This window comes from Schistocerca gregaria, chromosome 9 (genome assembly GCF_023897955.1).
Source record: "Schistocerca gregaria isolate iqSchGreg1 chromosome 9, iqSchGreg1.2, whole genome shotgun sequence".
NCBI classification, from domain to species: Eukaryota; Metazoa; Arthropoda; class Insecta; order Orthoptera; family Acrididae; genus Schistocerca; species Schistocerca gregaria.
In genome coordinates this window covers 80,385,845-80,457,933 of record NC_064928.1, presented here as the reverse complement: position 1 = coordinate 80,457,933, position 72,089 = coordinate 80,385,845, and the positions used below count along the sequence as shown (strand labels likewise).

Sequence of the window (72,089 nt, the reverse complement as noted above, 5' to 3'; positions counted from 1 at the left end):
CCTTGTGGTCAGAAATCTGCAGCATTCCAGTTCTAAAAGCTACCTCGGTAATTATACTGTGTGTAATTATCATTCTATGACGGCACAAGGAAAGGAAACGTCATTGGTTGTCAATAATACTACAGAAGACGACAAATATACTACTGGCCATTAAAATTGCTACACCACGAAGATGACGTGCTACAGACGCGAAATTTAACCGACAGGAACAAGATGGTGTGATGTGCAAATGATTAGCTTTTCAGAGCATTCACACAAGGTTGGCGTCGGTGGCGACACCTACAACGTGCTGACGACGTTTGCAGCAGCATGGACTATCAGCTTGGAGAACCAAGACACTGCCACTGAGAAAACAGCTAGTCTGACGACGACACAATATTAATGTGTGGTATCATATTATACAGGGTGGTCCACTGATAGTGAACGGGCCAAATATCTCACGAAATAAGCATCAAACGAAAAAACTACAAAGAACGAAACTTGTCCAGCTTGAAGGGGGAAACCAGATGGCGCTATGGTTGGCCCGCTAGATAGCGCTGCCATGGGTCAGACGGATATCTACTGCGTTTTTTAAAAACAGGAACCCCATTTTTCGCAGGTCGTGGTTGTCGTTTCATAAATAACGTAATTAGCCGGCGAACCGTCCGGACACTTGTATGATGTCGTCCAGGATACCGAGCAGCATACATAGAACACGCCCGTTGGGCATTTTGATCACAATAGCCGTACATCTACACGATATCGACCTTTTCCACAATTGGTAAACGGTCTATTTTTTTCTTTATTGTAATTTTAATCACCTCAACACAAGGTGGGCTGGCAGCAGCATATTACCCTGCTCTTCAGCCTTGAGTGGTACAATAACATGACATATAGGTGGCACAGACAATACAATAAAAATGGCGGGCAAAAAATGTAGATACAAAATACAGTAAACATGAAGCTGTTCACGCTGGATGAGAAAAACACTAACACTTGGTGACACAGCGCACATAACACGGATGACTGCGACGGCACACGTGAACGGTGGTGGCGTGACGGCGAAAGGACACTGAACTCAAAACGAAGGCACACACACGAGACACTGACGGCGATGATCTCCGGCGCGCGAATGTTCACTGAGCGTGTGCGAGTCCGGGGACCTGCCAAGGGAGGGGGAGGAGGAAGGGGAGTGGGACAGGGAGAGGGGAGGGCAGATGCCATGGGCAAGGGAGACAGGGGGAGGGTAGAAGGGGGGGAAGCCCGGGGGAAGAGGGGTGGAGGAAGGGGATGGGGGAAAAGGAAAGAGAAGAGGGAGGGTGCCAAGTGGAGAGGCCACAGGAAGTGGGGGCGGGTAGGATCAAAGTTGATAGGAGGGGTAGATGGAGGGGAGGAAGCCTTCATCAAGGAGGGGGAGCTGCCGGAAGCCACCTTGGGAGAGGGTAAGGAGGGTGGAGAGATGGAGACCGGGTGGGACGTGGGAATACAGGCGCGGCAGCGGGCGGGTGTGGGAGAGGATGGGCGAGACAAGCGGGTGAGGAGGGTCGAGTCTGCGGGAGGTGTACAGTATCCGTATCCTTTCAAGGAAAAGGAGGAGGTGGGGGAATGGAATGAGATTGTACAGGAGGGGGAGGGGAGACGGATGCGATAAGCGAGGCGGAGAGCATGGTGTTCAAGGATTTGAAGGGATTTATAAAAGGTAGGGGGGGCGGAGATCCAGGCTGGATGGGCGTAGCAGAGGATAGGGCGGATGAGGGATTCATAGGTGTGGAGGATGGTGGAGGGGTCCAGACCCCACGTACGGCGCGAAAGGAGCTTGAGGAGGCGGAGTCGGGAGTGTGCCTTGGCTTGGATTGTCCGGAGATGGGGGGTCCAGGAGAGGCGACGGTCGAGGGTGACGCCAAGGTACTTGAGGGTGGGGGTGAGGGCGATAGGACGGCCATAGACGGTGAGATAGAAATCAAGGAGGCAGAAGGAAGGGGTGGTTTTGCCTACAATGATCGCCTGGGTTTTGGAGGGATTGACCTTGAGCAACCACTGGTTGCACCAAGCATTGAACCGGTCAAGATGGAGAAGGTGTTGGGAGCGCTGCAGGGTGGGGGCAAGGGCAAGGAAGGCGGTGTCATCGGCAAACTGGAGAAGGTGGACGGGGGGTGACGGCGGCGGCATGTCCGCCGTATACAAAAGGTACAGAAGGGAGGAGAGGACGGAGCCTTGGGGCACACTGGCGGAGGGAAAAAAGGTGTAGGAACCTGTGTTATGGATGGTGACGTAGGAAGGACGGCGGGAGAGAAAGGAGCCGATCAGACGGATGTAATTAATGGGAAGGGCGAAGGTTTGGAGCTTGAAGAGGAGACCGGAATGCCATACGCGGTCATAAGCACGTTCGAGGTCCAGGGAGAGGAAGATTGCAGAGCAACGGGAATTAAGCTATTCAGAAAGGAGATGAGTGAGGTGAAGGAGAAGGTCGTCGGAAGAGAAGGACGGCCGAAAGCCACACTGGGTGATGGGAAGGAGGCGGTGCTGGCGGAGATGCTGGTGGATGTGGCGGGTGAGGATAGATTCCAGGACCTTGCTGAAGACCGAGGTAAGGCTGATGGGACGGTAGGAGGAGACGGCGGATGGCGGTTTACCAGGTTTAAGGAACATCAGGATATGGGAGGTTTTCCACAGGTCGGGGTAGTAACCGGTGGACAGGACTACATTGTAGAGCCTGGCCAAGGTGGAGAAGAAAGAGGCAGGAGCTTCGGGAAGGTGACGATAGGTGACACGATCGTGACCAGGAGCGGTGTTGCGTTTCGTGCGGAGTGTAGCGATGATATCCTGTGTAGTGATTGGGTCATTGAGTTCCGTGTGTGTAATGTTGTCCACGGTCTATTTTAACACGGGTAATGTATTACGAAGCAAATACCGTCCGCACTGGCGGAATGTTACGTGATACCACGTACTTATACGTTTGTGACTGCTACAGCGCTATGTATCACAAAGCGAAAAAAGTGGTCCAACTAAAACATTCATACTTCTTTACGTTCTACACGAATATGTAATAAAAAACGGTGGTTCCTATTTTAAAAAACGCAGTTGATATCCGTTTGACCTATTGCAGCGCCATCTAGCGGTGCAACCATAGCGTCATCTGGTTTCCCCCTTCAAGCTAGACGAGTTTCGTTCTTTGTAAATTTTTCGTTTCATGCTTATTTCGTGAGATGTTTGGCCCGTTCACTATCAATGGACCACCCTGTATAATATACCAGATAATAAAATTGTGTCGTCGTCAGACTAGCAGTTTTCTCAGTGACGGTGTCTTGGGTACACTGCATATCTTGAGCAATGATCGACTTACTTTTGAATATTCAAGGAGAACATTAATAACACCGACAAACACCCGGGACAGGTTCCTGACCTGCAACGCAGGAAAGGAGGTCCTACGAAGATGCGTCCGGAAATGCGTCATTGCCAAGGCAGATGGCCACGCGCCGTGTGTTTCTTGTATGTTGCTGCGTCCTATCAGACACGAACGAGCAGAAAGGAAGCGGACCATGCGTACACTACATTTGGATGACCGGGTTCACCGTGATGCTGAGACGAACCCCAGTACAAGCTCCGGGCAAGTGGCCCGCCAACATGGGGTAAGCCAGTGTACGATCATGTGCATCCTGCGTGACTACCGCAAATATCCAGTCTGTTACGTAGAACTAAGATACTATAGGCAAGGCTGCATTTCGCTACCACGCTTCCTGGCACATCCTTCAACCCTTCTCTGAAGTGAATCACGCAATGTTTGATATACAGCTGGCTCCGCTATGAAATTCGCTGGCTGATTAAAACTTTATTGTTTACCAAGACTCGAACCCAGGACCTTTGCCTTTCGCTGTCAAGTACTCTACCAAGTGAGGTACCCGAGCACGACTGACGACCGCTCAGTTTTACATCATGTGAATTCGTAATTGCGAATAATGACCACCATCAGCTGTAGAATGGAATGACGACAGTGAAAATTAGTGCCGGACCAGTACTCGAACCCGGATTTCCCACTTCCCACTTATTGCGAACTCATCTGATGTGCTTAGTGAGGGATGTGATGGCCGCAGTGCATCGTCATGAAACTAAAACCGGCACTGCACTATTGTAAGGTGTCAGGCAAATCCAACACCTTCCATGAAAACCCTGACGTGATAAGCAAAACCAGTAGTATGTCACATAGCTCCGAATAAATCGTGACATTAAATTAACCAAAGTAATACAAGTAACGAGTGAGCAAATGGAATACCACAGACTAACACAAGAATGCCTAAATGCATGTCGTACCTTCCCACCGTGAGACCGACGCAGTTCCGAGGGGAGAAACGAGAACAGAAGCCGAGAGCAGAGCCGTGTTAAGCTAGAAGGCCATACGATAAGGGACGGACTGGACACCCACGTCGCCAGCTAACCACTAGGACAACGCCAGCTGCAAGTTTTAGTGTGCGACTTTTTCGCGTCTCTGTTACGTTAGGACCACCCACCAGCCCATGTTAAAAGATAGAGCCCTCCAGAAGAACATTATAGATCTTACGATAACGCTAAAAGGACCACACCAGCTGCAGGTTTTAGCGTGTGACTGTTTAGCGTCTCTGTTACGTTTCAAACTTTAAAAACATTGCCCCACCACGAAAAGTATAACGTTTCTCATTGGATAGACAGAATTTTTGTAGGCGGAGCTTAAGGTTAACATTGAGACCCTAATTGGTCAGATGAAAACACAGCCAGATAGTTTTTTTTAAATCAACTGCGTTAATGGTAGTAAGGACAAGTGAGGAGAAGAGTTGCTTCCGAGATGGCGAGGTGAGCGGAGCTGTGCTGCCCGCTGTCGCCCTGACGCTGCCTAAACACTGACAAGATAATGAACGCACGCGATGCCGCATTTTTTAGCGCATAAGGCTTCACTCAGAACTGCAGAAGTCTCATCTGTTACACCCCCTTTTTACGTAATACTAGTGTCGATCGTAAATTAAAGCTCATGGTGTTCACATTTGCCACTTGAAGTAAAGATCTGAAACGCGATGATTTCTCTGTTATATAGTTATTGAGAAGCCACATCAGCCACTGTAATTTACGACAAGTTAGATAAGTAATTAAAGATAATTGATGGTCACTGTAGATTATTTTGATAGTTTGCTCTTTTGTGAAACATAATTTAAACCTAGGTTATAGATGTGATATGGCATAGGTCATCCTTCGATCCATTGTAGAACTTGGAAACCCACTCAGGGAATATTCGTTCACATTTTTGTTGAACTCAGTTGGTTTTTACCATCCTGTATTAAAACACTTCCTTTTATCAATAGTGCAATTTATAAACAATGTTTTGTGAGTAGAATAAAACTTCCAATGGTAAACTTAACTGCTTTATCGACGTTATTTAAGCAGCTAACTAAAAATAGGAAATCCTTGACCCCTTCCACTAAATTTAGTTAGTATTAAGTTTCTTTTACAGGGAGAGCAGTGGAGATGACGCTGAAATTATTAAGTATTTGGTTATATCATCGCTAATCTCACTGAACTCTTCTGAATTCTACATGCCATGTGTGGTCTGGCGTCTCCTTACCAGCAACAGGTCCCAGGTTCAAAGTAGTGAATTCCCTAAAAACACGCTCAGAGCGTCGTTGCGCGAAAGTGGCAGGGAGACACGACTTAGAACAAACAGACACCACCATGAATGTTACACTACTGTCACAGTTTCATTTCCACCTGTGTCTCATCTCCTACCTTCCAAACTGAAAGAAATTCCGCAAACTGTTCCCCAGGCTGTGGCTTATCTAAGTCGCAACAATACCTTTCTTCCTAGAGTGCTAGTTGAAATGGCTTTAAGCATTATGGGACTTAACAACTGAGGTCATCAGTCCCCTAATTAGAACTACTTAAACCTAACTAACCTAAGGAAATCACGCACATCCATGCCCGAGGCAGGATTCGAACCAGCGACCGTATCAGCAGCGCGGTTCCGGACTGAAGCGCCTAAACCGCTCGGCCACAGCGGCCGGATAGAGTGCTAGTCTTGCAGGTTTCTCAGGAGAACTTCTGTGAAGCTTGGAAAGTCGGAATTGAGGTAGCGGTGAGAGTAAAGCTGTGGAGATGAGTCGTGAGTCACGATGGGAAGCTCAATCGATAGACCACTTGACAGCGAAAGGACAAGGTCCAGGGTTCGCGTCCTCGTCAAGTTAATAGAGTTAATGTACCAGGGAGTTTCATATCAGTGCCATACTGCTGCCGAGAGTGAATTCATTCTGGACACATGGCTCCATTCAGACTTTGTCTCAAGAATTGGTCACACGATCTTGTAACGTCCACACATTGTCGATAGGTTGGTCATATACCAATGTTTCTAAATTGACACATAAACACAAATCTAACGGATTCGTGTTGGAGGCCATGCTACTGGACCCCCTCCATCAATTCCGCGCCCATGAAAATTTACGGTGTATCACTGTTCCACGATCCGTAGAAAATAGACTGGTGCTCCGTGCTTTCTTCAATGGGGACGTTCTGCAATAGCGCTGGTAATTCAAGGTGCAGAAAACTGTGATATATAACACAAGGTACCCTCGGCCACACACCGTCAGGTGGCTTGCGGAGTATGGATGTAGATGTAGCTAACACCTGCTAGTGTGTTTGGCAAACTGTGAGTGGCTCTACGAGTCCATCATGGACAATTCCTCATCATACGTTGATACTGAACAATACTGATGACTTACATCCATCAATACTAGACGATATGCATCTATCCACATAGGCGTATTATGGTAAATCTTTGCACCATCTCTTGAGAATTCTATATCATCTGCAAATAAAATGAAGGTTCTGGCCGAGGTTGTATCTCAACTACAAGGCTCCTTAAAAATATTCCCAATTGCGGCATCCTCTGGCCCACTGGATCCAGCAGACAAAAACGGATTAACGCTACTGTCCATTAAAATTGCTACACCAAGACGAAACGCAGATTATAAACGGGTATGCAATGGAAAAAATATATTATACTAGAACTGACATGTGATTACATTTTCACGCAGTTTGGGTGCGTACATCCTGAGACATAAGTATCCAGAACAACCACCTCTGTCCGTAATAACGGCCTTGATACGCCTGGGCATTGAGTCAGAGCTTGGATGGCGTGTACAGGTACAGCTGCCCATGCAGCTTCAACACGATACCACAGTTCATCAATAGTAGTGACTGGCGTATTGTGACGAGCCAGTTTCTCGGCCACCATTGACCAGAAGTTTTCCATTGGTGAGAGATATGGAGAATATGCTGGCCAGGGCAGCAGTCGAAAATTTTCTGTGACCACAAATGACCGTACAGGACCTGCAACATGCGGTCGTGCATCATCCTGCAGAAATGTAGTTTTTCGCAGGAATAGAATGAAGGGTAGACCCACGGGTCGTAACACATCTAAAATGTAACGTCCACTGTTGAAAGTGCCTTCATTGCAAACGAGAGGTGACCGAGACGTGTAACCAATGGCACCCCATACCATCACGCCGGGTGATACGCCAGTATGGCGATGGGGAATACAGGCTTCCAATGTCCGTTCACCGCGATGTCGCCAAACACGGATGCGAGCATCATAATGATGTAAACATAACCTGGATTCATCAGAAAAAATGAAGTTTTGCCATTCGTGCACCCAGGTTCGTCGTTAGGTACACCATCGCAGGCGCTCCTGTCTCTGATGCAGGGTCAAGGTTCCCCAGGGAAGCGTCCTGGGACCTCTACTGTTCCTGATCTATATAAATGACCTGGGTGACAATCTGAGCAGTTCTCTTAGGCTGTTCGCAGATGATGCTGTAATTTACCGTCTAGTAAGGTCATCCGAAGACCAGTATCAGCTGCAAAGCGATTTAGAAAAGATTGCTGTATGGTGTTTCAGGTGGCAGTTGACGCTAAATAACGAAAAGTGTGAGATGATCCACATGAGTTCCAAAAGAAATCCGTTGGAATTGGATTACTCGAGAAATAGTACAATTCTCAAGGCTGTCAATTCAACTAAGTACCTGGGTGTTAAAATTACGAACAACTTCAGTTGGAAGGACCACATAGATAATATTGTCGGGAAGGCGAGCCAAAGGTTGCGTTTCATTGGCAGGACACTTAGAAGATGCAACAAGTCCACTAAAGAGACAGCTTACACTACACTCGTTCGTCCTCTGTTAGAATATTGCTGCGCGCTGTGGGATTCTTACCAGGTGGGATTGACGGAGGACATCGAGAGGGTGCAAAGAAGGGCAGCTCGTTTTGTATTATCGCGTTATAGGGGAGAGAGTGTGGCAGATATGATACACGAGTTGGGATGGAAGTCATTACAGCATAGACGTTTTTCGTCGCGGCGAGAGCTTTTTACGAAATTTCAGTCACCAACTTTCTCTTCCGAATGCGAAAATATTTTGTTGAGCCCAACCTACATAGGTAGGAATGATCATCAAAATAAAATAAGAGAAATCAGAGCTCGAACAGATAGGTTTATGTGTTCGTTTTTCCCGCTCGCTGTTCGGGAGTGGAATAGTAGAGAGATAGTATGATTGTGGTTCGATGAACCCTCTGCCAAGCACTTAAATGTGAATTGCAGAGTAGTCATGTAGATGTCATGTAGATGTAGATGTAAACGCAGCCATGATCTCCTATCTGATAGCCCATGCTGCTGCAAACGTCGTCTAACTGTTCGTGCAGATGGTTGTTGTCTTACAAACGTCTCCATCTGTTGACTCTGGGATCGAGATGTGGTTACACGATCCGTTACAGCCTTGCGGATAAGATGGCTGTCATAATGATACGAGGCCGTTGGGATCCAGCACAGTGTTCCGTATTACCCTCCTGAACCCACCGATTCCACATTCTGTTAACAGTCATTGGATCTCAACGAACTCGAGCAGCAATGTCGCGATACGATAATCCGCAATCGCGATGCGTTACAATCCGACATTTATCTACGTCGGAAACGTGATGGTACGCTTTTCTCCTCCTTACACGAGGCATCACAACAGCGTTTCACCAGGCAACGCCGGGCAACTGCTGTTTGTGTATGAGAAAACGGATGGAAACTTTCCTCAGGTCAGCACGTTATAGGTGTCGACACCGGCGCCAATCTAGTGTGAGTGTTCTGAAAAGCTAATCATTTGCATATCACAGCATCTTCTTCCTGTCGGTTAAATTTCGCGTCTGTAGCACGTCGTCTTCGTGGTGTTGCAATTTTAATGGCCAGTAGTGTAGTACACGCGCATACAGGTCTGTCAGGCCGTCTTGTCTCGCATTTCGTTAGAAACTCGGTGACTATTGTGCGTCATTGTTCGTAAAGCCCACTCAACCTTGACAACGAAAAATAAAGAGAAACTACCACAAGTTAACTCAGATATTACTATTTTACAAATTTTATGTATACGAAATGCCTGCCTAGAATAAAAAAAAAATTTTCTACACGTAATCTTCGAGCATTAATATGAAACGCGTATTGCACTAACACCATCTAACTCCTACCGTTATGTCTACAGTAGGCTGGCTCACTAAACTGCTAGCATTTGTTCAGCGTAATCTGATGAGATACTTTGTGCTGGCGACCTTGTAATGTGATAAACTTCATTATATGGGTCGGTTTGGCTGAGCACTTCTTAGATATTTCGGGAACCGTTTAAGATATCGTAAGTCTGTTTTGACACAGATGAATAGAAAATTTTGGTGCAACAACCAGACGTTTCCACTTTCGGTCGAAACCAAGATATTACTGCCATGGCACGGTTTTAACACTGCTCTATCGTGTGGTGCAAGAATTAGATCCTTACGTTGGACCAGTTGAGATTATCTTCGGGAATGGACTTGTACACATCGGGTGTTTAGGGCAAGAACCGAACACCTCCAGGAGATGCTTTAACGTCACACCAAACAATATATTCTGGTGTGCGAAATACATCCTGGAAGTTCACTGTGCTTAATGTTGCACAAAATCTACTTTTAGTCATATCCAAAAATATCTGTTTCTGTTTAACATGAAGAGTGCTGAGAATTAGAGTACTCTTTTAAAGTACAGGTATGAGCACTGTACTCTACACAAGTACGTTGTTGACCGCAGTGCATAATTATCGAAACTTATCTATCATGATTTCTTCATTCAGAAAGCCTAAACCACACTGACTTTTCCCCTAGAAAAAACTCCACGAAGTGCCTCTACCAGTAAAAACTGAGGAATATAAAGATATCATGAAACTTGCCAAGATCAATGTACCAGGCTCAGACACAAATTTTATAATATGGTGGTCGGTGACGCAGCTGTGGCGGATGCTACATGAAAATCAACAGAAGGTGATGCGCAGTGAAGTTCATGTTAACCTCACACCACATTGCTTTTATTAGGACTAGGTTTAAACCTTAGGCCTCTCAGCGCATTTCAAACTGGTAAAGAACTAAGAGTTATTTCTTTAGTTACTTGTTTATTTCTTGTAATCCCATCCAAAACACAAAATGGCTCTGAGCACCATGGGACTCAACTTCTGAGGTCATCAGTCCTCTAGAACTTAGAACTACTTAAACCTAACTAACCTAAGGACATCACACCCATCGATTCCCGAGGCAGGATTCGAACCTGCGACCGTAGCGGTCTCGCGGTTCCAGACTGTAGCGCCTTAGAACCGCACGGCCACTCCGGCCGGCCATCCAAAACACAAAAGTGCTGTGTGCAAGAGTGAGGCAAGTCCAATTTCTTAAAATACAGTAAATATCACAATAAAACTTTGTTTGATAATAGGCAATTACTGTGTGTTGGTGGGCTATGTAAAGACTGACCGATTAAAAAGGTCTTGAAGAATCTGGACTTTTTTCTGCGCCTTACTCGAAAGTATGTAAACCGGACCGATCTCGTTACTACACATATGCGTTCAGTTGTGAGAATATCCTTACTAAGCCACTTGTAGTCTCTCTTCGTAGCTATGTCAATAACACAGGTAGCAATACAAAATTCTCTTTTTTTCAACAGAACCGTAATAATTTCTCCAGCTAGTATCGAAACTTAAAAGAGACAAATGCAAAGCCCTTTTACTCTTCAAATCGAGATTACTAGTTTCAACATTTAGAATTTATGATTTATGTAGTGTGTTTCCGTGACAGCGTGCAAAAATTTAATAGCAAATAGAGGACACTCCACTGAACAATTGTGAGGCAGGGAACATGTGGTCGGAGAAGCCAGCTTCAGGAGGTAATAGGAATAAAATCACATTACTGTGTACCTATTTATTTACGTTACTTAACTGAAAATAGGATCATCCACACACAATGAACGTACCATTTGTACTGTATCTTACGAAATGTGCTGAATCTGACGGTCATCCAACCTCTATGCAAGCATCACATCGGCGAACTAGATTCTGACTCACCCTGAAAAATATCACTGGTGTGTTTCCGGTCACAGCACAGGAAGCTTCAAGTCTGGGAACGCACTCGATCTCCGTATCCACTGGCGTCTCATACACAAATACATTTAGGTTTCCCCCATACGAAATAATCAAGAAGATTCAGGTCAGGTGACCTCGCAGGACGTCGCCTTCCAAGCCAGCGACCATGGAATACTGTACCGCTACTGCTCCGTCGTATTGTATTGTACGTCTCACAATGGCACTGGGTAATGAATGGGTCTGTCGTTGATTCATAGCATGTCATTGTCATGGGACAACGTAAATACGATACAACTTAACCATCTTATGGACAAGTAAAGCAAACAAAACCTGTATCATGATTTTCTGGTCATCAGGGTTGTCCTTCTCGGTTTCTTGCAGGAAAGTGTAAGTAAACAGTACAGTATCTGTAAACTTGTACGCATGTCAGTTGTAAATAACTGGAAAACAGTAATGATAGACAAAACGATAGATAACAGAGGCCAACGAAAAACTTTTTATTTCATTTTGATAGCTGATCTTTATAGATTCGTATGAGCTGCATCCAAATCTAGCCTTAGTATTTTTTGTATGCTTTTTATTATATAGAACAAATATCCCATGCTATACGCTAAAGGGGGAAATTAATGAAACGCTTTGTCACAACGCAAGCATGATTTGTATTTACAGTAAGCTACTTAAAACAATGATATGTGTCAATAGAGGTTTCACTTGTCAGCTGGAATTGGTTTGTATTTTCTTTCTTTTTTTTTTCATCGAAGCTGAATGTCTGAACAGCACACAGAATCACCTACTTGTTGAAAAAACTTCTAAAATTGCAGCTCTCTCTTTCTATACATGTTTATGCTGGTTCCAACTGCAAATAAGTTATTTTCTTTTAATGAAGAGCCAAGCAATTCAGCTTTTTCTTTCATTAAGCTCAGATCCCTAACCAGATCGTTAAGTTCGGTCTGAGTAAACAATTTGGGCTCTAGACTTTCTGTATTAAAATGGAATTCATGATCATCTGGTTCATCTAAATCAGATTTCACATCATAAATTACTTCTGCTGGAACGGAATTTAAATCATCTGGTGGTTCAGGAACCGCCAAATCTACACCATGCCCTACTGGTCGTACGGCAGACGGAAGGTTTCCTGTTTTTCGAATTATGTCCAGTAATACCAACACTGCAAAAGTACAAATCATCGCAATGATTTCTTGGTTCCCTCCATATCAAAGGAACAGCAAATCTAAAGGTTTTTGCCCCTTTTTGGACCATTTTCTCAGATCTTCAACACACACATAACATACCTTATGCAGCGCCCAAGATTTATCTTGATCACCAAGTTTAGATCCGAAGTACGATAGAAAAAAACCTTTTCCACAAAATCTGTAATGTTTCTTTGGTGTTTTTTAACCACAAATTTGGCACAAATATAACAAAAACTGTCAGCAAATGTATTTCAGCAGTGCTACCAACGTCAGCTACATTCATTGCGTCTCCTTTTTAAATTATTTTAACTATATAAAAGCTGTTAAGTTATTTAAAAATTCGCTTAATTTAATAAATTTAACTGTAAAATGTGAAGAAATGGTGGGTGATACAGTTTTTTAAGTATCATTTTTGGATTTCCCGCCATAAACCATTAGGTATTTTCAGCAAAAACGTTTTTCCATGATTGGTCAGTGTAAGTTTACTTCTATATTTCCTGAAGCTGGGTTATCCAACCCTACGGTTCTTGCCTCAAATTGTTCAATGGAGCATCTTCTATGTCTTATTACATTTTTGTACGTTGTTACGGAAACACACTGTATGTTTATAAGACGAAACCAATTACAACCTTGTGCGGAAGTTTGTTATTTTATAACCAAACAAGGGAATGCGGAAGGTCGGACAGGGAGGAAACAGGGTGCTGCATCTCAGCGACACCGGTGTGGAAGGGGCACAGAAGAAATGAAGTGTTCATTTTGTCAGTGTCGACCACATGCGCCGAGTGCTGGTTAGTTTGAAAAAACAAATGCCTTTCACAAACTAAGAGTAACTAGGTGTGCCACTTTTTGTGGAGAATTCAGATGGAACGCGAAGAGAGCCATATGAGTTGTACGCACAAAGAATGACACTCAAAAAAATTTACTAGAAAGTTGCTGGAATACTATGCAGGGGGTAAGGGGACAGCTTTCAAATGGCAGGCAGAAAGAAACCGATATTCTCGCACCTGTTACTCTTAATCCAGAAGTTAGCTCCAACGTAATTGCAAAAATCCTCGGGAAAAAAGTCATCCCACCGTTTTCCGCGTTCTACGCGCAAACAGCTTCCACCCGTACGATGTGCCACTTCAGCACCAGATTAAACAGTAGCACTGCACAAGACATGCTACGGTGTTCATATTTAGTACAACACATTTTTCTTTTCCAATACACCATATTATTTCCCCACTCTATCGACTACAAAATATTATTTTTCAAGTTTGTTTGTGTTGCCATCCTCCGCAGAAAGCATATAAATATTTGTTTTGCAAATCAAACTGCCTTTTCCTGCTGCTAATTATTTTATTTAATCCATACGCGTTTCGCCTTCTCCTGTCAGAAGGTTCTTTTTATTGTTGATTCTAATTATTCACATGTCATCTTAACTAGTGGTTGGTTTGTGGTGATTTTCTCTTAGGTGTTCTGCACATGAGGGCATGGAAATACGGGCCAAACCACTCCGCATTTGCAGAACATCTAAGAGAAAACGACCACAAACCAACCACTAGAGAAGATGACATGAGAACAATTAGTATCAACAATAAAAAGCACATTCTGACCATGCAAGAAAATTACCACATACATAAAACCAAAGCATTGGGGAAAATCCTGTTGAATGACCAAGTACACATGCCAAGCAATTCATTATTTACGCTAATAGATAAAATAATAGAATAATGTTCGCAAAAAGGATAAGTATAAAAATAGTGTTCAATGTAATAACCGCCCCCCCCTAAAAAAATGTCGCCTTTATCCCCCTCCCCCCTCTCTGTCTCATTCATACGCACACACACGGTATAAACAGCATAAACAGAAGTTAGAAACGAACATATACTTCGTTAAGTTGGCGACACATAGGTAAACATACCAAAGACGATGAAACACGTAAAGGAGTCGCAATATTGAAGCAGTGAAAAGAAGTGTACGAGGAAATAGTTGTATCGAGTGACAGAAGAACGATAGTCCACCACAAAAAAAGTGTGAGAAACATGGTGTACAGTGTGTGGAGGGCGAGAACACCAAGAGGTGGATATAGAACAGTGATAAAAAGTGGTAGTGCGACCTCCAGGCCGGATGTGATGAAACGCAGATCAGAAAATCGTAAGTAATTACGTTTTTACAAAAAATCGCGAAGTGAACTGTTTGATAATCTATAACTAACAAAACTGTATCATTATAGATCCCACTGATGGTGCCTTAAAACAGTAGAAGGCGAAACGCGTATGGATCAAATAAAATAATTAGCAGCAGGAAAAGGCAGTTTGATTTGCAAAACAAATATTACTTTTGAACATGACCTCCATTCAATGCCGCGGTCTTATGCAACTTACTGCGAGGGTCGGTACGCCGCGCGTTACCACACTACTCGTCGACGACGCAGCCTACGTCTTATTGCAACACTGACCTCCCGACCATCCACGTACTCCTTACCGCGGAGTACACCTTTCATTGGGCGAAACAGATGGAAGTCGGAAGGTGGGAGATCTAGTGCGTAGGGTGGATGAGGAAGAAGAGACCAATCCTTTGAGATCCTCCCGTGTGCGCAGATTTGTTTGAGGCCTTGCGTTACCACGGAGAATGAGAGGTTCGTTTGCATTTTTGTGCCAACGATAACCCCTTCACAGATCCAAAAGACTATCACCATGACTACTGGCTTTGAACTTTTTCTTTGGAGTAGACGTAGTGTGATGCCACACGATGAACTGCCGTTTTGTTTCAGGTTGTAAGTGACGAACTATGTTTCGTCATCTATGACGATATCTGACAGAAAATTGTCACGATCGTCGCCGTAACTAGCAAGCAAATCCGCACAAGTGGTCCTTCGTTGTCCTTTATGCTCTTCTGTTAGGCGGCGAGAGACCCAGTGGGATACACCTTTGAGTGCCCCAACCGGTGCACAAGCGAGATGTGTTTGAGTTTGATCCGTCAATCACCGCGAATGAGAGTGTCAGGACGCTCCAATACTGTAGGAATCGCAGCTGTTCAAAATGGCTCTGAGCACTATGGGGCTTAACATCTGAGGTCATCAGTCCCCTAGACTCAGAACTACTTAAACCTAACTAACCTAAGGACATCGCACACATCCATGCCCGAGGCAGGATTCGAACCTGCGACCGTAGCGGTCGCGCGGTTCCAGACTGTGGCGCCTAGAACCGCTCGGTCACTCCGGCCGGCAATCACAGCTGTGTGCGGACGGTCGGCACGCAGGAGAACGCACGAGTTTGCGTGACCTGGTTGTGATGATCACAGACACCTCGCCCAACGACGCACCGTGCTTTTGTTGACTGCCGTGTCAGCGCAAAAATTCTCCAAGTGCCTAGGAAGATCAACGATGCTCTCGTTTACCGCCAAAAGACATTCAAAGACAGTTTTCTGCTTCGAATGCACCTCCGTTATAGACGCCATTTTGTAGCCCATGTTTATCGCAGCCACCTAACGGAAGTTCGTGGAACTATAGCGGCTGGGGCGGGAATATTCTGCGATGTCCCACAACAAATTCCTCACTTTTTCAACTCAAACTGGGCGAGGGAACAACTGCTTACTGAACGCTCCACGTATATACGAGGGTTGGCACATTAATAGTGGCAACGATTTATTTACAGCTCGTGCAAAATAGATACGTGTTTCAAAGTTTTACTGACTTTCACAAGCATTGTGTATAGCCCGTTGCCAGCGATGTGGAATCTGTAGGATACTCTTAGCAGTGGCAGTTGTGTTGACAGATCGAGCGGCGCGGTCTATTGCCCGACGAATTTGTAGCAGTTCGGAGGCCAATGCGGTGAAGTGTTTCCTTCAGTTTATAAATCGACTTGAACTTGGGAGGGCTTAAGTCAGGGGAGTGCAGTATGTGGTATAGCACTTAGCACACGTCTGTATCTGAGTTGGTCGTAGGTTGTGTTCCAAAAATGAAGAGAAGTGCTGACACTTTCTGTAGGACCTGACCATCATTTTGCAGGACAATACTCAAGCACGTACAGTGCAAGCTGTTACTGATTTGTTTGACTGATGGGCCTGCTAAGTTCTATACCACCTACTGCACTTCCCTGACTCGTGAGTTAAACTCGATTTCTAAACAGAAGGAAACAGTTCACGGCATTCGCTTCAGAACTGCTACAAATTCGTCGGCAATAGACCGCGCCGCTCCAACTTTCAACACAACTGGTGCTGCTAAGAGTATCCTACGACCTCCAAATCGCTGGCAACGGCTATACACAGTGCATGTGAAGGTCTGTAAAACTTTGAAACACGTGTCTATTTTTGTGGCAACGATAGTTGCCACTATTAATGTTCCAACCCTCGCAATTTTACTGCTAGGTTCTGATGCGACGTCGGATCACTAGTTTTTCTACTCAAATAATTCTCTTTACAGAGAATGCTTCCTCCACAAATCCTGGAAAACTGAATCTAGAAGTGTGCATTATTCGACTGCTGAGGATCTGCATTGGCTGACGCCGGTCGAACATCACAGGGATGGCGCGCGAACGTTTCGTGGGGGATTACGGTAAATTAAGTGTTGGTCCTTAATTTATTGAAGAAAACCTTATCGGCTAAAGAAAGTGAAATAATTTCCTCAAAAAGTACTAAAGCCTCTGCTAAAAGAAATATCACTTGAAACTCGTAAACCAATGTAGTATCTACACGATGCTTGCTCGGACCATTACTCGCTTCTTACTCGGAATGCACTTAATAAAAGGCAACGCCTCCCGTCCAGATTGTATACCACTCAGGTTCCACTCAGAGTATGCTGATTAAATAGCTCGATATTTAGTAATTATATACAACCACTGGCTCACTGAAAGATCCGTACCTAAAGACTGGAAAATAGCTCAAGTGACACCAACACCCAAAAATGAAATTAGGAGTAATCTGCTGAATTACAGGCCTATATCACTAACGTCGATTTGCAATAGGGTTTTAGAACATATACTGTATTCGAACATTATGAAGTACCTCGAAGAAAACGATTTATTGACATATAGTCAGCATGGATTCAGAAAATATCGTTCTTGTGAAACACAACTAGCTATTTATACTCATGAAGTAATAAGTGCTATCGACAGGGGACGTCAAATTGATTCCATATTTTTAAATTTCCAGAAGGCTTTCGACACCGTTCCTCACAAGCGGCTTCTAACCAAACTGCATGCATATGGAGCATCGCCTTAGTCATGGGACTGGATTAGTGATTTCCTGTCAGAAATGCCACAGTTCGTAGTGATAAACGGAAAGTCATCGAGTAAAACAGAAGTAAAATCCGGCCTTCCCCAAGGAAGTGTTATAGGCCCCCTATTGTTCCTGATCTATATTATCGACGTAGAAGACAATCTGAGTGGCCGTCTTAGACTTTTTGCAGATGATGCTGTCATTTACCGTCTCGTAAAGTCATTAATTGATCAAAAGGACGTGCAAAATGATTTAGATATCTGTATGGTGCGAAATGTGGCGATTTACCCTGAATAAAGAAAAATGTGAAGTTATTCACATGAGTACTAAAAGAAATCAGCTAAATTCCGATTACGTGATAAATCTGACTGCTGTAAATTCAACTAAATTCTTAGGGATTACAATTAGAAATAAACTAAATTGGAACGATCACATAGATAATACTGTGGGTAGAGCAAACCAAAGACTGCGATTCATTGCCAGAACCCTTAGAAGGTGCAACAGGTCTACTAAAAAGGCTGCTTACACCACGCTTGTCCGCCCCATTCTGGAGTATTGCCGTGCGGTGTGGGACCCGCATCAGGTGGGACTGACGGATGACATCGAAAAACTACAAAGAAGGGCAGCTTATTCTGTATTATCGCAAAATCGGGGAGATAGTGTGACAGACATGATACGTGAATCCGACTGGCAATCATAAAAGCAAAGGCGTTTTTCGTTGCTACGGGAATTTCTCATGAAATTTCACTCACCAGTTTTCTGCTCAGATTGCGAAAACATTCTGTTGGCACCATCTACATAGGGAGAAATGATCATCACGATAAAATAAGAGAAATCAGGCCTCGCACAGAAAAATTTAAGTGCTCGTTTTTCCCCCCACACCGTTCGAGAGTGGAACGGTAGAGACACAACATGAAGGTGGTTCATTGAACCCTCTGCCAGGCACTTTATTGTGAATAGCAGAGTAATCACGTAGATGTAAATGTAGGAACGTTCTCTCCAAGCTCTGAGTTCTAAATGTTGTAATTTCTCCGCAAATACTAATCAGATTTATACACGGCGACCCAGAAGTGTTGTGACAAGCTTCGAGTGGTCGTGGAGAATGTCTTGAGAAAGAGATCGACTACAGGTACCCATGTCCTGCAACATCATCCAACGGCCCTACATAGTGTCGAAATTATAGGCTCTGGCTCCTGCCATTAGACCACCCTATCTGCAGCACATGTGACTTTGTACGCTGACGGACCACAGGTGGAACGTCTCGCAATGCTGCAGATTGAAGGAAGACATCAAAGGAATTCAGAGGCGGGCTGCTAGTTTTGTTACCGGTAGGTTGGAGCAACATCTAAGAGTTACGGAGATGTTTCGGGAATTCAACGGGAATTCGTGGCTTGCGGAGTATCCATGTAGATGTAGATGTACAATTATTACAGTTGTGAGATCAGCAATAGGAGACGCGTGGTTTGTACTAACTCTCTAACACGTGTTTAGAGTCGTTGTCGTGGCTCCACAGACAGATGGACTTACAAGCGATGCCCACTCCGGGGTGCATCACAGTTGCCATAGCCATGCAAAGTGTACTAGACGCGTCCCAATGAAACCTCGTAAGGCGAACAAGTGTGAAAATTTCTTGAACCAACAGGATTACAACGGGCTGTGTCAGACTCACTGAAAGACCTAAGTCGAAACAAGGCAACGGGAGTATACAACATTCCATTAAAATTACTGACAGCCTTGGCAGAGCCAGGCCTAACAAAACTCTACCATCTGGTGAGGAAGATGTATGAGACAGGCGAAATTCCCTCAGACTTCAAGAAGAATATAATAATTCCAATCCCAAAGAAAGCAGGTGTTGACAGATGTGAAAATTACCGAACTATCAATTTAATAAGTTACGGCTGCAACATACTAACGCGAACTATTTACAGAAGAATGGAGAAACTGGTAGAAGCCGACCTCGGAGAAGATCAGTTTGGAAATATTGGAACACGTGAGGCAATACTGATCCTACGACTTACCTTAGAAGCTAGATTAAGGAAGGGCAAACCTACGTTTCTAGCATTTGTAGACCTAGAAAAAGCTTTTGACAATGTTGACTGGAGTACTCTCTTTCAAATTCCAAAGGTGGTAGGGGTAAAGTACAGGGAGCGAAGGGCTGTTTACAATTTGTACTGAAAGCAGATGGCAGTTATAAGAGTCGAGGGGCATGAAAGGGAAGCAGTGGTTGGGAACGGAGTGAGACAGGGTTGTAGCCTCTCCCCGATGTTATTCAATCTTTATATTGAGCAAGCAGTGAAGGATACAAAATTCGGAGTAGGAATTAAAATCCATGGAGAAGTAATAAAAACTTTGAGGCTTGCCGATGACATGTTAATTCTGTCAGAGACAGCAAAGGACTTGGAAGCGCAGTTGAACGGAATGGATAGGGTCTTGAAAGGAGGACATAAGATGAACATCAACAGAAGCAAAACGAGGATAATGGAATGTAGTCGAATTAAGTCGGGTGATGCTGATGGAATTAGATTACGCAAGGAGTTTTGCTATTCGGGGAGCAAAATAACTGATGATGGTCGAAGTAGAGAGGATATAAAATGTAGACTGGCAATGGCAAGGAAAGCGTTTCTGAAGAAGAGAAATTTGTTAACATCGAGTATAGATTTAAATGTTAGGAAGTCGTTTCTGAAAGTATGTGTATGGAGTGTAGCCATGTATGGAAGTGAAACATGGACGATAAATAGTTTGGACAAGAAGAGAATAGAAGCTTTTGAAATGTGGTGCTACAGAAGAATGTTGAAGATTATGTGGGCAGATCACATAACTAATAAGGAGGCAGTGAATAGAATTGGGGAGAAGAGGAGTTTGTGGCACAACTTGACAAGAGGAAGGCATCGGTTGGTAGGACATGTTCTGAGGCATCAAGGGATCACAAATTTTGCATTGGTGGGCAGCGTGGAGGGTAAAAATCATGGAGGGAGACCAAGAGATGATGTAAATTGCAGTAAGTACTGGGAGATGAAGACGCTTGGACAGGATAGAGTAGCATGGAGAGCTGTATCAAACCAGTCCCTGGACTGAAAACCACAACAACAACAAGAGGTTGGAGCAACACCTAAGTCTTACGGAGCTGCTTCGGGAACTCAAACGGGAATCTGTGGCTTGCGGAGTGTTTATGTACACGTAGATGTGAAATTATTAGTTGTGAGATCATCAGTAGCAGACGCAATGTTAGTGCTAACTCTCTGACAAGTGTTGAGAGTCGTTGTCGTGGCTCCACAGAGAGCTGGACGTACAAGCGATGCCCACTGCGGGGCGCATCGCAGTTGCCGTCGGCGTGCACCGTTGCGGATACCCGCTGTGTACTAGACGTGTCGCAATGAAACCTCGTAAGGCGAACACGTTTGAAAATTTCTTGCGCCTACAGGGTTCGAACGGGCTACGTCAGACACTGGCGCTGCAGCTCGAGCCTGCGGAAGCCGGTGCGGATTCAGAGGCAGGTACAGTGTTCCTGAGAGACAACGACGCACTGTGTATTCAGCGCGCTCGTTAGTAGCGACCGCCCTCCAACCTTGTGCGACTTAACGAAATAAGTGGAATAACCTTTTGTGCCGAGTAGGAGGTTCTGGGGCGTGAACTCAAAACCCGTATTACGCAGGCCGGCTTTCACACTCTCAGCGCGCTGAGACCATCTTCCCTGTTCGGTGAAGACTGCGTGGCCTTGCAGAGTGCAGTACTTGGTCGCTTCGGGTACGGCTGTGCATTTTAACGTGGGATTACAGTGTGTGTCTGTGGGACATATACGAGACGATAGCTGAAAGTAACATATGGACTCATAAATAGGATGTTGCAGGGCGTGTGTAATTCTGAATTACGATGCAAAGTTCCTTAACCATCAGATGTGGAAGAAAATAAAGACAGTGGAAATTTGTGTCGGAGCAGGACTGGAACCCAGATTTACCGCTTATCGCTAATGGTCGTTTACCACACTTTTTTTTCTCTCTCATTTCGTACGCAATTCTGCGTAAGGTATGTTCGGACGTTCATCGTTGATCCCTTCACTCAGTGTTTTTATTACAGAGGGCAGCTAATCCTGTAAGATGTGTATATTTCTATTGTCTATTGTCAAACCACAATATATGAAAGGTGTTTATATTTTATTAATAGGATTATACAGAAATAATTAATATCTGACGTGCCGGCACCATTTGGCTATCTGCGCATGTATCATGCCAGAACCAAACTTCCGTATGCTGTCAACCATGTGTCCACAACCAGCATTCGTTCACCCATTATGTGTATTAACGTACAGTCGAGACGTTGTACTTGAATGTCGCTTGCCCGGTGTCGGCAGATACATACGATGTTGCTGAGCCTGTGTTATGCACGGCTATACCAAGGAACTTTGGATTGTAATTCGGAAAAACGCAGGCGCTGCAATATTGTACACTACTGGCCATTAAAACTACTACGCCAAGAAGGAATGCAGATGATAAACGCGTATTCATTGGACAAATATATTATATTAGAACTGACATGTCATTACATTTTCACGCAGTTTGGGTGCATACATCCTGCGAAATCAGTACCGAGAACAACCACCTCTCGCCGTAATAACGGCCTTGATATGCCTGGGAATTGAGTCAAACAGAGCTTGGATGGCTTGTACAGGTACAGCTGCCCATGCAGCTTCAACACGATATCATAGTTCAAGAGTAGTGACTGGCGTATTGTCCCGAGCCAGTTGCTCGGCCACCATTGACCAGACGTTTCCAATTGGTGCGAGATCTGGAGAATGTGCTGGCCAGGGCAGCAGTCGAACAATTTTTGTAATCAGAAAGGCCCGTACAGGACCTGCAACATGCGGTCGTGCATTATCCTGCTGAAATCTAGGGTTTCGCAGGGATCGAATGAATGGCAGAGCCACGGGTCATAACACATCTGAAACGTAACATCCACTGTTAAAAGTGCCGTCAATGTGAACAAGAGGTGACCGAGACGTGTAACCATTGGTACAACATACCATTACGCTGGGTGATACGCCAGCATGGCTATGACGAATACACGCTTACAATGTGCGTTCACCGCGATGTCGCCAAACACGGATGCAACCATCATGATGCTGTAAACAAAACCTGGATTCATCCGAAAATATGACGTATTGCCATTCGAGCATCCAGGTTTGTTGTTGAGTACACCATCGCAGGCGCTCCTGTCTGTGATGCAGCGTCAAGGGTAACCGCAGCCAAGGTCTTCGAGCATATAGTCCATGCTGCTCCAAACGTCGTCGAACTGTTCGTGCAGATGGCTGCTGTCTTGCAAACGTCCCCATCTGTTGACTCTGGGATAGAGACGTGGCTGCACGATCCGCCATGCGGATAAGATGCCTGTCATCTCTACTGCTAGTGATACGAGGCCGTTGGGATCCAGCATGGGGTTCCGTACTACCCTCCTGAACCCACCGATTCCATATCCTGCTAACAGTCATTGGATCTCGACCAACGTGAGCAGCAATGTCGCGATACGATAAACCTCAATCGCCATAGGCTGTAATCCGACATTTATCAATGTCGGAAACGTGATGGTACGCTTTTCTCCTCCTTACACGATGCATCACAACAACGTTTCACCAGGCAACGCCCGTCAACTGCTGTTTTGTATATGAGAAATCGGTTGGAGACTTTCCTCATGTGAGCGCGTTGTAGGTGTCAGTGCTCTGAAAAGCTAATCATTTGCATATCACAGCATCTTCTTCCTGTCGGTTAAATTTCGCGCCTGTAGCACGTCATGTTCATGGTGTAGCAATTTTAATATCCAGTACTGTATTTATCCGCCGACAACGGACAAGCGACTTGAAATGTTATTTTATAAACTAATAAAAAGTAGCCCCAGTTCTCGGAATGGGATTGTCACTCTGCAGCGGCGTGTGAGCTGATATGAAACTTCCTGGCACATTAAAACTGTGTTCTGGACCTAGACTCGAATTCGGGGCCGACACACAGATTTAATCTGGCAGGAAGTTTTAGCCCTCGTTTTAATTAACGCCTGAAAATATTATAAATAATTTTACGTATGTAAATAAAATTGTATATTAATTGAAAGATAGAAGGTGAGTTACAGAGATGATGTATTTTTAAATATTCATATATTATTTTCCAAAAAAAAGTATCTGTGATTTAAAATGTGTAAAGAAAACTCTGTGAAACAAAACATAGGAAGTACCTTCATTTGCCTAGAGGCATTAAGAAACGGCAACGCGAATAGCTCTCTCTCTCTCTCTCTCTCTCTCTCTCTCTCTCTCTCTCTCTCTATATATATATATATATATATATATATATATATATATATATATTGTCCTCCGCTATCGAGGTAAACTGTGTGCCATTTTTTAACGAACAACTTTGTTAATTTGGTGTCAAGTAGTGGTGTTTAATTTGAAGATACCTCTCCTTGCTATTCATGTTAAATCTGATTTTTTTGTGCACTTCCTTTTTTAGTGCAGTTTCAAAAAATGGTTCAAATGGCTCTGAGCACTATGGGACTTAACTCCTTAGGTCATCAGTCCCCTAGAACTTAGAACTGCTTAAACCTAACTAAAGGACATCACACACACCCATGCCCGAGGCTGGATTCGAACCTGCAACCGTAGCGGTCACGATGTTCCAGACTGTAGCGCCTAGAACCGCTCGGCCACCTCGGTCGGCAGTCCAGTTTCACAGTGCATCGAAGAGTATTTGCTGTGGCGTTATTGGTGGTCACGGCCGAACTCTGTTAGTGTTCATCAGACTATAATTCTTATGTCTCTGAGATCATTTTACTGCTCTTTTTCTCTAAAAATCTGGGCAATGTTATTCTGCGAACCCCGTAATATTCACATCGGCCAATGGCCTCCTAACTATGTAGTCTATCAACGCACACGCCGGTATGATGTAATTACGATGCTCGAAGGCAGAGTTCAGCTTCATTAGGAAGGAGAGTAAAATTTTTCTGTGCCTCGTTTTATCATTTTCAATAGCATTGCCTCCAGCAAAGCAAGTTGCATCCATGTAGTGTTATCAAACAGTACTTACCAGTTATTCAGTGCTTTCTTAAAAGTCATGTTTACTAGGAGAGATAAAATCCATTAGCACTCCATTTTAATTAATTAATATGTATGTAATCATACCTACCAGAGTAGCCGAGAGCACCAACGCGTTGCTTCCTGGACTCGGGTAGGCGCACCTGCCCCGAATGGAATCCGCGTGGCGGATTAACGACGAGGGACAGAGTGCCAGCCAGCCTGGATGTGGTTTTTAGGTGGTTTTCAACATCCCACTACGTGAATATCGGGCTGGTCCCCACTTTCCGCTCAGGTTACACAACTCGCCGACATTTGAAAACGTTCGCACTCTTCCATGGCTTATACTAGATGCAGACTGATAGCACTCTGTCTTCAGGTCACAAGTAGCCTATCGGGACCATCCGACCGGTGTGTCATCCACAGTTAAGGTTGCGGATAGCATGGTAGTTTGATCAGCACACCGCTCCCCCGGTGGTTACGATGGTTTTCTTTGACCGGAGCCACTACTAGTCAGTCGAGTAGATGCTCAGTTGGCATCACGAGGCTGAGTGCACACCGAAAAATGGTAACAGCACATGGCGGCAGGGTGGTCACCCATCCAAGTGCCAGCCATGCCCGACAGCGCTTAACGTCGGTGATCACACGGAAACCGGTGGATCCACTGCGGCAAGGCCATTGCCAGATGCAGACACATGGCTTACACTAATTCCCTTCTGGGGGAGGGGGGGGGGGGGGGGGTAGAGACGGCAGAAAGGGCACCCAGCCACCCTCTCAATCACTCTGCGAAATCAATAGTATCACGGCTGGTCCCGCGTTGAAGCGGGATAAAGGCCTCAAGAAAGAAAAAAACATGTATGTACTCAATAACAATAATACAAAACATCTCATCTTATTTTTGTATTATTACTTTTTTATTGAGAAACGCTACAGACCTGTACGGGATTATACATAATGGATATACAAATACACGTGGGGGACGCCTAACTGATGACATATGTAACTTTGGATGTGGCCGAGAATCATGCTGGTAAGGCGACCATTCGTTGTAAGAGGGAAATCCGGGTTCAATCCCGGTGTGGCACAAATTTTCTTTGTCTGATTCCCTTCTACAGCCGATGGTTGTCCATTTTCGCAGTTGCGGATACATTTACAATATTTTTGAATAATGTCATTTTCATACATTACTGTTTACAATTTGCACCGAATATTGTATGTTTCGGCAATAACTGGCTTGTTTTCTTGTTTTTCGCAAGCGTGTCAGCTTTGAATAGCTCGAGTGCGCCAATATTTCTCCCGCTTGCATGGTCTGCAAAATTAAATAACAAGCAGGTCCTGAATGATTATTACAATTCGCAGACACGTAATCGAGGATGAACAGACATCGCCCAAGCCGGTTATTCGCCTTCATACAAGCCTGCTCACCATCATTTCCACTTGAGACTTGCCAATAACCTATCCAAGAAAATATTAGTAATAAATAATAAGGTATGCGTCAACATCTGAACGAAAATAAACAATTACTCTCACTCATATGAGCTTACATATGTCTTACCAAGCCAAGGCCAGGAGGAGAAAAGGTGAAGAGGATAGAAACAAAAGGAAAACGACAGCGATTAATTCACAAAGATTCAATTTACTCTTCTCAACTTTAAAAGACTGTGTATTTATGTTCTATACACAAGACCCTTTTCCGTATCATCGACGCAACAATGCACAATTACCTCATTATATTTAGAGAAAAAATAGTAACTTTGCTAGCACGTCAAAAATATTAATCTTGTTACAGTATCTTCTGATGTACACTACTGGCTATTAAAATTGCTACGCCCGCATCTCGTGGTCGTGCGGTAGCGTTCTCGCTTCCCACGCCCGGGTTCCCGGCTTCGATTCCCGGCGGAGTCAGGGATTTTCTCTGCCTCGTGATGGCTGGGTGTTGTGTGATGTTCTTAGGTTAGTTAGGTTTAAGTAGTTCTAAGTTCTAGGGGACTGATGATCATAGATGTTAAGTCCCATAATGCTCAGAGCCATTTGAACCAAAATTGCTACACAACGGAGATGACGTGCTACAGACGCGAAATTTAGCCGACAGGAAGAAGATGCTGTGATATGCAAATGATTAGCTTTTCAGAGCATTCACACAAGGCTGGCGCCGGTGGCGACACCTACAACGTGCTCACACGAGCAAAGTTTCCAACCGATTACACATACACAAACAGCAGTTTCCCGGCGTTGCCTGGTGAAACGTTGTCGTGATGCCTCGTGTAAGGAGGAGACATGCGTATCATCTCTTTTCCGACTTTGATAAAGTTCGGATTGTAGCCTATCACGATTCAGGTCTATCGTATCGCGACATTGCTGCTCCCATTGGTCGAGATCCAATGACTTTTAAGAGAATAATGAATCGGCGGGTTCAAGAGGGTAATACGGAAAGCGGTTCTGGATCCCAACGGCCTCTTACCACTAGCAGTTGAGATGACAGGCATCTTATCTGCATGGTTGTAACGGGTCGTGCAGCCACGTCTCGATCCCTGAGTCAACAGATGGGGACGTTCGCAAGACGACAACCATCTGCACGAACAGGTCGACGACGTTTGCAGCAGCATGGCTATCAGCTCGGAGACCACGGCTGCTGTTACCCTTAACGCTGCATCACAGACATGAGCGACTGCGATGGTGTACTCAACGACGAACCTGGGTGCACGAACGGCAAAACATCATTTTCTCGGACGACTCCTAGTTCTGTTTACAGCATCATGATTGTCGCTTCCGTGTTTGGCGACATCGCGGTGAACGGACATTGTAAGCGTGTATTCGTTGTCGCCATACTGGCGTATCACCTGTCGTGATGGTATGGAGTACCATTGGTTACACGTCTCGGATACCACATTGACGGCACTTTGAAAAACAGTGGACGTTACATTTCAGGTGTGTTACGACACGTGGCTCTACCCTTAATTCGATCCCTGCGAAACCCTAGATTTCAGCAGGATAATGCACGACCGTATGTTGCAGGTCGTGTACGGGCCTTTCTGGATACAGTAATTGTTCGACTGCCGCCCTGGCCAGCACATTCTCCATATCTCTCACCAACTGAAAGGTCTTGTGAACGGTGGCCAAGCAACTGGCTCGTCACAATACGCCAGTCACTACTCTTGAACTATGGTATGTGTTGCAGCTGCGTGGGCAGCTGTACCTGTACACGCCATCCAAACTCTGTTTGATTCAATGCCGAGGCGTATCAAGGCCGTTATTGCGGCTAGAGGTGGTTCTTCTGGGTATTGATTTCTCAGGATCTATGTACCCAAATTGCGGAAAATATAATCACATGTCAGTTATATTATAATACACTCCTGGAAATTGAAATAAGAACACCGTGAATTCATTGTCCCAGGAAGGGGAAACTTTATTGACACATTCCTGGGGTCAGATACATCACATGATCACACTGACAGAACCACAGGCACATAGACACAGGCAACAGAGCATGCACAATGTCAGCACTAGTACAGTGTATATCCACCTTTCGCAGCAATGCAGGCTGCTACTCTCCCATGGAGACGACCGTAGAGATGCTGGATGTAGTCCTGTGGAACGGCTTACCATGCCATTTCCACCTGGCGTCTCAGTTGGACCAGCGTTCGTGCTGGACGTGCAGACCGCGTGAGACGACGCTTCATCCAGTCCCAAACATGCTCAATGGGGGACAGATCCGGAGATCTTGCTGGCCAGGGTAGTTGACTTACACCTTCTAGAGCACGTTGGGTGGCACGGGATACATGCGGACGAGGATTGTCCTGTTGGAACAGCAAGTTCCCTTGCCGGTCTAGGAATGGTAGAACGACGGGTTCGATGACGGTTTGGATGTACCGTGCACTATTCAGTGTCCCCTCGACAATCACCAGAGGTGTACGGCCAGTGTAGGAGATCGCTCCCCACACCATGATGCCGCGTGTTGGCCCTGTGTGCCTCGGTCGTATGCAGTCCTGATTGTGGCGCTCACCTGCACGGCGCCAAACACGCATACGACCATCATTGGCACCAAGGCAGAAGCGACTCTCATCGCTGAAGACGACACGTCTCCATTCGTCCCTCCATTCACGCCTGTCGCGACACCACTGGAGGCGGGCTGCACGATGTTGGGGCGTGAGCGGAAGACGGCCTAACGGTGTGCGGGACCGTAGCCCAGGTTCATGAAGACTGTTGCGAATGGTCCTCGCCGATACCCCAGGAGCAACAGTGTCCCTAATTTGCTGGGAAGTGGCGGTGCGGTCCCCTACGGCACTGCGTAGGATCCTACGGTCTTGGCGTGCATCCGTGCGTCGCTGCGGTCCGGTCCCAGGTCGACGGGCACGTGCACCTTCCGCCGACCACTGGCGACAACATCGGTGTACTGTGGAGACCTCACGCCCCACGTGTTGAGCAATTCGGCGGTACGTCCACCCGGCCTCCCGCATGCCCACTATACGCCCTCGCTCAAAGTCCGTCAACTGCACATACGGTTCACGTCCACGCTGTCGCGGCATGCTACCAGTGTTGAAGACTGCGACGGAGCTCCGTATGCCACGGCAAACTTGCTGACTCTGACGGCGGCGGTGCGCAAATGCTGCGCAGCTAGCGCCATTCGACGGCCAACACCGCGGTTCCTGGTGTGTCCGCTGTGCCGGGCGTGTGATCATTGCTTGTACAGCCCTCTCGCAGTGTCCGGAGCAAGTATGGTGGGTCTGACACACCGGTGTCAATGTGTTCTTTTTTCCATTTCCAGGAGTGTATATTTGTCCAATGAATACCCGTTTATCACCTCCATTTGTTCTTGGTATAGCAGTTTTAATGGCCAGTAGTGTAATTAACAGGTCATTAAGCTATTGTCAAACTCCTTTCAGATTGACGTATACGAAAATGTTTATGACTTACGAAATGATGCGAGAGTACTGGAAAGAAATAACGACACTAGGAACGAACTTCGAAAACGTACAAGCAAAGCTTGAAGATTGGATGATAGTATTGCAATGGTTAGACATAGGAAGACTGGCAATAAAGATAAAAAAGAACGTGTCGATGACGTCTGCAGTAGGTTATACATGATGGAGTTTATTTTTTTCCTGATAGCTTGGGAAGGGGGTGGGGGGGGTGGGGCTAGTCTTCAGTCTTATGAGTGGTTCGATTAGGTCCGCCACGAATTCCGCACTTGTGCTAACCTCTTCATCTCAGAGTAGTACACGGCAGACTACGCCAAACTGGTTATTATTTTCATTACACAATCTGAGCAGCCTTTAGAAAAACTGGATATAACATCTGAGTTTTAAGCAACTGGCAGAGTTTGGCGACTGTACTATCAGTTTCATCATTTTCTTTGCTTTGAGCTCCAAAACCGTTAATAATTGATCGGAAAGAAATAGCATGTTGCCACTGTGACTGTTAACTTGAATACAAATTCTACAGAAACACTGGGAATCGTTTGTTCTGCCACTCCCAGTATAACGAAGCTGAGCCATGGCCAAATCTTGTTGACGAATTGCTCACGTTAATAAATGTTGTTGAAAAAGAACATTTGTTCAAATAGATTTCGGGTTTGCAGCCGGTCGTCGTAAACTTCATCGCACGATGTTTCGGCTGGACAACTGCCAGCTATCTTCAGGCGAGCCGAACGAGGACTGACGAAGACGTTCTCCGTTCCGTCTTATATAGTGCGCTGACAGTACTGCCGCGCAAGCGTTGCAGTCGCGGAGACATATCGATGACACATGGCTGTATACTGTTCACTGCATAGCGATACATCGATGAGAATTACAGAGAACATGAAAGAAAGTTATATATTTTTTCTCCTTTTATAGGTGTGTTGTGTGGATCATGGTCATATAAACATCTAAGTCACAATCCATTTCAAGACATGTATCTATGTGCATAATAGATGAAAGCGTAGCTTGAGTTAAGCACTTACTTTAGGCAAAAAAAAAATAAAATACAACAAGAAGTCTATGTGCGACAGATGGAAAGATCAAAGTGGTCAAGGGAAGAACACAGAGTCGTCATGTCCAGTAGGAGCGATTCAACGACCTGGAACAAGTTGATTTAAAAAATGTGCGAACCTCCGTAGCCGAAAGCGCGTGTGCTTCTCCTTGTGAACGACGAATTTGTGGAATCCATGTCAAACGCCGCCCGGGGAGGCCGAGCGGTTCTAGGCGCTACAGTCTGGAACCGCGCGACCGCTACGACCGCAGGTTCGAATCCTCTCTCGGGCATGGATGTGTGTGATGCCCTTAGGTTAGTTAGGTTTAAGTAGTTCTAAGTTCTAGGGGACTGATGGCCTCAGAAGTTCGGTCTTGCTCAGAGCCATTTGCACCATGTCAAATTGTGATATGTCCAGGTAAGGTTTTGTCCAAAAATCGGCCAGAACATTCGTTGAGTTTGCCATGTTCAGTTAGACTCGAAGGCTCATTTGTACTCTGTACCCCTGCCTCTGATGTGGTGGAATGACTTACAACTAAAATAGCTCCGTGAACTATCTGACCGCGGTGTTTCTGACCTTAGTGTAGTTGCTGCAAGTATCATAGCACTGTAAGGTGTCAGGCAAATCCAACACCTTCCATGAAAACCCAGACATAATAAGCAAATCTACTAGTATGTCACATAGCTGGGAATAAATCGTGACATTAAATTAACCAAAGTAATACGAGTAACGAGTGAGCAAATGGAATACCACAGACTAACACAAGAATGCCTAAATGCATGTCATACCTTCCCACCGTGAGACAGACGCAGTTCCGAGGGGAGAAACGAGAAAAGAAGCCGTGAGCAGAACCGTGTTAAGCTGAAGGCCCTACGATAACGGATGGACACCCACGTCGCCAGCTAACCGTTAGGACCACCACCAGCCCATGTTAAATGCTAGAGCCCTCCAGAAGAACAGTATAGATCTTACGATAACACAAAAAGGGCCACCCCAGCCGCATGTTTTAGCGTGAGACTTTCTGTTGCATACTTTAAAAAATTGCCCCACTACTTCATCGCTACTTCGGAGATGCTGTGTCCCTTCACTCGTGTGCTGGCTATAACACCACGTTCAAACTCAGTTAAATCTTGATAAGTGCCATTGTAGCAGCACTAACCAATCTAACAACAGCGGAAGGGACTTGTTGTCTTATACAAGGTGAAAAGTATTTAAACCGACAAACTCTGGGGTTGTAGGGGACATCAAAACAAAAAAGTTTCTCTAATGTTTTCCCTATGAGGAGTATTTAAAGCGGTAGAGGAAGATTTCTCTGGTGGTAAATTAATTAAACCAACAAATACTTTTCCATTTTTTATGACCAAGAGACAACACATTAACGCAACCCAATTTCAGTTATAGTAGATTTTGAAAAATGCCTCCATTGACACGTAAACAATGGTTACACCGTCGGATCATGTTCTGTCTGACACGGGCAAAAACCCCAGGAGTATCCTGAATTGTTCCTGCTGCTGCTACTATCCAGGCAACCAGATCCTCTTTTTATGAAATAGGAGTTGGGTAAACAAGGTTGCGAATCTCTCCCCACACAAAAACGTCAAGAGGGGGACATATCTGGGGATCGAGCAGGCCATGATACAGGACCACCTCTGCCAATCCACGTTTCTGGGAACCGTCGGTCCAGGAATCGACGCTCACGACGACTGAAATGTGCCGGCGCCCCGTCATGTTGGAACCACATGTGTCGTCTTGTAGGGAGCGGGACGTCTTCCAGCTATTCTGGCAACGCTCTGGAGAGAAAATTGTAATAGTGCGGCCGCGTGGAATTAGCCGAGCGGTCTGAGGCGCTGCAGTCATGGATTGTGCGGCTGGTCCCGGCGGAGGTTCGAGTCCTCCCTCGGGCATGGGTGTGTGTGCTTGTCCTTAGGATAATTTAGGTTACGTTGTGTGATGACCTTAGCAGGTATATTTCACACACATTTGCACAGTTTGTAAGAGTGCCTGCCATTTAATGGCCTAGGTAGCAGAAACGGCTCAATTAAACAGTCCCCAACACCGACCCACACAAAAACGAAGAACCGCACCTGATGAGCGCTAGTAACTGTGGCATGTGGGTTATCGTCACTCCAAACATGCGAATTGTGCATGTTGAAGACTTCATCACGCCCGAACGTTGATTCATCGGTAAACAACACAGAGGATGGAAATGTAGGATGCATTTCTCACCGTTCGAGGTACCACTGCGAAAACTGTGCTCTGGGTGGATAATCAACTTGTTCCAGGTTGTGGACACGCTGTAAGTGAAATGGACGCTACAATTGCTCTAGAAGGACTGTTCATACAGTCGTCTGATTTGTCCCCATGTTACGTGCAATTGCGCGAGTGGTGATTAAAGGATCCCGCTCCACATGCTGCAAGACAGCTTCCTCAAATTGCAGCGTCCTTACCGTGCGACGGCGTCCCTGTCCAGGTAATCTGCTAAATGACCCTGTCCCACCAGACATTGGTACACAGCAGCAAAGGTCATATGGTGCGGGATACGGCGATTAGGATATTGTTGTTGATAAACCCGCTGTGCAACTCGTCCGTTGTGGTGCGCTACGTAGTACGCATCGACCATATCAGTGTACTCACTCCATTAGTGTACTTACTCCGTTAGTAAACAGATACAATGAACTACTACACTGTTGGACAGCAGTTTCCTACAACTGAAGATCGTAATACGGCCTTTAAGAACTGAAGAGCGTAATACGGCCTGTAGCAACTGAAGAACGTAATACGGCCTCCACCAGTTTAAATAATCCTCATAGGAAAAAATGAAATTAGGGAAAAATATTTGATTTGATGTCCCGTACAACCCCCCAGAGTTTGTCGGTTTAAATACTTTTCACCCTGTATAGGCGTTCCAGGCCACTGTGACGTATTCTGCCTGTCTACAAGACTCTGTATTTGAACACGTATGCCTATACCAGTTTCTTTTGCACTTCAGTGTATGAGGTTTCCGTTTTTACCCTTTATAATTATTCTTGTCTTGTTGTAACCTTTTTCAGCTACTATATTCATTTTGAATATCCGTTACACCGAGGCAGTATCGCGAGAACGAATGCGTATCAAAGCAGCGGCGACTGCAGGTGCGTAATGCATACAGGCTGTTCTGCTGGTACACGGTGGTCGGCCGTGGCCGACTGGAATTAGTGGGTGGATCCGGTGGCAGAGAAGGAAGGCTGCGACCGGCGAAAGGTCGCCACGGTTGCAACAGAGCGCCGACGGAGAAATGGCCCGAAAGTGTGTGGCAGCGGCGGCATAGAAAGTGACCTACCGGTCCTTTCCGACGATCGACTAGCCGCCACAGATCTGCCGCGCTGACCCGCAGGTAGCGAAAGTGGCGCGCGGTGATTAGGCTGCGAGTGCGGCGCTTTTTGCCGGCGTTGCAGGGCGCGGAAGGCCCCTCCCACTGGTGGTACTCGCGGTGACCCCGGCAGGCCATCCCTCCAGACGGCGTGCCGGGAGAGGGGCGGCTGTCTGCCTTCTGCGGATGAGTCGGCCCGGACTGCCTCCTCCCTTTCTCCCTGTGTGTGTGTGTGTGTGTGGATGCGAAATGCCACCACGCCGGGGATGTGTATATATACTGCCGGCGGATCATCGCCAGGGCACAACAGTTCGGCTCCTCTCACAGGCAGCAACAGCCAACCCGAGCAAGATGAGGACCACTGCTGTGGTGAGTTCCACACGGTTCAGTTTTCGGACTCGAAATAATTTCTGCCGTGTTAATAACGTTCCATATCTCCGTAGCTTTCATACTTACAGTATACTTATTAACACTACACAGCTGCAGTAATTTCTTGACTGAGGTAAATTACGGCCACGGTTTATTTCCACAACATGTGCAAGATGAGCACCACTGCTGTGGTGAGTTCCACACGTTTCAGTTGTCGCACTTAAAATAATTTCTGCAGTGTTCAAAAATGGTTAAAATGGCTCTGAGCACTATGGGACTTAACTTCTGAGGTCATCAGTCCCCTAGAACTTAGAACTGCTTAAACCTAACTAACCTAAGAACATCACACACATCCATGTCCGAGGCAAGATTCGAACCTGCGACTGTAGCGTTCACGCGGTTCCAGACTGTAGCGCATAGAACCCCATGGCCACTCTGGCTGGCTCTGCAGTGTTAATAATGCTCCATATCTCTGTAGCTTTCATACATTCAGTATACTTATTAACACTTCAAAGCTGTATTAATTTCTTGACTGAGGTAATTTAAGGCCATGGTTTATTTCCACAACCTGTGCAATATAAGCACCACTGCTGTGGTGAGTTCCACACGGTTCAGTTTTTGGACTTGAAATAATATTACCAGTGTTAATAACGTTCCATATCTCCATAGCTTTAATACATTCTGTATGATTATTTATTCTTCGCCGCTGCATCAATTTCTTGACTGAGGTAATTTAAGGCCACGTTTTATTTCCACACCCCGAGCAAGATGAGTACCACTGCTGTGGTCAGCTCCACACGGTTCAGTTTTCGGACTTTCTGTAGTGTTAATAACGTTCCGTATCTCCGTAGCTTTGATACATACAGTATAATTATTAACACTTCACAGCTGTATTAATTTCTTGATTGAGGTAATGTAAGGCCACGTTTTATTTCCACAAACTGTGGAAGATGAGCACCACTGCTGTGGTGAGTTCCACACAGTGCAGCTTTCGAAAATAATTTCTGCAGTGTTAATAACGTTCCATATCTCTGTAGCTTTCATACATTCAGTATGATTATTAATACTTCACAGCTCCATTAATTTCTTGACTGAGGTAATTTATGGCCACGTTTTATTTTCACAACCCGATCAAGAAGGATACCACTGCTGTGGTGAGTTCCACACGGATCAATGTGTGAACCTAAAATAACTTCTGCAGTGTTTATAAGGTGCCATAGCTTTCATACATTCACTACACTTACTAATATTTCACAGCTGCATTAAATATCTCAAAAGATGTCATTTTTCTGCGTGAGGCCGCTTTTTTATTTCTACAGCGCAAGCAAGACGAGGCCCACTGCCGTGGTGAGTTCCTCACTGATCAGTTTGTGGACCTAAAATAACTTCTGCAGTGTTCATAAGGCTCCAAAGGGTTCATACATTCAGTACTCTGTCTACAACTTTACATCTACATCTACATTAAAATTCGTGAAAGAGCTAATTTTTATGCATGATGCCAATTTTTCTTTCCACAACTGGTGCAAGTTTAGGGCTACTGCTATGGTGAGCTCCACACAGATGAGTTTGCAGACCTAAAACAATTTCTGCAGAATTGCATATACATCCTAATATCCTCTATACCTCTATAGGTTTCAAAAATTCAGTACGCCTATTAATATTTCATATCTGCATTTAATTCTTTGAAATCAACAGTTTTCCTGCATAAGGCTGCTTTTTATGTCCACTATTTTCCTTGAAAACTTAGAACAAAAACATAGATTTATGGCAGAATATTCGTTTGAAGAAATATATATTTTTTAAAGCCAGTGTCTGTCGTTATCTGAAGCGGACACCTTCAGTTCACATCTGACATGCACATACTTCCAACTTCAACACTAGTGATGTGACTGCCCTTTCTTTACGTACTGTGTAAGGAACCATAATAGAATCTGTGGACATAATATGCTGTAAGGGCTTTCATACATCCAGAAGACTTATTTAGAGTCCACAGCTGTACTGACTTTCTTCAAGACACTTCTCTTTACCTCAAGCCGCTTTTTATTACGAATATTAATTTAGAAGAATTAGAAAATTAAGCAGTTTAGTGCAAGAATATTTATTTCAAGAAATTTTTATTGACTGTTAAAGCTAGTGACGATCACTACAAACCACATTCAGTTTTCTAGTCCAGAGTCTCATAAACATTTACAATTTTACAGTTTATGAACACACACCTACACTTTGAGAACTGGTGTTGAGATACCAGACTATCATTTCTTCCAACGTCAATAACGCTGCAACACTCCTTTCTATTTTTATTTTCCTCTGAAAATTAATATTCCTCAAGCCTGTAGCTGTGAACCAAATGAAAATACCCTCCTTTCACTTCACTATTACATTTCGCACACTGCTTCTATAATGATAATGAGAACCTCTGTTATACCTGTCATTGTGCAGAACTCTCTATTTACCAGTTTGTATAATAACGGATTCATCAACCTAATAACGTACATTCCTGCTGTACTCTACAATCTCCCAGAGTAAGTGGAGGTCGTCGGTTTCGCAAGGACTAAGGCAGGGACACAAAACACGAACTGTGGCAGTCAACACTGCTTTATACCACTAAGCGGTAAGACGTCCCGTGTATACTCAAAGATTTACGCACTTTGTGATAATACACCTGGCATTTCTCTGTAATACCTCGTTCCTTTATACATGCTGTGTAATCCTCACGTGCAGAGTCGTGTAAGCTAAGTCTGATGTGACTACTACTGTACGGATTTATGAATCTGAGGATGGAAATACATATTATCGAAACTAGTAATCCAGTAATTGTGTTAACATTACATTGTTTTTCAAAAGAAGATTACAATAGAATCGGCAATGTCAGTGAATTTCAGGTTCGAGCTATCACTAGAATGCAGTTGCCTTGGCCATGTTCGCTTAGGAAATTATCGAGGCTGCCCTGTATTCATTGGAAGCGACAGTTGCTGTCGGGTTTGAATCGGATCGTCATTGATATACCGTGCCTCTTGTCTATGGTCCCTGTGGGTCACGAATTCGTTGCGACCACTTTAGTTACGACTATCGAGTAAACACAACTCCACTGCCTTACTGTCAGCAGTAGAGTATCACATGGCCCTCTGGTAAACCACTCACAGCGCTCCAAACTAAACTCAACTGAATTCCCTCCGAACAGGCCAACGGTACCGACCGACCACCGTCTCATACACACGCGCTAAGCGTGACTGGATGCGGATATGGAGGGGTGTGTGGTCAGTACACCATTCTTCCTGCCGTTGTCAGTTTTCGAGACCGAAAACGTTGATTCTTCAACTGACGCTGTGGCCTGAGAGCCCATATGCGTTCTCTACATTCCTGGTTCAAATGGTTCAAATGGCCCTAGAACGTAGAACTACTTAAACCTAAGTAACCTAAGGACATCACAAACAGCCATGCCCGAGGCAGGATTCGAACCTGCGACCGTTGAGGTCGCGCAGTTCCAGACCGTAGCGCCCAGAACCGCTCGGCCACCCCGGCCGGCTCTACATTCCTCCAACAATCATTTCTGTTCCTGCCTTTCGCCATCCATTCTCCCTTTCTTAGGCCCATCGCCTCCGTATCCCTGTAACTTCATCCTTCCACTTTGTTCTTGGCCTTCCTCAGTCCCTTGTGCCCTCCACGGATATTCGTGGTAGCCTTTCCGCTTCCGTCCTAACTAGGTGTCCAGCCCACATCCATCGTTTTTCCTTCATCCTTTGGACATCAGCTTGCGAATATAGGTCTGCTAGTTCCTAATGTTTTTACTATCCTCCATTCCTGTGGGTGTGTATCCCTCTCGGGGCCAAATATTTTCCATAATATCTATCTGTCGAAGTCTGGTAGTTTCTGTTCATCTATTTTCCTTAATGTAAACGTTTCAGAGCCATATAGTACTACCGAGAGAATTATACGCTGGTATATCATGATTTTAAAACTTGTCGAAACTGCTCTACGGCACAGCACGTCCCATAAGCTAGAACATGGTCGATTTTCCGTTGCGATCCTTACCTTAATTTCAGTTTTCAGTCTATTTTGCTCGCTAAAAATGCTAACCAAATATTTAACTATGTCTACTCCATTAAAAGTCAATTCATCAGCTATCAGTGGTGTTTAATCATGACCATTTACTCAGTTTTCTCCTCGTTAACGTGTAGCCCTGGTCTCACTGCAGTGTTTCGGTAAAAACTTGTCTTGAGCTGCAGTTATGCCTCCAGCATTCTATTACGCAGCCCTTGTTAGCCGCTACAATTTTTCCCTTCCAGTACCACGTAACTACATTTAACAGATCTCCTATTGTCCCTCCGTGTGTCAGTTTTGTTGCAGGGTGTTCTGTCACCTACTAATTTTCCAGTACCGCATTACACCGCTATTTACATGTCCTCAATATTTCTGCTACAGCTGTATGTGACCGAATGCAAGACGGTTCTTTCGACGAGATCAGGCTAAATGTCCATCCTCGCACCTGTCCAAGAGAACCCGTGGCTGCTCTTTAATGACGAGATCATTGTTCTCAAACTTCTTATGAGGACGGTAGTCGGAGTTGCGCCAGAAACAGAAAAACCTGTCCAGTTCTGCAGTTGGATTCGGCGAGAGGTCATTTCGTTCTTTTTATGGCTCTCATACGATTATCTGGGAGAGAACTGAAACGAATCTAGACGCTTAAGCTGGTTTAATTGTCTGCGGGAACTCCACCCAGCGGACGGTAATAGCTCCGTAACGCAGCTGGCCTCCTATTATGCAACAGCGAACAGCTTTCACGAGCCAAGATGATAGCCCGACAAGACATCCTGCGGCCACTTTGCTCCACATTATCCAGATACCTTCTCCAGCACATTAGCTGGAACCGGTCCCGCAGTTTCCGCTCGAGTCCGATTGAATAATCCAGATTAGCTTTCCCCGTCGTCGGGTAGTATACCGCCGTCTTTTGGGCAGTACGGGCTTGGAAGATTAATTTCTTTGAACGGGTCGCTATGTTATGCAGGAAGGGAACAGAGCTCATACACGGAACTGCCGTTATACATTTGTATAGCAGGACCTAGAACGTGTTCTGAAGTTCAACACGGTGGTCTACTTCCGTAAAAATGTGCTCCATAGAAGTGTGAAGGGATTCCGAAAAAACCGATCACATAAAATTCTTGTAAAACGGTTTCATGTTTTATGTATTAGCATCAGCTACTTGTTACAAATAAAAATTTGAGCCGCGGCTGGACTCGATCCCAGATTTCCCGCTTGTCATGAGCGGTAGCCTTAACCATGTCTTCGCTCCTTCAGGGTATAAATTGTGAATATTTGTGGTACAAACTACTCAAATTATGTACGATCTCACTTGCTCTTACCTAGTGATTCCCAGGGACAAAAAAAATTGATCTTCAGTGTTTCATATATTTATTGACCGAACTTAAAAATTTAAAATTCTGTCATGATCTACACATTAAAGAGGTAAAGCTACGCGTTCCTGCTCTAGACATGCCAATGGGACCGACCGACCGCCGTGTCATACTCTGCCAGTGGCTTCTCTGGATGCGGTACGGGGGGCCATCTGGTCACCACACCTCTTTCGCGGTCGCTGTCGAGTTGGAACCGCTGCTAATCGATCTAGTTGTTTCCCAGTTAGCCTCAAGAATCCGAGTGTATTCCGTACCAGTCCTCTAACCAAATTAAAAATCTGTGGCAGTACTGGGAATCGAACCCATGTCCGCTACACGCCAATCAGCAGTACAGACCCCTCAGCGACGGAGGCAGTCTGTTAGGACGTACAGTCTTACATTAAAGACTTAGTAAAGTACAAGGAATAAAGTTATCACCCGTGCATATGACTCGTGCCAAGTAGTCAACCTATAGTCATTTCGTAATGAGAACGCTTAGAGACTTCTAATAAACTTCACACATAATTCCAAATACTTTCTGAACTTTTCCTCTCTCATAGCTTCCAAAGAAATAAAGAGTTCGTCCCTTATTACATTTTCGCTGTCCATGCAGTAAAAGTTCAGCGTCAGGTACAAGGATTCAGTTTATTACTTCTTTAATACAAATGTTTTCGGAAAACCGTTTGCAGACGGTATCCGCATATAACACTGAACGTACCTGCAAAATTACATCATTGTGGGACACATAGTTGACGTCATAAACACTCATATGCGTAAACAACCAGCTCTGACAACGGAGTTGTTGATCCTGTTTTATACATTCAAGCTTGATTCTTTTTAAAAAAATCAGTGCTGGTTGGGTTACTGATATTAGGGTTATTGGCCAGACGTCATCGCCGAAGATACCCAACTCTTGCCACTTCAACCTTATCCGAAGTGTGTTCCGTTCCTGCGAATATGGTACAGACATAACTGTGCAATAAAACGATTACCATTGTGAAATGGGGTCAATAAAAGACTCTCTTTCACAACGAGAATTGCCTCTTGTCTGCCTCGGTAGCTGCACACTCAGTGTTGAGGTTTGATAACCTAAGGGGCCCCGGTTCGATACTCGGCCCCTGTGGGAGTTTTTCGCCGCTCGGGGACGGGATGATCTGTTGTCCTCTATTCGTATCGTCATAGTTGAGATTCCACGATTGAAACGGATGTATGGACACTCCCCGACAGCCTGTATGGAAATAATAAAAATAAATTTTGCCTCACCCTAAACACAACGCTTTTATATGTCTTGTCGATTATACCACAGTTTTCTCGCAAGGCCGCAGAACAATGAGCTGGTGGAACAAGAGTGTTTCGAAAATCATGTAAAACTGCAACAAATAAACATTAAAATGCAGAATCTAGAGGCGAAGCATTGTTTGGTGTAACAATAGGTTTTTTTCCCGAAAAAGCGAAGTAAATGATACGTTTTGCATTCCACGTCCAATTTTATCGCGTGCTCAGTTAAATTAACAAAAGCTAGGAAAAATAATTTTCATCTACTACAAACCTGATCATTTACATGGTTAACGCAAACCTCAAGTGTTTACTTTCTTGCAATACATATGAAATATTTATTTCAGGGAAAAGTAAACCCTCTTCTTCTTCTTCGTGCTTTTGCCCATTTTTTTCTGTGCGGCCAGCATTGTTATACTTGTTGAGGCGCTGTTAGTGACTGTTGGTAATCTGTGTACCCCAACAGTCTGTGTCTAAAGTTAATCGCATGCTCAAACGTGAAAACGTTTTCTGAAAGTCTGCACAGTGTGTATCTTGGTAGGACGTAGGAACCAGGCCAGTATTCACCAATCTGGATGTGGGAAACGACTTAAAAACCACATACAAGCTGGCTGGCTCGACAGCACTGGCCGATAATCCGTGAACCGGGTTTGATCCGCCTCTCGGAGGCACTGATCAACGTGGTCGGTTATCAGGCGATTCCTTGGCAGGAAATAACATTCCGTGTGAATAAAAGAAATGTTGTGATATTTAAGATAGCTTATCGTATCAAACTGGAAATTTAAGATCGAGTCTTGGTCTCGCGCAGTTTCGGTATTTTCGCTAAAAGTTTATCACAATAAGGGGTTCAGTAGAACGCACCCATTGCCACGTGCTTTGCAATCGCTGCCGGAGCACAGGCGTATCTGTAGACACTGCTCGCACAGTGTTCCGGGACCTAGCTGCCGCCGCCAATGGCCAGTGGCCGGTGGGCGGTGACTCACGTCACGTGCGACCGCGGTGGAACAGCTGACGGTCGCTTTCACGGTTCCGGCGCAGACGGAGGCCGACCGGTTCTCTTGTGCTTCCTCTGCCGATTCGCTCTCCCCTGATTTACAGCCGCCTTTCTCCCGCTTCCCTGTTGAGCTATTAATAATTCTGGCGCATTGTGCCTACACGTTTTGGCTGAAAATCCGCCATTTCTCAACTGCGGTGCGCACGAAAGGAAGAGACATCGCTACCTTACACTCTGTCTCCCGAAATGCGCCACTGCATTCGTATCTGGTTTTCTTCTGGTCTTCAGTCCGATACTCGTTAACGGAGCTCTGAACGGCAGTGATTCCTCTGTAAGTCTCTGCACGATTACTGCACCCTAAAATTTGCACCCGTTTTCTACCTTTAGACCTTTACGTACCTCTACTACTTTTACAGTTCCCTACCCTTCCCCTCCACACACACACACACACTTCGTTCCATTACCAAACTGGCTTACAAAAAAAAAAATATTTCCCTGCCCACATTCAGTATCTTATTTTTAGATATCTTTTCTACCCGTCTAACCTTTTGCATTACTCTGTAAGATAGAGTTTCAAAATATTCTTGTCTCGTCTTTCTTGTAATGTTCATTCATCTTGCTCCACTTCCATGTAGTGCGACACTCAACACATTCAGAAATGAGTCCCTAACACAGATTTATATTACGATACTTAACAGTCGACCATTGGATGAGACCAGAACGAAAATAGTTCGGATTCACCTTTAGGCGAAAAGCTAGAGAACAAAAGCCATTGCATCGAAATTGAAAATACTGGGTAATCGAAAACTCAGTATAAATTTGAAAACTGAATAAATTACGGAATAATGGAGATACAGAGGTACAAATTCTCATGGGGTTTTATCAGAACCAAAAAAATACAAGCGTTCAAAAGGTGTCCAGCAGATGGCGCTTCATTTGATCAGGATAGCAATAACTAGCGGAACAAAGTAAGACAATGCAAGATGATGTTCTTCACAGGAAATGCTCAATATGTCCACCATCATTCCTCAACAATAGCTGTAGTCGAGGAATAATGTTGTGAACAGCACTGTAAAGCATGTCCGGAGTTATGGCGAGGCATTGGCGTCGGATGTTGTCTTTCAGCATCCCTAGAGATGTCGGTCGATCACGATACACTTGCGACTTCAGGTAACTCCAAAGCCAATAACCGCACGGACTGAGGTCTGGGGACCTGGGAGGCCAAGCATGACGAAAGTGGCGGCTGAGCACACGGTCACCACCAAACGACGCGCGCAAGATATCTTTCACGCGTCTAACAATATGGGGTGTTTTTTTGTTGTTGTTCTAATAGAACCCCCATGTCATTCCGAGCATGTGAGTCAATTTTTACCTCTCTATCTACATTGTTCCGTGGTTTATTAAGTTTTCAAATTTATACTGACTTTTTGATCACCCAGGGAAGGAAACCATGTCACTTATGCGATGAGACAGAAGAAACAAAAGGTTACTGTGTAGTTTATTAATCACAATTATAGATTTTTGTTCACAGTCCTCTGCTCTGATTCCATGATTTATAAAACTGCGTTGTCAAGTTCCAAAGCAACCTGACCACAAATATCAACGACATAATGAGATTTTATACTCTGCAGCGGAGTGTGCGCTGATATGAAACTTTCTAGCAGATTAAAACTATGTGCCGGACCGAGACTCGAACTCGGGCCCTTTGCCTTTGGGGGGCAAGTGCTCTACCATGTGAGCCACCCAAGCACGAATCAGCCCCTGTCCTCACAGCTTTACTTCTGCCAGTACCTTGTCTCCTACCTTCCAAACTTTGCTGCTAGAGCACTTGCCCACGAAAGGCAAAGGTACCGATTTCGAGTCTTGGCCTGGCACACAGTTTTAATCTGCCAGGAAGTTTCATCCACGACATACTTTACTGGAAACATATTACAATATCGTATTCAACACGCTGAACATAAAGCAGTAAGTTATTCACAGAAATAGCCGGACATGTTAAAGATTGGGAAGCAGTATTATAACGTGTCAAATTATAAGCAGGAACTTCTTATTTTGCCGTCCTGTCTACTTTCCGAATCTCCCCTACGTCGCCGATCTACATACTAGAGCAAGGTAGAACGAGCGCGGACTCTGACATGCACTTAAGCAGTTACAATTCCTTACAGGCGTACCTGCTTTGCGCGCTCCTGGCGTCAGCCTGGGCTGGAGAAGTCTCCAAGGCTGCTTCTGAAGCGGCCACAACGGACAATGACGCCAAGAAACAGGACAAGCGCGGCATTCTCACGGGCGAGCACAGCATCGGCGGTGGAGGTGGACTCATCGGAGGCGGAGGTGGCCTCGTCGGAGGCGGAGGTGGACTGATCGGTGGCGGATCTGGCTACTACGGTGGCGGTTCTGGCTACTACGGCGGCGGATCCGGCTACATCGGGGGCGGATCCGGCTACATCGGAGGCGGAAGTGGCCTCGTCGGAGGCGGCGGTGGTCTCATCGGAGGCGGAAGCGGACTCGTCGGTGGTGGATCTGGCTACTACGGTGGCGGATCTGGCTACTACGGCGGCGGTGGCGCCATCGGCGGTTTCGGAGGTGGCGGTGCCGGACTCGGAGGAGCCGGGATCGGCCTCGCTGACGGCGGAGCCGGCCTGGGAGGTGCAGGAATCGGCCTAGGTGGAGGACTCGGGGGCGGCGCAGGCTTCGGTGGCGGCGCAGGCTTCGGTGGCGGTGCCGGCTTTGGCGGTGTCGCCGTCGCTGCTCCGCAGACCCAGACGGTGGTTCAGACTGTGAGGGTGCCCGTCCCACAGCCCGTCCCCGTTCCCGTCAACCGCCCTGTGCCCGTTCCTCAGCCCGTCCCCGTCCCCGTGAGCCGTCCCGTGCCCGTGCCCCAGCCGTACCCCGTCCGCGTGCCCCACCCGGTCCCCGTATCCGTGCCCCGCCCGTACCCCGTCGCAGTACCCCGACCCGTGCCCGTCCCCATTGCTAGGCCCGTACCGGTCCCCGTGCCCCAGCCGTACCCCGTCCGCGTGCCCCAGCCGGTGCCCGTGGGAGTTCCCCAGCCCTACCCCGTCCGCGTTCCCGTACCTCACCCTGTCCCCGTGCCCGTCTCCACCGGTGTCTCCTCAGTTGGCGTCGGCGGCGGTCTCGCCACTGGAGGTCTCGGCGGCATCGGAGGCGGTCTCGGAGGCGGTCTCGGAGGCGGTCTGGGAGGCGGTCTGGGAGGCGGTCTCGGAGGCGGTCTGGGAGGCCTGGGCGGCGGTGTCTACAGCGCCGGCGGCCTCGGAGGGGGCGCCTACTCTTCCGGCTTGGCCGGAGGCGCCGGAGGCATCGTCTCGTCCGGCTCTCTGGGCACGGGACTGTTGAGCGGTGGCTACGCCGGTTCCTACGGATACGGCGGCGGCTCCTACTCGACTGGAGGCATCGGCTACGGTGGCAGTTCCTACTCCACTGGAGGGCTCGGCGGCTCCAGCGGTCCGCTGAAGGGCGTCTACGTGCCCAGCTCTGCTGGTGGGCTGAATGGTGGCAGCGTCTACTCTGGCAGCCTGGGAGGTGGAGCCAGCAGCTACAGCAACAGCTACAGTGGCGGCTACGGAGGTGGCTACAGCGGCGGCTACAAGAGCCACTACAAGCACTGAAGTCGTCTCTCCGTAGCGCCATCGAAACGATTTCCGTCCCTCACACGTTCCACCACTGTGGCTCATTGAGGTACGAACGATTCGATGGCCTGAACCACGATTATTCAACCTCGCTGAATCCGAATGGTGCTCTATATATGGACTGAAGCAAAACACCACGATGTTGCAAGAGAGTAATCATCAAGTATGTGCCGTCGCAGCTCACTGTCTTCACTTGTACTTGACCGCCTGAGGAATTCAAAAAGGGCTCTTGACAGCGTTGAGACAACTGCATACTCCAGATCTTAATAGCGAAGATGGGAATGTTGGACCAATCTCGTCAACAGCCCAGACGTGGAGTGCGGTATTAAGTGCCGTGGAGCTCAGTAGCAGCTGCAGAACTTCTTGGCGTCTTGTCTCATTCCATCTTTCAGATTCACAATGCAACACTAATTGCATTTTATGTCGATCTCTACCATTACACATATCTTCTTTCTTTTTTCACGAACCTTTTTTATATTCTCTTTTTGTACTTTTATAATACTTGATTCGTGAAAAGGTGTATTCTATACTTTTGTAATAAAGTGGTTGTATCAAAGTGACGTCTCTATTATTTTCAGTCCCTTGTTATGAGTACCGTTAACCTCCTTTCATGTGTCATTCGTTCTCATTTTTATGATTTAAAGATATTTGTATAATTTTCCAATTTGAAGTCTAAACCATTGTTGCAATTATCAGACACACCTCTTCTGATACCAATAATCACGCTCGGAAGTTTGGTGTCCCACTGCACACCGGAGTTTGATGTTTTCTAACAATGTTCTTAATCTCATTTACCTCTATTTTGACTGGAACCGACCTGGTGAATGCGACTTTTCTTGATGTCAGTGTAAAGGGCCTTAATTGAAGAACCAGCCTAACTACGTTCAGTAACAAAATGAGCTTCCGTTTCTTAACGTACACATCAATCGAGATCTATACTTGCCGTCGCCTACCAATATCTCCAACTCGCCCATAGCGCATGTAGCAGCATCCATATTGCCCGTCGTTAATGTTCTTACTCTAACATTTCTGCGTTATTTTAGCCAAATGTTGTAGATAGTAATAAATAATTTCGTGTGGCTCAAAGACCTAACTCAAGTCTCTCTATCAGATGCCACTTCTTGCGACTTACGTGTCCCCAAAAACTCCACTTATCCTAGAAAGGAAAGAGGGGCTACGTGCAGTTTAACGTAGAATCCGAACCACGTGTCTTTTCTGGCGACACCTCACTCCACTGAGACGTGAAGGTTAGGTTAAAAAGGAGACTGAAAAATCCGTGTTTCGATCCATATTTGATCCCGCAACCTCTGGGCTTTCACGGACCCGCTTTACCCCTGGAACACTTTTTCAGTTAAATTATTTAATTACATTTTAGGACATAGAGTTATTATTTTAAAAAAATTACAGACATAAGAAAACAATACAGCTACATGCAAATTGTGTAAACAGGACAACAAAATCCACACACTACATACCTTTTAGGTCAATACGCCAATAAATACGCTTTTAAAAAAGCGATCGGTGGTATATCCTAATAGCAGCACAGTTGGTAGAGCAATTGCCCCCGAAAGACAAAGGTCCCGAGTTTGAGTCTCGGTTCGGCACACACTTTTAATCTGCAGGGAAGTGTCCTATCAGCGCACACTCAGCTGCAGAGTGAAAATCTCATTCTGGATATATCCTAATACTAGGAATGTTCATGTCATTGTCTCTAAGTACATGGAAACAATATGGGACACAATTACGCTAGAAAAGGTAAAAGGCAGAACAAATTTTGCTCCCCAGATGCAATGTAATATTCTTGAAGCATTTGAATACCCAAAATTTGCGATCGCTATTGAATCCGTCACGTTTAGCAGAAAACAAGTAACTGTGACTCACATATTCGTTCGCGTTTGAGTCCTCTGACGTGAGAGCATAACACAGAGTCACTGAGACATCGACCACGTAATTTTCCTTTTCTTTCTTTTTAAGTTATTGAAAACTTCTTTTTTACATTTGAAGATAGGCATACAGCTATTACTGCATACAACGTTTACAGACATACAAAACCATACAGCTAGAGATCAAGTGCATACGTTAAGGCTTCTTATGGCATCAGGATTACAAAACGTACTACATATCTATGAGCGTCTCGCGACATATCAGTTTGGCCACTAAGCAAATAAATATTTTTAAGCAAAGTTGTTAGTGACATGTCTTAGCCTTTAAATGTTCTTGGCATTATCTATTAGTACATTTAAACAGTGGGGCACATGAACAGGTTGTAAGTTCTACAAACAAAATATGGACAGGAGAAGAATTGATTCATTTTGGGATGAACAGGTAATTGTAGGCCATTGGAATTCTTAAGTCTTCTTCTAGAAAAGTAGAGACTCTCCGTTTCTTTTCTTTACGTATAAAAAGCGGGTTTAGCAGTCAATAATAACAGAACAAAGTTTATTTTCCCTCAATCACAAAAGGCCACCTTAAACTCAATACGATATTTCCTCAAACATTTGATTACCCGCATTTGCGTCCGCCATTGAAATAGTCACGTTAAATCGAGAAATGTGTGTAATTCACACACTCATTTGTGTTCCCCTTTCCTCTCGGTGGATAACACAAGCTATTTCATGTGTTATTCGCATCATGCTGCAGCCAGAGCGCCATAACTTCATCAGGTGCGTCCGGTTGCTCGTGTGCCAGTACGCAATGTTTTTCTCGCTAGTGTTCTCTTGCGGCTCCGAGACTTGTGCGACTTCATTGTCCCCCCATTAATATTAGACTGGCAAAGTTTTGCAGGTGTTCGAAATATAGCGCCTAGTTCAACGTGAGACGCATTTATTAATTTCCACAACGAAATTCTGTCTGCAAATCTGGCAGAAAACCAAAAGGGAGTCTGGTCATACATAAAGCACACCAGTGGCAAGACGCAATCAATACCTTCACTGCGCAACAACAACGGTGAAGTCACTGATGACAGTGCCACTAAAGCAGAGTTATTAAATACGGTTTTCAGAAACTCCTTCAACAAAGAAGACTTAGTAAATATTCCTGAATGCCAAGATGGGAAACATAGAAGTAGATTCCTCAGTGTACCAAAGCAGCTTAAATCACTTAATAAAGCCAAGGTCTCCGGTCCAGATTGTATACAAGTCAGGTTCCTCTCAGAGTGTGCTGATACAATAGATCCATATTTAGCAATTATATACAACAGCTCGCTCACAAATATCCATACGTAAAAACTGGAAAATTGCTCAAGTCACACCAACACCCAAAAAGGGAAGTACGAGATTTGCAGTGGGATTTGGAACATACACAGTATTCGAACATTATGAAATAACTCGAAGAAAACGATTTATTGACACATAGTTAGCACGGATACAGGAAACTATCGTTCTTGTGAAACACAACGAGCTCTTTATACTCATGAAGCAAGGAGTGAAACTGATTCCATAATTTTAGATTTCCAAAAGGCTTTCGACACCGTTCCTCACAAGCGTCTTCCAACCAAATTGTGTGCCTATGGAGTATCGCCTCAGTTGTGCGACTGGATTCATGATTTCCTGTCAGGAAGGTCACAGTTCGTAGTAATAGACGGAAAGTCATCGAGTAAAACAGAACTAATATCCGGCGTCCCCCAAGGCAGTGTGATTGGCTCTCTATTGTTCCTGACCTGTATTAACGACATAGGAGACAATCTGATAGCCGTCTTAGATTGTTTATAGATGATGCTGCGATTTACCGTCTTGTAAAGTCATCAGATGATCAAAACGAATTGCAAAATGATTTAGATAAGATATCTGTATGGTGCGAAAAATGTGAATTGACCCTGAATAAAGAGAAGTGTGAAGTTATTCACATGAGTACTAAAATAAATCGGCTAAAATTCGATTACGCGATGAGTCACACAAATCTGAAGGTTCTAACTTCAAACTAAATACCTAGGGATTACAATTACAAATAACCTAAATTGGAATGATCACATAGATAACGTTGTGGGTAGAAGAAACCAAAGACTGCGATTCATTGGCTAAACAGTTAGAAGGTGCAACCGGTCTACTAAAGAGACTGTTTTCACCACGCTTGTCCTCCCTATTCTGGAGTATTGCTGTGCGGTGTGGGATCCGCATCAGGTGGGACTGACGGATGACATCGGAAAAGTACAAAGAAGGACAGCTCGTTTTGTATTAGCGCGCAATAGCGGAGATAGTGCCAGAGAAATGATGCGTGAATTGGGGTTCAGTGAATCTTCTGCCAGGCAGTTGCACGAAAGCGCTGGTAGTGCACGGCAAGGGCATTCGTTCTAACACACACACACAATGTTGTGGTTGGCAGGAGAGCCAACACCGTGTTACTAGAGGAGGCCGAAAGGCACGCGATTTAGCTCACGCAGGCTGGCGTGAGGTCTGGAAAAGGACAAGGAAATTAGAATTTAGGAAAACGGACGTAGCTGGTGGAATACTTAACTTTAATACGTTAATGACGAACGTCGCTCTTGACATTACATGATTCTCAATATCAATAGTAACTGATAGTGGAGCCTTGCTAGGTCGTAGCAAATAACGTAGCTGAAGGCTAGGCTAACTATCGTCTCGGAAAATGAGAGCTTATTTTGTCAGTGAACCATCACTAGCAAAGTCGGCTGTACAACTGGGGCGAGTGGTAGGAAGTCTCCCTAGACCTGCCGTGTGGCGGCGCTCGGTCTGCAATCACTGATAGTGGCGACACGCGGGTCCGACGTATACTAACGGACCGCGGCCGATTTAAAGGCTACCACCTAGCAAGTGTGGTGTCTGGCGGTGACACCACACACACACACACACACACACACACACACACACACATACACATAAATGTGTTTCAAGGAAAGGCTTTCATTCTACTGTTTAGTTGAGTGCTAAAGTTGATAATAATGTGGGGACGAGGATGAGGGAACAGACGGCAGAGGGAGGAGAGGGTGAAGGTACTAGCTAATGTCTCATTGCACTCAGGGATAATGTGTAAGTAGGCTGTTTAGGTTATTATGTTGGTAACGCTACGTGTCGCTCCTAATTTTTTTTTTGTGTGTGTGTGTAAGAAAGGCTTTTTAAGTTTTTATGTTGGTAACGACACGCAGCGCTCTTATTTTTATCTTTTTTTGTATGTAAGTAGGCTGTTTAGGTTTTTATGTTGGTAGCACCACGTAGCGCATTTTTTTCTTAAAAAAAAAGAGCGCTACGTGGCGTTACCAACATAAAAACCTAACCAGCCTACTTACAAATGGTGTAAGAAAGATTGGGAACCGATGACGTAGACAGTTCACAGAAAGTGTGGACGACCAAAACAGCACCACTATACTGTCACTTGAGAGGTAATACATGCAAGACGTACGTGGCTCACTATTGTGCAATATTATTGTACTCAATCACTACCTTATGGCATATGATGGCTCTCCATACCATGGCGCCTGAAGTAACACCGTAGTACCTCTCCAAAACATTGGAGGAATAAGATCTCCCCCAAGGTCTCTGTCATTCTCTCCAACTATATTCATCTTTTTGATCTGCAGCTCTCGTCCTTTCTTTCCGCATTTGCAGTTAAGTTATACGACATAGTTTCCGCCTTTTTGCAAACACACTACTTTTCCTTTTTATCCACGCATGTTTCAGCACCTCTGTGCCATCAACAGTGGGATTTTTGTGTACTGAAAAACTTGATTTTTCATTACGTGGTTTTGCAGGACCAACTCTATAATGTCTTGCGCTGATAGGTTGTGTTTTGTTGTGACTGAGGTTCTTCTTTCGGATTCCGAGGACACTTCACACGCATATTAGACGGGGTTGGAAAACACAACATAGTGCTCACCACATCTTGCAAAGTAATGGCGTTTATAAAGATACACATAAATTGCATTAACGTGTGTGTGCAGTGTCCTCGGAACCAAAAAGAAGAAGGATCAGTCACAACAAAACATGACAACCTATCAGTGCAGGACACTATAGAATTGGTTCTGCAAAACCACATAATCTAAAATCAAGTTTTTCAATAAACAGAAATCTCATTGATGATGAAGCAACGGCCTTGCCGCAGTGGATACACCGGTTCCCGTAAGATCACCGAAGTTAAGCGCTGTCGGACGTGGCTAGCACTTGGATGGGTGACCATCCGGGCCGCCATGCGCTGTTGCCATTTTTCGGGGTGCACTCGGCTTCGTGATGCCATTTGAGGAGCTCCTCGACCGAACAGTAGCGGCCCCGGTCAAAGAAAACCATCGTAACGACCGGGAGAGCGGTGTGCTGACCCCATGCCCCTTCTATCCGCATCCTCAGCTGAGGATGACACGGCGGTCAGACGGTCCCGGGGCGCCACATGTGGCCTGATGACGGAGTGAATGTTACTGATGGTGGCACAGGGGTACTGAAACATGTTTGGATAAAAAGAAAGAGCAGTGTGTCTGCAAAAAGACGGAAGCCATATTTTACAAGTCGCCAACAATGTTCATTCAGGGCAGCTCAGAACGTGACAGCATTCATCAGCACTTCATGGTTTTGGTCATGGCAACTCTCCAAAAACAGCCGTTTGCGATGTTACGGTAACGGAATTATACGCATTGGAAGTTAATTCTCAAGTCCGCCTGTGCTACTTTCCGGCCAGTCTACATCTTCATCTACACGGTTACTCTGCAATTCACACTTAAGGGCTTGGCACTCTCTTCATCCAATCACTAACAGCGCACGGAACGTCTTTCAATGCGATCTCTGATTTCTCTTATTTTGTTATGATGACTGTTTCTTCCTACGTAGATCGGCGTCAACAAAATATGTTCGCATTGCGAGGACAAAATGGTGATTGAAATTTCGTGAGAAGATTCCGCTGCAACGATAAACGCCTTTCTTTCAATGATGTCCACCCCAAATACTGAATCATGTCAGAGATACTCTCTCCAATATTTCGCGATAATACAAAATGTGCTGCTCTTCTCTGAACTTTCTCGATGTACTCCCTTAAGGATCCAAAACCGCACAGCTTTACTCCGATAGACGACGGACAAGCGTAGTGTAGGCAGTCTCTCTGCTAGATCTGTTACAATTTTCTAAGCGTTCTGCCAATAAAACGAAGTCTTTTCTTTGCCTTCCGCACAACAATTTCTGTGTGCTCTTTCCAAATTACCTTGAGCGTAACTGTAATTTCTAGGTATTTAGTTGAGTTTACGGCGGTTAGGTTTTACTGATTTATCGTGTAAGAGAAGTTTAACGGAGTCCTTCTAGCACTGATGTGGATGACCTCACACTTTTCATTATCTAGGAACAATTGCCAATTTTCGCACCACACATATCTCTTCTAAATCGTTTTGCAATTGGTTTTCATTTTTTGATGACTTCACTAAACGATAAACTACATTATAATCTGAAAACATTCTAAGATGGCTGTTCAGATTGTCTCCTAAATCGTTTATTTAGATAAAGTACAGCAGAGGGTCTATAATACTACCTTCGGGAACTCCAGAAATCACTTCTGTTATACTCTATGACTTTCCGTTAATTACTACGAACTGTGGCCTCTCTGATAGGAAATAACGAACCGGTTCACATGACTTGGTCGATATCCCATAAGCATGCAATTTCACTGCAAACGTGTGTGGTACGGTGTCAAAAGCCTTCTGCAAATCTAAAAATATGGAATGAATTTGAAATCCTTTGTCGATAGCACTTGTGACGTTCGCTGTGTTATTCAGTGGTTTGATATTTAAGTAATTTGTAAATGAAAATGATAATCTTATTTCATTACACTGAGTAATTACTAAATAATTTTTTCTCCCGGCTAAAGATTTGGTCAAGTTGCTAAAGAAATTCAGGTTAACGTCGTGTTGAAGTGTTGCCTATAAGCTGTGTAAGTGTCGCTAAATCACAGTTCATACAACAGATTCTATACAACTATTGATTATGATGGAAACAGTTATCTTCAACAAAACGATCATTAAAATCACCTAATATCAGCCGCGCACAATACTGGCATATGTTACCTGAAACAATATTCTTCGCAACTCGTGCGTAATTAATTTCGGCTTCATACATCAGCAAGAAAAGTTTGTTATATGGATGTTTTTAATGAACCAATCTGATTCGAATTATTTTCATTAAAATGAGTTCGGGACCACCGGTGCACATTTATTTTTACACAATTTTATTACCTTCGGCATTTATGTCTGCAGAGTTGTGTAATTTGAATTTGCCGCTGAGATAATTGTTAAGATGGCGGCAGACAATTGATAGAGAAATTCTGTTATTAGAGTAAATTTTTTTTAATTGGATAAGTGTTTGAAACGGTTATTAAACTTTACTTTCATATTGTGCACTATTTAGACTAATTTTCATCAAGCAAGCCTTTGATATTTTACTAAGGAAAACACAGATAAAAACGCGATGCAGATCGCTATCTCCAATGGCTGCGCTCCTTGCAGCGGAAAGAAATAATTAACAGAGATATTGCTTACTGAGAGAGGAATTAAAGTTACAAATAATTATTCACTCATGTTGATAATAATAATGAACTCTATTGTCAAGTAATAATTAACAAATCATTACAATTTCTTAACAAACCTCAGTTTGATATACGTCTTCCGTCCTCATCCTACAAAAGCCAACCATCAAAAGGTAAAAACAAAGGAAGACAAACGCAGATCATAAAAGGAATATACAATTATCATTGTCTTTGTATGATATACATCGATATGTCCAATTACATCATAAAATATTATATAAAAAATTAATATTTATTTCACTGTTTTTTCATATGTCGGAGAGATAGTGTTTATAACTGTTAGAGGCATAATTTCCTCTAGTCACACTGTAGCTAAAATTTATCTCGCGGGTGTTACACACGGTACATTTCGTGTGTGTAAAGAGCTTGTTGTGTTTCACAAGAACGGTGTTTCCTGAATCCATGTTCAATGTGTATCAGTAGGTCGTTCCCTTCGAGGTAATGAATTACCTTAGAACACAATGTACGTTCGAAAATCGTGCTGCATATCGACGTAAGTGATACGGGCCTGTAATTTAGTAAAGCGGGATGACAGCTTGTTGCAGGAAGTCCATTCCACGTTCTCGGATGACATCCGCAGATATGAACGGATTACGATGTGCTTGTAGACAGTAGAGCGATCTTCCGCTGTGGTGGCCACATGTAGTCAACCTGAACCCTGACAACGAATATCCAGCCGATCACGTTCCCACATAATCTATCATCGGACCACTGTCACATTAGAATGTCCCACAAAATCTGGAGACCATACAAAGCGAAATATAGTGTGAGGAGGGCTATGCGGGAGGCGTTCATTGAATTCGAAAGTAAAGTTCTATGTACTGACTTAGCAGGAAATAGTAAGAAATTTTGGTCTTATGTCAAAGCGGTAGGTGGATCAAAACAAAATGTCCAGACACTTTGTGACCGAAATGGTACTGAAACAGAGGCTGACAGACAAAAGGCCGAAATACTGAGCGTCTTTTTCCAAAGCTGTTTCACAGAGGAAGACTTTAATGTAGTGCCTTCTCTAGATTGTCGCACAGATGACAAAATGGTAGATATCGAAATATATGGCGGGGGATAGAAAAACAATTAAAATCGCTCAAAAGAGGAAAGGCCGCTGGACCTCATGGGATACCCGTTCGATTTTACACAAAGTACGCGAAGGAACTTGATCACCTTCTTGCTGCTGCGTACCGTAGGTCTCTAGAAGAGCATAGCGTTCCAAAGGATTGGAAAAGGGCACAGGTCATCCCTGTTTTCAAGAAGGGACGTCGAAGAGATGTGCAGAACTATAGACCTATATCTCTAACATCGATCAGTTGTAGAATTTGGAGCACGTATTATGTTCGAGTATAATGACTTTTATGGAGACTAGAAATCTACTCTGTAGGAATCAGCATGGGACTCGAAAAAGACGATCGTGTGAAACCCAGCTCGCGCTATTCGTCCACGATACTCAGAGAGCCACAGACAGGGGTTCCCAGTTAGATGCAGTGTTTCTTGACTTCCGCAAGGTGTTTGATACAGTTCCCTACAGTCGTTTAATGAACAAAGTAAGAGCATATGGACTATCAGAGTTCCTAGATAACAGAATGCAGCGTGTCATTCTCAATGGAGAGAAGTCTTCCGAAGAAAGAGTGATTTCAGGTGTGCCGCAGGGGAGTCTCGTTGGTCCGATGCTAGTCACAATATATATAAATGACCTTGTTGATAACATCGGAAGTTCACTGAGGCTTTCTGCGAATGATGATGTGGTACATCGAGAATTGTAACATTGGAAAAGTGTACTAAAATGCAGGAGGATCTGCAGCGAATTGACGCATGGTGCACGGAAAGGCAATTGAATCTCAATGTAGACAAGTATAATGTGCTGCGGATACATAGAAAGAAAGATCCCATATCATTTAGCTACAATATAGCAGGTCAGCAACTGATAGTAGTTAATTTCATAAATTATCTGGGAGTAGGCGTTAGGAGTGATTTGAAATGGAATTACCATATAAAATTAATCGTCGGTAAAGCAGATGCCAGACTGAGATTCATTAGAAGAATACTAAGGAAATGCAATCCGAAAACAAAGGAAGTAGTTTAGTGTACGCTTGTTCGCCCACTGCTTGAATACTGCTCACCAGTGTGGGATCCATTCCTGATAGGGTTGATAGAAGAGATACAGAAGATCCAACGGAGAGCAACGCGCTTCGTTACAGGACATGATAGATAAACTCCAGTGGAAGATTTTGCAGGGGAGACGCTGAGTAGCTAGGTACGGGCTTTTGTTAAAGTTTCGAGAACATACCTTCACTGAGGAGTCAAGCAGTATATTGCTCCCTGCTACGTATATCTCGCGAAGAGACCATGAGGATAAAATCAGAGAGATTAGACCCCACACAGAGGCATACCGACAATCCTTCTTTCCACGAACAATACGAGACTGTAATAGAAGGGAGAACCGATAGAGGTACTCAACGTACCCTCCGCCACACACCGTCAGGTGGCCTGCGGAGATGTAGAATTCGACCAGTTGGTCAAATGTTGACCGACAATGAGAGTCCTTTGAAGGTGCTGGCAACGCTGTCTCAAATGAATACTTGGTTTCTCTTTGTCCTCCACAGTGATCAATTAACACCTTACGCTGTTGAGGCCGCATGTGTACCCTACCAAGCATCGTAACAACACTAAACGCGAACAGTGTCGGTTGCACTGATTAGCCAGACCATTATAACCACCGATCTACTATCGATATAAATCCGCCCTCGCTATAGCGGTATCAGATGGCGATGAATGACTGCTGGTCGGATACACGAACGCTGCATGTAGTATCAGTGAGAGTAGAATGAGAAAGGGGCGCCATCTGTCTGAGTTTGACAGAGGGCAGGTGTTGATGGCCCGGAGGTTCCGCGCCAGCATTCCGGCAACTGCACAACCTCTGGGTGTCCGAGGAATGCTGTGGTGAGTCTCTTCAAGACATGGCGAAACCAAGATGTAGCGACGTGTACACGTCGTGCGGTTGAGCGGCCACCCCTCATTACAGACAGAGGACGTCGCAGACCGGGCAAACTGGTAGAACAGGACTGGTAGCAATCTTTGGCGAAACCAGACTTTAATGCTGGGCAGAGTACAAGTGTGTCTGAACACACAGCACACCGAACACTTCTAATGATCGGCCACAGCCGCCGACAACACGGAAAAAGCATGCGAAGTCCAGAAGAACGCGAAATCCCGAAGACTGCTAAAATTTGCAGACGCGCGAAATTTGGCACGGACTTCAATGCGAGATGCCTTTAATTGTCTCGTAATTTGGTAGAAAATCCGAAGAAATTCTGGTCGTATGTAAAGTACACAAGCGGCAAGACGCAGTCAATACCTTCGCTGCGCAGTGCCGATGGTACTGTTATCGACGACTGTGCCGCTAAAGCGGAGTTATTGAACGCAGTTTTCCGAAATTCCTTCACCAGGGATGACGAATGGAATATTCCAGAATTTGAAACACAAACAGCTCCTAGCATGAGTTTCTTAGAAGTAGTTACCTTAGGGGTTGCGAAGCAACTCAAATCGCTTGATTCGGGCAAGTCTTCAGGTACAGATTGAATACCGATTAGGTTGCTTTCAGATTACGCTGATATAATAGCTCGCTCACCGATACATCTGTACCTGCAGATTGGAAATTTGCGCAGGTCGCACCAGTGTTTAAGAAGGGTAGTAGGAGTAATCCATCTAACTCCAGACCTATATCATTGACGTCGGTTTGCAGTAGGGTTTTGGAGCATATACTGTATTCATACATTATGAATCACCTCGAAGGGAACGGTCTATTGATACGTAATCAGCATGGTTTCAGAAAAATGCGTTCTTGTGCAATGCAGCATTCACACGAAGTAATGGCCGCTATCGACAGGGGATCTCAAGTTGATTCCGTGTTTCTAGATTTCCGGAAAGCTTTCGACACCGTTCCTCACAAGCGACTTCTAATCAATCTACGGGTCTATGGGGTATCGTCTCAGTTGTGGGACTGGATTCGTGATTTCCCACAAGAGGGTCGCAGTTCGTAGTAATAGACGGCAAATCATCGAGTAAAACTAAAGTGATATCAGGTGTTCCCCAGGGAAGCGTCCTGGGACCTCTGGTGTTCCTGATCTATATAAATGACCTGGGTGACAATCTGAGCAATTCTCTTAGGTTGTTCGCAGATGATGCTGTAATTTACCGTCTAGTAAGGTCATCCGAAGACCAGTATCAGTTGCAAAGCGATTTAGAAAAATTGCTGTGTGGTGTGGCAGGTGGCAGTTGACGCCAAATAACGAAAAGTGTGAGGTGATCCACATGAGTTCCAAAAGAAATCCGTTGGAATTCGATTACTCGATAAATAGTACAATTCTCAAGGCAGTCAATTCACGGAAGTACCTGGGTGTTAAAATTACGAACAACTTCAAGACCACATAGATAATATTGTGGGGAAGGCGAGCCAAAGGTTGCGTTTCATTGGCAGGACACTTAGAACATGCAATAAGTCCACTAAAGAGACAGCTTACATTACACTCTTTCGTCCTCTGTTAGAATATTGCTGTGCGGTGTGGGATCCTTACCAAATGGGATTGACGGAGGACATCGAAAGGGTGCAAAAAAGGGCAGCTCGTTTTGTATTATCACGTAATAGGGGAGGGAGTGTGGCAGATATGATACGCGAGTTGGGATGGAAGTCATTAAAGCAAAGACGTTTTTCGTCGCAGCGAGACCTTTTTACGAAATTTCAGTCACCAACTTTCTCTTCCGAATGCGAAAATATTTTGTTGAGCCCAACCTACATAGGTAGGAATGATCATCAAAATAAAATAAGAGAAATCAGAGCTCGAACAGAAAGGTTTGGTGTTCGTTTTCCCCGCGCGCTGTTCGGGAGTGGAATGGTAGAGAGATAGTATGATTATGGTTCGATGAACTCTCTGCCAAGCACTTAAATGTGAATTGCAGAGTAATCATGTAGATGTAGATGTAGATGCCCATGTTAACACGAGACAGGCAACTACGACTGAAAGTGTCACGTGACGCTTGGCAATGGATGTTGGCGCAGTGGCAGAGCGGTGCACGGTCTCATGAATCCCAATACCTCCTGTATCACGCTGATGGGAGGGCGCAATCCATCGCCTTTCAGAGGTAAATCCTCTTCCACACCTGTGCTAAGGGACAGAGACAAGCTGCCGGACGCTCTGTTATGCTCTGGGGAACATTCACGTGGGTATCCCTGTGTCCAGACCGTGCAATACACCATGACACCAAGAAGTAACGTGCACTTGTTTCAAACCACTTACACACCTTCATAATGTTCACGTTTCCCGAAAGCAGTGGCATTTTTCAACAAGACAATGCGCCATGTCAAAAGGCGACGAGAGTATTCTTGTGTGCTTATGGAATATCGTCAAAGTCATGTGACTCGGTTCCTGATTTCGTAGGTCACCGTTCGTAGTAATTGACCGAGGGTCATCGAGTAAAACAGAAGTGACTTCTGTAGTTCCCGAAGGTAGTTTTATAGGTCTCTGCTGCTCCTTATCTGGACTACTGGCCCATAAAATTGCTACACCACGAAGATGACGTTCTACAGACGGGAAATTTAACCGACAGGAAGAAGATGCTGTGATACGCAAATGATTAGCTTTTCAGAGCATTCACACACGGTTGGCGGCGGTGGCGACACCTACAACGTGCTGACATGAGGAAAGTGTCCAACCGATTTCTCATACACAAACAGCAGTTGACCGGCGTTGCTGGGGAAACGTTGTTGTGGTGCCTCGTGTAAGAAGGACAAATGCGTACCATAAGTTTCTGACTTCGATAAAGGTTGGATTGTAGCCTATCGCGATCGCGGTTTACCGTATCGCAACATTGCTGCTCGCGTTGGTAGAGATCCAATGACTGTTAGCACAATATGGAATCGGTGGGTTCAGGAGGGTAAAACGGAACCCCGTGCTGGATCCCAACGGCCTCGTATCACTAGCAGTCGAGATGACAGGCATCTTATCCGCATGGCCGTAACGGATCGCGCAGCCACGTCTACATCCCTGAGTCAACAGATGGGGACGTTTGCAAGACAACAACCATCTGCACGAACAGTTCGACGACGTTTGCAGCAGCATGGACTGTCAACTCGGAGACCATGGCTGCGGTTACCCTTGACGCTGCATCAAAGACAGGAGCGCGTGCAATGGTGTACTCAACGACGAACTTGGGTGCACGAATGGCAAAACGTCATTTTTTCGGTTGAATCCAGGTTCTGTTTACAGCATCATGATGGTCGCATCCGTGTTCGGCGACATCGCAGTGAGCGCACACTGGAAGCGTGTATTCCTCATCGCCATACTGCACTTTCTTTGTGGAAGGAAGATATCGACTAAACTCTGCAAATAAGGTGTTTTCGTTTTCTGAAGGTGATTTGCTCCCGAAAGCTTTGCTTTAGGCTTGGCAACGAACAATATTAATCGTTATGTTTCATAAATACATAATAAGTGCGCTGTCTCCAAAGAAACTGCAGCCGCCGTAAGACACAGTCGGATGCCAACGCAACTTTGTGCAAATACACATCATCAGCAAATATGTAAATGGTTGGAGGCCCAGTTGACTGTGACAGGTCTAAACGCCTCCAGAGTGCATTAGTGCTGTGCGTGTTTAGTGTTGTTTCCAAGCCCGGTACAGTATATAAGGGCATGAACAGCGTCAGATGATCATTGTGGCGGATACGGTGATGCCGTGTGCTCGTCAGCATTGTCAACACGTCGCAGAGTTTGGAAGGACCTCACTTTGGGTACCCATTTGGCAAGGCTGGTCGAATGGTACAGTATTCAGTATTGGGGGTATAACAGCAAGAGAACGTGACGGTTGGCATACGCGTCTTCAAGATTCCAATCTACAATGTCTGATCACCATAACTGTGGCTCACCGTGTTTTCAGCTAAGTAAATGGTAACCCCTTCACATTTGCGACTGCCACTGAAGAAGAACAGTTCCAGCTAGATTCAGCATCAAACTGCACCTCTGGTGAGATATTGGGAGCTGCCGGACTAGAGAATTACCGAAACATGCGTTGGCTGTCCTTAATACCACTACACTATACGGTTCTTTGAAGTGTTGCCTTGGCCGTGAAGATGGGCTGTTGATCAGTGGCATCACATCGTGTTCAGCTGTGAATAGCGGTTCTACACTACCCCGGACAACCACCAGCGACGGGGGGAGATGTCCCATTCTTCCAGTTCTTTGGCGAGGTACAGTGTTAGTTCGACGGAGTTACTAAACACAGAATTCTGTAATTCCTTCACGAATGAAGACGAAGTAAATATTGCAGAATTCGAAACCAGAACAGCTGTTAGCGCGAGGAACATTAAAGTAGATATCTTAGGTGTTGCGAAACAACTAAAATCACTTAAGAAAGGCAAGTCTTCCGGTGCAGATGGTTGACCAGTCAGGTTTCTTTCAGAGTATGCAGAGAAATTAGCGCCTTTCTTAGCATGACCTTGAAGAATATGACTTATGGATACATAACCAATACGGATTCAGAAAATTTCGTTCTTATGCAACACAGCTAGCTCTTTATTGCAATGAAGTAATGACTGCTGTCGGCAAGGGATCTCAGATCGATTCCATATTCCTAGATTTCCAGAAGCCTTTTGATACCGTTCCTCACAACTGACTATTAATCAAATTGCGTGCACATGGAGTTTTCGTCTCAGTTGTGTGACTGGATTCGTGATTTTCTGTGAGAGAGGTTACATTGCGTAGTGATAGACGGTAAACCATCGAGTAGAACAGAAGTGATATCTGGCAATCACGCAAGGTAGTGTCATAGGCCTTCTGCTGTTCCTGATTTACATCAATGACCTAGGTGATAATATGAGCAGCCCCCTTAGATCGTTTGCAGATGATGTTGTAATTTACCGTCTAGTAAAATCATCAGACGATCAATTCCAATCACAAAATGATCTAGAGAGAATTTCTGTGTGGTGCGAAAAGTGGCAATTAGCACTAAACAAAAAAAAGTGCGAGGTCATCCACATGGGTACTAAAAGAAATCCGATAAATGTTGGGTACACGATGAATCACAAAAATCTAAGGGGTGACAATTCTACTAAATACATAGGAATTACAATTATGAGCAACTTGGGAAGACCACATAGATAATATTGTGGGGAAGGCGAAACAAAGACCGCCCTTTGGTAGCAGAACACTTGAAAGATGCGACAAACCCACTAAAGAGAGAGCATACATTACACTTGTGCGTCCTCTGCTGGAATGTTGCTGCGCGATGTGTGATACTTACTAGATAGGATTGTCCGTCCCCGGCAGTTGGGTGGTCAGCGTGACGGAATGTCAATCCCAAGGGCCCGGGTTCGTTTCCCGTCTGGGCCGGAGATTTTCTCCGCTCAGGGACTGGGTGTTGTGTTGTCCTAATCACCATCATTTCATCCCCATCGACGCGCAAGTCACCGAAGTGGCGTCAAATCGAAAGACTTGCACCCAGCGAACGGTCAACCCGACAGGAGGCCCTAGTCGCACGACATTATTATTATTACCAGATAGGATTGACGGGGACATCGAAAAAGTGCAAAGAAGGGCAGCCCGTTTCGTGTTGTAGCGCAATAGGGGTGAGAGTGTCACTGATATTATACGCGATTTTGGTTGGCAGTCGCCGAAACAAAGGCGGTTTTCTTTGCGGCGAGATCTACACTCCTGGAAATGGAAGAAAGAACACATTGACACCGGTGTGTCAGACCCACCATACTAGCTCCGGACACTGCGAGAGGACTGTACAAGCAATGATCACACGCACGGCACAGCGGACACACCAGGAACCGCGGTGTTGGCCGTCGCATGGCGCTAGCTGCGCAACATTTGTGCACAGCCGCCGTCAGTGTCAGCCAGTTTGCCGTGGCATACGGAGCTCCATCGCAGTCTTTAACACTGGTAGCATGCCGCGACAGCATGCACGTGAACCGTATGTGCAGTTGACGGACTTTGAGCGAGGGCGTATAGTGGGCATGCGGGAGGCCGGGTGGACGTACCGCCGAATTGCTCAACACGTGGGGCGTGAGGTCTCCACAGTACATCGATGTTGTCGCCAGTGGTCGGCGGAAGGTGCACGTGCCCGTCGACCTGGGACCGGACGGCAGCGACGCACAGATGCACGCCAAGACCGTAGGATCCTACGCAGTGCCGTAGGGGACCGCACCGCCACTTCCCAGCAAATTAGGGACACTGTTGCTCCTGGGGTATCGGCGAGGACCATTCGCAACCGTCTCCATGAAGCTGGGCACCGGTCCTGCACACCGTTAAGCCGTCTTCCGCTCACGCTCCAACATCGTGCAGCCCGCCTCCAGTGGTGTCGCGACAGGCGTGAATGGAGGGACGAATGGAGACGTGTCGTCTTCAGCGATGAGAGTCGCTTCTGCCTTGGTGCCAATGATGGTCGTATGCGTGTTTGGCGCCGTGCAGGTGAGCGCCACAATCAGGACTGCATACGACCGAGGCACACAGGGCCAACACCCGGCATCATGGTGTGGGGAGCGATCTCCTACACTGGCCGTACACCTCTGGTGATCGTCGAGGGGACACTGAATAGTGCACGGTACATCCAAACCGTCATCGAACCCATCGTTCTACCATTCCTAGGCCGGCAAGGGAACTTGCTGTTCCAACAGGACAATGCACGTCCGCATGTATCCCGTGCCACCCAACGTGCTCTAGAAGGTGTAAGTCAACTACCCATTGAGCATGTTTGGGACTGGATGAAGCGTCGTCTCACGCGGTCTGCACGTCCAGCACGAACGCTGGTCCAACTGAGGCGCCAGGTGGAAATGGCATGGCAAGCCGTTCCACAGGACTACATCCAGCATCTCTACGATCATCTCCATGGGAGAATAGCAGCCTGCATTGCTGCGAAAGGTGGATATACACTGTACTAGTGCCGACATTGTGCATGCTCTGTTGCCTGTGTCTATGTGCCTGTGGTTCTGTCAGTGTGATCATGTGATGTATCTGACCCCAGGAATGTTTCAATAAAGTTTCCCCTTCCTGGGACAATGAATTCACGGTGTTCTTATTTCAATTTCCAGGAGTGTATTTACGAAATTTCAATCAGCAACTTTCTCTTCCGAATGTCAAAATATTTTTCTGACACCCACCTATGTAGGAAGAAATGGTCATCGTAATAAAATAAGAGGAATCAGAGCTCGAACGGAAATATTTAGTTGTTCCGTTTTTCCACGCGCCATTCGAGAGTGTAATGGTAGAGAAGTAGAATGAAAATGGTTCGATGAACCCTCTGCTAGGCACATACGTGCGAATTGCTTAGTAACCATGTAGATGTAGATGTAGATACAAGTCGTAAGTGTAGTGCTTGAGGGAAGTCTGATTCACAACGGCACGTCACCGACATTGCGCGACTTAATGTGTTACCGCTCTTGCGACAACATCGTGGTGTCATTTTTCAACAGGTCAATGCTCGCCAATGCGCAGCACGTGTCTCCATGAACCTAGAACTTGTTGTTGAGGTACTCCTGTCGTCATCAAGATCCACATGTCTGTCCCCGGTAGAAGATGTGTGACTCCAGCACGGTCATCAACTCTGTCCCAGCAAATTCAGTTGGGGGCCTGCTCGCCTTAGAAGAGGATACGAAGTCAGCGCGTACATCCAGGACAGAGAGGGGGCAACGTCGTACTGATAAGTACACTTATACTGCCAAATTCCTTATAAATTTGACTTTACTACGTAATTATTGAAATAACATCACATACCATTATGTTGCTAAAATTTGCCAAAGTCCTAAGGGAATTTAATCGAAAAATAAATAAGAAGGAAACAAAAATTATGGTAGTAGGGAAGACAAAAGAAAATGGTTAAGTTAATATTAAACTAGAAGATGATGTTCTAGAGCAGGTTGAGAACTTCTGTTATTTGGGGAGCACAATCAATGACGACAATAAATGCATCACAGATACAAAGAGAAGAATAGCCTTGCCAAAGCAAGCTTTCCAAAGTAAATGAAATTTACTAACAGACAATCATATAAGCCTAGAAAGTACGAAAAAGTTTCCCAAAACTTTTGTCTGCAGTGTCTTAACATACCGATGTGAAGCGTGGACCCTGGGAAAGGCAGAGGAAAAGAGACTGGAAGCAATGGAAATGTTGATATGGAGAAGAATGACGAAAACAAGCTGGTTAGATAGAAAAAGTAATGAACGGGTCTTAAGAGAAGTGAATGAGAACAGAACGCTGCTATATTATAAATGAATAAGAAAATCAAAAATGTTAGGGCACATAATGAGACACAACCAGTTTCTTAAGAATGTATTTGAAGGAAAAGTTTTGGGGAAAATACCAAGAGGCAGGCCAAGAGCAACGTATTTTAATTACATCAAAGAAGATATGGGGATAAAATCGTATGAACAATTGAAGAGGATGACAATGGAGAGAGGGAGGTGGCAAAATCGACAACGCATAGCCTTTAGTTTATGATGACACCATCTCTTGTTTTTTGCTAGGCAGTATATATGATTGTAGCGATCTTTTCGACAATGGAAAATTCAGAATGGAACGTAACAATATTAAGAAAAGGATAGTTGTTATTCACCACATAGCGCAGATGCTGAGTCGCAGATAGGCACAACGAGAAGAATGTCCGAAAGGCTGTCAGCAGCCATAGACTGCGGTCTTGTGCGTGTGTGTTGCGTTCGCGTGCGTGTGTGTGTGTGTGGGGGGGGGGGGTATGTTCTATCTCCAGCGAAGGCCTGGTTGGCCAATAGCTCGTTCTCTGACATTGTCTCAGCATCTCCACTATATTGGGAGTAGCAACTATACTTTCCATAATATAGTGATATTTTTGGGTAAATATGAATGTGTAGATTCGTTGTAGGGTAAATGTGGTGTCTTTTAGATGTGTGTGTGTGTGTGTGTGTGTGTTGGTGTGTGTGTGTGTGTGTGTGTGTTTGTGTATATGTGTTTGTAATGTGTGTGGGTAAGACTTAGTAAACAATATGTGTGAGTACACTTGTATAATTAAAAGCACATCGTAGGATCACATGAAGCTATGTACAACATATTCACTATCATTTCATTCCACGGACAATTAATTTTATCTTTGATATCATTAAGACTTTCTATACTCAAGTGCCCGATAAGTAAATTGCTTTCGAGTGTCTGTACAGGCCGAAAATAAACTAGGAACAGATTCCAGTTAAGCACTTTAATTGTTTACTTTTAGAAATATCTCAGGGTTGAAGCGGAATGTCTTTTAACATGAATATACTTTCCCAGATTCCAGTGGAGAAACACCTTTTGCGCTTTACACTTATTATTAATCCAAAGCTGAGCACTTTCATAGCTGTGAAAAGTCTCGTCACTTGAACTAAAAATAACCGTGAAGCGGCAAGCAGAAGTATCTGTTTTGATGTTGATACTACACTTCGCAAAATGATTGAAATCAACTTCACTTTAGTCTGTCTATTCAACAAATTAATTGTAACCCAAATCCTTTTGGCTTTACGCCATGTAATGCTGGATTAATTTAAAAATGATTGTGCGTCTTGCAAATGGCGCCCAACGATACCGATTAAAACTTGCGCTGTATCGGGCGTTATTAATCTCTGAAAAATGCACAATTAGCATTTTCATTCAGCTAGGGATGTTAATGCTACTGAAACGAGTGGTTTGGCTATCAACAACAGCATATCTTTACCAAAATTACAAGATACATATGTCTCCATCCACGTCTTTCTGTAGGAACATTCGAACCAGAGTAGAAATATTTTGAAAATCTATTTCTGTTGTTTTCATTGCTCTCAGTATCTTTACTACAAAACATAGCGTCCTTATCATGAAACATCGATAATGCTTTTCATATACATCACAGCGAGATAATTAATGCTTTTACATACTCTTTTATACACGGAATAAGACCAGTGAAAGGCGTCTACGTGTAAGTGCCACCCTGTTATGATGATACTAATGTAAACTGAAATGAAAGTATTATATTATAAACGATGTACGCCTCTGTTAGGTATTATAAGGCGTAGCGCTGACTGTGCACGATCCCAGAGCCAAAGGTACTGCTTCTGGTCTGAGACTGTAGAGCTGAAGTAAGAGAGCGCTTGGCGCAGAGTACTGTAGGTAACTGTGTTGGGCGAAACAGGATGCAGTAGGCAGTTTTTGCGGTGCGCTCTGTGAAGCCCCCAAGTGTTGGATAATAATGTAGCGATTACGAGTACACATATTATTGGAAATACCAATGTGGAAGCGGAAGTCTCCTCTCAAGCAAGGTAAAGATGTTAAATATTTATGACTTTCGTTCTGCCAGCGCGTTAGTGTGGCTGATAATTTGCAATTTTGAGTTAACCCCAGAATGTACGTAAACAGATTTGATGTAAAGGCTAGTTAGATATTTCCATTCTGTAATGTTTCTAAGATTTGTTAACCCAGGTATATGCAATTTGGTGATTTGTATTTATGGTTTCTTTAGTGAGGTTAGATAATACTTGCTGTATAACTCACACTGTTTGTGAAACAAATAGTGAAAAGGATGTATTTGTTCCGAGTAATGCAATTTCAACTGTCAGATATTTTGGAAAGCAATTCCACTATTTAAAAGGTCAGTGTTCGTAATTCATTCAAATCAGTACCGCCTCCCTGTCCAGGTCATATGTTTTTTAAAGACATTCAGTTTTTCTTAAATGTTTTCATTTATCATCCAAAAGAAATTCATGTACATCTCAGATTATTACAGTCAGTATAGGACACCACTGAGACTTAGGGTGGTCTATTGATAGTGGCGGAACCAAATATCGCATGAAATAAGCATCACACGAAAAAACTACAAAGAACGAAACTCGTCTAGCTTGAAGGGGGAAGCCAGATGGCGCTATGGTTGGTCCGAGATGGCGCTGCCAAGGGTCAAACTGATATCTTTTTTTTTTTTTTAAATAGGAACGCTCATTTTTTATTACATATTCGTGTAGTACGTAAAGAAATATGAATGTTTTAGTTGGACCATTTTTCCGCTTTGTGAGACACGGCACTGTAATAGTAACAAACGTATAAGTACGTGGTATCACGTAACATTCCGCCAGTGCGGACGGTATTTGCTTCATGATACATTACCCGTGTAAAAATGGACCGCTTACCATTTGCGGAAAGGTCGATATCGTGTTGATGTATGGCTACTGTGATCAAAATGCCCAACGGGCGCGTGCTATGTATGCTGCTCGGTATCCTGGACGACATCATCCAAGTGTCCGGACTGTTCGCCAGATACTTACGTTATTTAAGGAAACATGAAGTGTTCAGCCACATGTGAAACGTCAACCAAGACCTACAACAAATGATGATGCCCAAGTAGGAGTTTTAGCTGCTTTCGCGGCTAATCCGCACATCAGTAGCAGACAAACTGCGCGAGAATCGGTAATCTCAAAAACGTCGGTGTGGAGAATGCTAAATCAACATCGATTGTACCCGTACCATATTTCTATGCACCAGGAAATGCATGGCGATTACTTTGAACGTAGTGTACAGTTCTGCCACTGGGCACAGGGGAAATCACGGGACAATGACAGATTTTATGCACGCGCTCTATTTAGCGACGAAGCGTCATTCACCAACAGCGGTAACATAAACCGGCATAGTATGCACAATAGGGCAACGGAAAATCCACGATGGCTGCGGCAAGTGGAACATCAGCGACCTTGGCGCGTTAATGACTGGTGCGGCATTATGGGAGGAAGGATAATTGGCCCCCATTTTATCGACGGCAATATAAATGGTGTAATGTATGCTGATTTCCTACGTAATGTTCCAGCGATGTTACTACAAGATGTTTCACTGCATGGCAGAATGGCGAGGTACTTCCAACGTGATGGATGACCGGCACATAGCTCGCGTGCGGTTGAATCGGTATTGAACAGTATATTTCATGACAGGTGGATTGCTCGTCGAAGCACGTTCACCGGATCTGACGTACCCGGATTTCTTTCTGTGGGGAAAGTTGAAGGATATTTGCTATCGTCATCCACCGACAACGCCTGACAACATGCGTCAGCGCATTGTCAATGCATGGGCGAACATTACGGAAGGCGAACTACTCATTGTTCAGAGGAATGTAGTTACTCGTATGCCAAATGCATTGAGGTTGACGGACTTCATTTTGAACATGTATTGCATCAATGTGGTATTTACAGGTAATCACGCTGTAACAGCATGCGTTCTCAGAAATGATAAGTTCACAAAGGTACACGTATCACATTGGAACAACCGAAATAAAATGTTTAAAGGTACCTACGTTCTGTATTTTAATGTAAAGAACCTATCTCTTACCAACTGTTCTTCTAAAATTGTGAGCCATATATTTGTGACTAGCGCCATCTATCACAAAGCGAAAAAAGTGGTCCAACTAAAACATTCATATTTCTTTACGTACTACACGAACACGTAATAAAAAATGGGGGTTCCTATTTAAAAAAACGCAGTTGATATCCGTTTGACCTATGGCAGCGCCATCTAGAGGGCCAACCATAGCGCCATCTGGTTTTCCCATTCAAAGCAGACAAGTCTCGTTCTTCGTTTGAGGCTTATTTCGTGAAATATTTGGCCCGGTCACAATCAGTGAACCACCCTGTATATATATCATCAGAGACTAGAATATATCACGATCCTCCGTCGCTGCCTTAGAGGTAAGACATTTTTATTTATTTATTATGAGCACAGGGATTAAAGTTATCAGTTTCGAACATCACCAGAGGATTCAGTGCTAAAGGGGCTGAATGTCTTTTCCAGTGACTGTATTTGTTTAATGGTATTGGGAGTTGCATTGTCCAATCAGCTGGCGTAAAGTTTTGCTGACAGTAACACAGAGTAAGCAAACCACTTATAGTTGGAACACGCTACACGTCAACTCCACATTTGTATGCAATCCCAGTTCAGGCACTCAGTTAATTATCTCATAGAAAATTATTTAAAGAAGGTTACACCAATGGATGATGTAAAGACGACTGCTAAACGAGTGGGTTTCGACGTATGCTATGGTTTCATTTTTTCATTTTTTTCAGGAGGAATAGTTTTAGGCGACAGTATGGACTAATTCGAATAAAGCTTTCCGTATATAACCAGCCGCTATTTGTTACAGAGATATGTTTTCATTTCGCGTGTTGCTAGTCTACCTGCTCTATCGATTGTTGCTTTTGGTTTGCAATTCAGGTGCGAAGTTATGCTTCAGTTTACGTGACTGAAATTTTTAACTGTGAATATCAATCCTCGTCCAAATCTACTGTATCGTTGGAGCACGTCAACACGCATTTACAAATACTAAGCATGACGATGTAGCACTTGTGTACATGTTTTGCAGTGGGAACGCTGCAGCTTGTACAGTATTTGTTAGACGATTGCTTAAAAATGGTTCAAATGTCTCTGAGCACTATGTGACTTCTGAGGTGAACAGTCCCCTAGAACGTAGAACTACTTAAACCTAAGGACATCACACACACCCATGACCGAGGCAGGATTCGAACCTGCGACCGTAGCGGTCGCGCGGTTCCAGACTGGCGTCGCGGTCTCTTGCAGCGCCTAGAACCGCTCGGCCACACAGACCACCAGATGATAGATTGCTTAACCGTAGAGTATCAGATTCAGGAGTCTCTACTCTACTGCGTGGTACTGACGCAAGTGCCCAGTAGTCATATTGTAAGTAGCCTGTTTGTAGGTTGGCAGAACTTGTAGACTGTGTTAATATCGCTGACAGCGCTCTATGCCTTCGGCAAGAGATTCTGTGATTGGACAGTCTGACGGTCTAGCAGTTAGCGAGTGGATAGAGAAGTGTATGGACATGTTTTTTTCTTGGTGGAGATTCTGTGTTGGTGGGACACTCTTCAACAAAATCTTTCTTTTGCTAACCATGTGCCTCCTAAAAGTTCAAGTCTATACTAGTTGGAATCTTTTTATATAGCTGGCCGTTGTTGCTACTTGCTGTAATTGCTGTTGTGCGTGTCACGAAGATTTTCAGTGAGGTAAGAGGCTTATAAAAAAGAATGGGCTTTCCACAATCGGGAATTGTGATTGAAATGAGTTTAGGCAATTCACAGCGTTGTAGGTAGTTTCATATTTCTTAAATTTCATATTTTTTGGATTTGTATTATTGTTAGGATTTCTTGAAATTCAGAGCCATTATTTTGTGTTAATTATTGGAAGGCATGTTGTCAATGTACACTCCTGGAAATTGAAATAAGAACACCGTGAATTCATTGTCCCAGGAAGAGGAAACTTTATTGACACATTCCTGGGGTCAGATACATCACATGATCACACTGACAGAACCACAGGCACATAGACACAGGCAACAGAGCATGCACAATGTCGGCACTAGTACAGTGTATATCCACCTTTCGCAGCAATGCAGGCTGCTATTCTCCCATGGAGACGATCGTAGAGATGCTGGATGTAGTCCTGTGGAACGGCTTGCCATGCCATTTCCACCTGGCGCCTCAGTTGGACCAGCGTTCGTGCTGGACGTGCAGACCGCGTGAGACGACGCTTCATCCAGTCCCAAACATGCTCAATGGGGGACAGATCCGGAGATCTTGCTGGCCAGGGTAGTTGACTTACACCTTCTAGAGCACGTTGGGTGGCACGGGATACATGCGGACGTGCATTGTCCTGTTGGAACAGCAAGTTCCCTTGCCGGTCTAGGAATGGTCGAACGATGGGTTCGATGACGGTTTGGATGTACCGTGCACTACTCAGTGTCCCCTCGACGATCACCAGAGGTGTACGGC

General features: G+C 44.9%; 1 protein-coding gene and 1 pseudogene across 2 annotated transcripts; both read left to right on the top strand.

The window, feature by feature from the left end:
* The first annotated feature begins 34,425 nt into the window (after positions 1 to 34,425).
* On the top strand, positions 34,426 to 46,370 carry LOC126291995 (uncharacterized). 2 transcript variants are annotated; one of them, XM_049985769.1, is made up of 3 exons: positions 34,426 to 34,504; positions 44,329 to 44,467; positions 44,510 to 46,370. In XM_049985769.1, the coding sequence occupies exons 1-3, from the start codon at positions 34,487 to 34,489 to the stop codon at positions 45,787 to 45,789; spliced, it is 1,437 nt and encodes a 478-aa protein (XP_049841726.1). In that variant the 5' UTR covers positions 34,426 to 34,486; the 3' UTR covers positions 45,790 to 46,370. The 2 variants fall into 2 exon arrangements, with proteins under 2 accessions (XP_049841726.1, XP_049841725.1); XM_049985768.1 differs by having other exon boundaries at positions 44,329 to 46,370.
* A 5,475-nt stretch (positions 46,371 to 51,845) lies between these two features.
* On the top strand, positions 51,846 to 51,963 carry LOC126292515 (5S ribosomal RNA; annotated as a pseudogene).
* The last annotated feature ends 20,126 nt before the right edge of the window (positions 51,964 to 72,089 follow it).